The 54,330-nt window shown below is 45.7% G+C and overlaps 2 protein-coding genes across 2 annotated transcripts; both read right to left on the bottom strand.

The window, feature by feature from the left end:
- Positions 1-4,996: 4,996 nt before the first annotated feature.
- Positions 4,997-15,928, bottom strand: LOC8042656. Its single transcript, XM_040210114.3, has 8 exons — positions 15,784-15,928; positions 15,203-15,409; positions 12,026-12,199; positions 11,688-11,728; positions 8,054-8,188; positions 7,332-7,454; positions 6,883-7,008; positions 4,997-5,337 (listed from the first exon to the last, which is right to left on the bottom strand). Exons 2-8 carry the CDS (start codon positions 15,397-15,399, stop codon positions 4,997-4,999), a joined length of 1,137 nt encoding a protein of 378 aa, XP_040066048.1. The 5' UTR covers positions 15,400-15,409; positions 15,784-15,928.
- An 11,769-nt stretch (positions 15,929-27,697) lies between these two features.
- Positions 27,698-54,072, bottom strand: LOC115314616 (zinc finger protein 2 homolog). The gene is made up of 7 exons (XM_029973740.2): positions 53,797-54,072; positions 42,055-42,241; positions 40,976-41,098; positions 40,506-40,628; positions 39,185-39,307; positions 35,840-35,962; positions 27,698-28,931 (listed from the first exon to the last, which is right to left on the bottom strand). The coding sequence occupies exons 2-7, from the start codon at positions 42,164-42,166 to the stop codon at positions 27,703-27,705; spliced, it is 1,833 nt and encodes a 610-aa protein (XP_029829600.2). The 5' UTR covers positions 42,167-42,241; positions 53,797-54,072; the 3' UTR covers positions 27,698-27,702.
- Positions 54,073-54,330: the final 258 nt, after the last annotated feature.

Below are 54,330 nucleotides of genomic sequence, written 5' to 3'. Positions count from 1 at the left end.
AGGAAAAAGTGGCGGCTGAGCTTGCCTTCTTTCACCGCACGGTCACTCCAGTGTCCCTCCAGGTCCAAACGGGAGGGCGAGACTCCGTCGATGTCTTTCGTGGGAAAACCGGCTCCCGTCGGAGTGGGAAGTATCTCTTCTGGCACTGTCGGAGAGAACGGCACATTAATGCCGCTGATATCCCGGGACAAAGTGAGTCGTCTGCCTGTCTGCCGCGAGGCTGGAAACTGGAATACTTTACTCTGGTAAAAGCGGGAGCTTAGGTGTACAGAGGGAAAAATATGAAATGGCCTTTGAGAAAGTTACGACGATATGTTGGCTTAGCAGACTTTGTCCGATCGACAAGGGGTATCGTAAAACCCCATATGACCGCCACGCTAAAGTGAAGAGGTAAAAAGGAGAACATTGGGTGAGAAATGTCTTGGGATAAGACGGCACAATTTTGTACAAGATGTTCAAACTTGCATAACACGGGAACCACTATTGAGGACGCAAAGTCTCTCTATTCTTTGGAATGCTATTGCCAACCGGTTTCATCTATGCATGCAGAAAAGAATTTCTGATGTGCCTAGAAGCAATTGCAACCACTTTATTAATGGCTAGCATTACAGTTGATATTTGCTTAAGGGGGGACATGGGTCTCTGGAGCCAAAAACACCCTAAAACTGCATTCTTCTGAAAATGGCGATGGCTGTTGTCCTTCCGAGTTTGCCAGGCTTCTAATTTCGTGGATGAATATTTGGGCTATAAATCAATTAACAATGTCTATGCGGGCTGAATGTGCTTTGAAGTTGACTCTAAAACATTGTTTTCACAAGACACAATTTTTGGACTTGTTGAAAATTTGCAGGAGAGACATCTCAGCATCCAGAGTAGGTACAAATATAACCTTTATTGAAATGTGCAGCTAAATGTGTGAAGTATACAATGTTGAGGGTAGGTTTTCTAATATAATTCTTGAATATTTTCTATTTGATCTTTTGTTTTATAACTTGTTAGCCATGCATTGAGCACTCACTGAACTTCAATGTGTAGTAAAATCACTAATAATAGGTTTATCTTAAAAGTACTTCCAACATTGTATGCTCTACACTTTGTAGTATCTAGCCATGTGGCAGGCAAGTTTTATTTATCTTGAGGAGAATTCTACTGACTGAGAAAACAACCAGATATCTGAAATCAGCACAAAAAGCTGAACAAGTTTGTGCAGTTTCAATGGGTTCGGTCATAGAATAAGAAAGAAAGGTCCAAGACCAGTGTTCTCCCTTAAGCAGTTTGCATCCATTCCAGCTTCCAAACTCGGGTTTGTGCTCAGGGCGTGCACAAACCACCGAGTGAAAAAGCCTTCCCATTCGAAGAAAACTTGATATTGCAAAAGCTCAACCCAATGACCCTTGTTGCCTGACCCAACTTAGAATATGAATGCATAAACCAGAACTCTGACAGACACAGACATGAACCATCTACAGTGCAACCCACTTATATTGATAATAAGAAAACCCAAAATTTAAATCGTTATAACCGATTATCGTTGTACCTGGACTAGAAACTGATAATTTCCAGTCTAGGAACGATCGTTATAAGTGGTATATCGTTATATGTGGTGTCGTTATAAGTGGGCTGCACTGTATACCCGTTTTCGGCTCAAGAACCATATTAAAAAGAGAAGTCAGACTCCTCGTGGAGCATTACAAATTTCCCCCTTTATGTAGAGAATTAAGATAAATGTAGGTCAATTTTAGATTAGGTGTATGTTATCTTATCAAGACGTACACGTCCCAAACGCCAAAAGCACTGCTTTTTCCTTTGACAACTAAAGCTCGTAAGACCTACTTCGCATCGCGTATGAACAATGCGCAAAACTCAGTTTTTTCTAAAGGTGAAAATGGGTATAGAAAAGAAATTTAGAAATTAGTAATGTGCATGCCAAAACAACAAAAGCATCTGCTAAGGTTGTGCGAATATCTGAATAGTAGTTTCAAATAATACACTTTTCTATATTCACTTCAAAATGAGTTGCGATATTCACATTTTTCTAAATGCTTATGACGGCGGGTTAGTCCCAACAAGTGTGCTTTGTGTCATGCCCCCGTGCATTGAGGAGAAGCAATACTCTCAGAGCTGACACCGCAGCGCAGCCGCTTGTTTGGGAGAAAAAACTCAATTCAGGATGGTGTATGTGCACCCAGTGTATTTAAAAAAAAATGGAAGCTCCAGAACTGTTTATATCTACATTGAAGTAAATTTTTCAAAATTAAACTGTGGCTTTACACAAGAGCATATATGCTGTACAGCGATGTCCTGACAGCCTGCTTTCATCATTCGTGCTTTTCCTTTTCTAAAATTTGAGATTAAAGAAAAGATACTTGAATACGACAAAATTTATATATCCCCTCGATTAAAGGGTAACTCCACTCAAAAAGTAGACCCTATAGAAATGGCCGATATCACTTTAGGGGGTGAAAATATGGTCACACCAAAAAAATCATGTCAGACCAACACCGCATTCCCGATTAAAACCAATATTAAAAATGTTCTACCAGCTGGGTTAGCGGCCCGACAGCGGGTGAGCAACGCTGGCACCAGGTGAGCTAGTGAAGCAGCACTGGGCAATGACGTAGGTTTCGTCCTACGCTCTCGTACAGACGCCACGGACGCTTCGTTTCATGTGGCATTCTGCGATTCTGCTGACGGCAAGAGGTGCTTACCACATTATCCTGTGTCCTCCTATTTTTTTTTTTAGGTCCTGGCAGTTTATTCAACTGCAATATAGCTTCCACGAATGCGTGGAAGAGAGCAAAGCAGTGCTGCTTGCTCACGCGCGTGTCGTGGAGCCGGAGAGACTTGACGGACTCGCGTTGGGCAATGCCGAGCACAACTTGTAGTGCTGTGGGTTGCACCAACAATCCAGTGCGCAACCCGGAGCTGCGGTTCCATTAGTTGCCAAGAAACCGGAAGAGGCACAAGGTGTGGGTCGGTGCCGTTCGCCGGATAGGCTTCAGAAGACCGTGGACTTCAAGCTCCAACACGAGGCTCTTCTCCCAGCACTTTACGCCAGACAGCTACACACGGGATCTGCAGCTGCTGACTGCTGTGAATTTCTCCACGAAACATGCGTCTTTGAAGAACGATGTGGTGCAGTCGCTGTTCACGTACTGTCCACCGGCTGCTCCAGCACGAGCGCCGGTCGCAGCAGCTCAAACTAGCGTACACATAAAAGCACCTTAGCTTTAAAGGGGCGATGCACTGATATTTTTATTTTGCGCAAAAACCGCTTAGAACGAATCCCTGACGTTAATGATCTGTGAAATACCCGTTCGTTTTCACCACACGCAATCGAAGTCGCAGAAAAAAAATTTAAAAAATGAGCAGAGTTCACCCCCTCAACTCACAGCCAGAACAAGCGGCCACGTGATCTGGAGCCGATTATATGCCGCCAATGTTGATCATAGCCATGCGCTAGGGTTGGCAAGGCACAGGACACGCGCTGAGTTCCAGACATTGTTATGGTTCGGCTGTTGTCGTCATTGCAGCGATTGGACACAGGACACTACCCGAATGTTTCTTGAGCTCTCGATTATCACGAGCCCAAATCGAGTGTCCACGCCATGCTCGGGTCCAATCTATGAGCCGTATTCAAATATCGTCACTGGGCGGTACTGCTACCGCCCAGCTACGTCATCAGGTTTTGCGAAGGAGAGATTGAATGAAAACACTTGGTTTTGTCTTCGAAATTACAGCGCAACAAAGAAGTTTCTTGGTCAGTGGCGTTGCGTGCGAGTATCCTTGAGTCCCACTAGCGCCAGTAAGCTCATGTAAAGTGAAAAACATTCCAATTGAATATCGTTGCACCGCCCCTTTAACAACTAAGACCGCTTGTGGATACCATCTGTCCATCTATCTCCCATTATTTGTTTTTCTCTTGCTGCAAGCAAAAAAACAAATACAGTCATGCTGCGCCGGCACTGACCGCGTCATATTACTTCTAGCAGTCGGATTGGCTTTTCGCCCGGCAAATTTATATATATACACACTAACACTTACTACATTTGGTGCAGCGGTAAAAAAGAAAATGTGCAATTTGCCTTCTGTTTTGAAACTCCACGTGCAACTGAGCCGGCCGTGTCGGTGTGTCGGCTCAGGAGCGCAGGACGAGAACTATGTCATGCCGTCGACGCACAGCTGATTATTAGTGTTGCCAAGCTGCTCGAGCTGGCAGTTTCGGTTTCGCAGTGTTGCCAGAACGGAAGATGGATACGCAATATCTACAAAACTTTACAAACTACCAGAAAGCAAATTATATCTCGTGATTCAGGGCCGCCGACTTCAACTAAACAGAGCATAACCCTAAAATAGTAAAAATGGGGTGGAGTTGCCCTCTAAGTGTAGTTGCACACCTCTATAGGTTTGATCTTATGTCAAATTCATAGCTTACTTGCCATCCCCCACTGTAGGCATAGAACTTTCCGAGGCCACAGTTCATAGATACACTTATTTAAAATTAAGTGAGTTTAGAGGAGGACAAATGGAAGTTTGGGACAACCTTCACAAGTTCAGCTGTATTTTTGTTCATAACGCAACAGTAGTGAACACTTTTCTCCATTTAATTAGAAAATATTAAGTCAAAACCACAATTCGCTTCGAGCTCAAAATTTACTACAGTAAAACCTCGTTATAACAAAATGGGATATAACAAACAAATGGATATAACAAAGCAATCATAATTCCCCTTGCTTGAATAGTTGGAAGAAATGGACATTGGCTATAACAAACTAATGGTTATAACAAAGTAATTACGACCGCTCCTTCAACTTCTTTATAACGAGGTTTTACTGTATATCAACATGGCCACAGTTGACACACGCAGACATACGATAATCAACCTCCCTTTCTTTCCAAATGTCACAAAAGACTGCACAACCAATGTCCACGTGTTCAAACATTTCGACAGGCCGGGCATCCATCCTGAACCATACCCGCCGAGGTTGTCATCCACTCACTTCGACACATCCATTTTTGCTCCGAGAACTCTCCGAAATACCTTTACACTACTATGACCGTCGACGACCGGAAGCGCTCGAAACAAAGAGAGTGCACCTCGTTTGCCCACCAGCGAGCATAATTGTTCTTTCAGTAATATCATCTTTTGCCCAGGGCCATCACAAACTTGCCCTTTATTCTCCCCAAGGCAATAAAAAGGCACAAACTCGCCTTCAGTTGTGCTCCGCCGGGCGCCCATCCATAGTCCACTCGGGTGTATTAGCGACGACGACGCTCCGTCAGGGGCCCCAGTGCACGAGCCCTCGCCGGTCCAAAAAAAGGCAGACTCATTCGGCTCTGTCCCAGTGGAGGACCCAAATGGAAATGAGGAATTGTTACACTCATCGACGATCCCCGTCTGCCTCGTCTCATTTGCTACGCCAGGCCTCTCCAAGCAGAGTGAAGTCCTACCCCAAGACCACTGCAAGCACGAGGGCAACGGTGACACGGTCGCTTTCAACTGCTACTATAATGACCGACAGTGTGAAAAGGGCAGAAGTGTATTTGAAACGTCCGACGTCCAGCGTGCAGTCCGTGCCTTCCGGCGTGTTTTGGCGAAAGGTGTGGAGTTTCCAACACCAATGTAAAAGAAGTTAGCACCGACCGAGGCCCCGAACATTTTCTGTAGCGCAATGATCGGGTAAGTAGACGTCGACTAGAAACGACCAGTGCAGTGCCCGCTGTCTGTCGACTGCCACGCGCAATGTAAGACGCAAAACGTTTTCGCTAGCAGCCACGCCGTGCAGCCGCTGTCTTCATGCATGCTTGGGATTGTATACACTGCACCGCACCCGTCGATGCAACGGTGGAGTAGAAAGTTTTGACGATCATCACCGCCTGTGGCTGTGAGAGCATGCCTTTCGCACGCTACTGTGACGAAGACGTACGCAAATTGTGTTGTGTACTTCTCTTTGTGATGCTTTTCTGTTACAAGAAGTGCATTAAAAATAAATGCTAGGAGTGAGCTCTATAACACATTCCGCGTTAGAAACGGAGTTTCAAATTAGAGTGTTTTTTGTTCTAATTTTCGTTACAATTCAAGGGAAATGGTTTCGGTCCGGTTTAGCTTCGGCGTAAAACAATAGATGCTAATACCAGTTTGAATTTGTCTATTAATAAAAGGACTTGAGAAAGTAAAAAAGAAACAATATTCTTACCAAAATCTTTGGTACTAAATGGGAGAAGCTAGAAAGAGTCTATCAATTTCGAATTTCGAGCTATTTTGAGCCAATGAAATAAATTTTATTGATGACAAGGGTCGCAGGAATCTCAACGGTAACTTATGCCAAAGCATAAAGTTCAGGATAATGTTGCTGCCTCGCCTGTAAGCATGACTTTTAACTACAATCTATCTGATAAATGCTAGCTTTAAATTTTGGATGAAACATCCACACCTATTTTAAAAGCAGGTGACAATTAACATTGCAATGGGTCTAAATGTGAGTAGGCAGATAAATGCTTGTCACGACCAGAGGAAGCTTGCTTTCACATGCTCAAGCATATGTGAAAGCCCTCAAGCACACCTCAAATTCATAATCATTCGGCTGATGTCTTCAGGGCTTAAAAATGTTACGTGAAAACACAAAAATTAAAAAAAGATATATATACACATGCCTGATGTAGCTTTCACAAGCCCAATTTTTCAGCTTGAACCGAAAATCGCAGAAAATTACTTCTATTTCGCAAAAACAAATTGGAATGTTTCAGTTCAATTCCTGTTTGCAGACAAATATAAAGGGGTTTTTCTCCAGTTCGATACCCTGGTTAAAACGTTTACATCATTTTTGAATATTAGCATACATAGTAGTGTTTTAGCTGAGGAGACAGGACTTTATAGCTTACCTTCCTTGATTGCAACAGCGCCTGCGTCCCTGTGTCCCTCCAGTTGCAGTGGACGTTCGGACATAATCCCGTAACCATCAAAGTGGACGCTTTCACCCGCTGAAGCAGGCGGTACATCCTCTGGCTCTGGTAAGGAAGACAGCATATGAATGCTGCTGAGAGTGAGGTCGGAAAGAGAGCCTCAGTCACCACTGAAAACGTAACACTTCCCTACAGCTTTTAAATAAAAGCATGCACCTTTTGAAGAAGAAAAAACTATTTGTATAACGAGACAGCTAAGGAAATTCGTCATCACACGGGCCGTGCGTAAAAGGGGGTGAGAAATAGCAACCGGAAAACAATCTGAACGGCGGACAGCAGCACTTAAATGCACCATGGTCCTACAAACTACCATAGGTTGTCAGTGCAACCTGTAGAACAGCTAGACCGGCAGTGCAAAAAGAGCTTACTTTTCTTCACAAGAACGGACGTGGTTTGGCTTGCAAACAGGTGCCCGTGGGGAAAGGACAGGTAATCGGTGTCTCCAGAATGCCAGGCCTCAGAAATCGAAATGGCAGATCCTTCGTCTTGTTCTGTCGGGCGGGATGCAAAGGAAATCTGCACCTGTTCTCAATGCTCTACACTAGGGAACAGGCATGGAGTCATATGCTTACTGCAAATGACTTAATTTTTGCAAGGGCCTCATTTTTGGACTTGAGAAATATTGCAAAAAAATAGAGCACACAAATTGTTTACTCTACGGCAATGAATACATTGCATACCACTTGCAATCGCAAACTTTTGTGCCTGCTAAAGCCCATAATTCACAAAATTCGCAACCTGCTCAGCCCTCGAAAATAAAGTCGTTTACGCTGTTTTATCGGGTGCCTCGTTTTCATCACCTCACCGTTTTCTGTATGTGTCGGCATAGACGAGAGTGTGATCACGGGTCGAAAGATAAGACATAGGACAGGTTTAATAAGCATATACCTTTCGCCCCACTATCAGCTAAGGGGTGGACACATGCAGCCAAGCATAGAGCTTCTATTTTCTATGTTTTGTTCAATCTGTTCAGTGCTTTTTGATGCGCAGCAACGTCCTATTTTCCCCACTTCTCATCATGCCAATGACAAATGTCCGAAGGAATTACACCGATTGTTTTGGTTGAGATGAGAATGTCGGGTCGGCTTACCTCGCTTAACCGCAAAAGCGCCGTTCCACTGTCCCTCCAGGTGCAAGCTGGAAGCGCGCATTCCGCCGCCGTCGTCCAGGTGTCCCCTTTCATTCCTCGAAGTAGCGGGCGCCTCCTCCGGCAGTTTGGCAAGAGCTGCATGATTTCTGTCTGCTTGGTAAAATACACTATGCAATAGGCTTTAAAACATACACCCACCAGAAGGAAGAAAACCCAGTTAGGCTAAATGTCAAAAGACATGCTTCGTATGATTTGACAGTCATAGGTCGTAGAAAGAAGGGATGCTGGTGGGGGCTATTATCAAGCACTACACACAAGCCGACGACCGCAGGGTTGCCGCTCCCGGATACAGATCTCAGAAAGGCAAGTGGAAGCAGTCATCTCGAATATTGGAGTCATTCGATTCACAGTAATTTCACTAACCAAAGAGACAGGCAACGGGTATGTGAACAATGCTACAGATAAAGGCAAGGCAAGAAAAGAGAACTGTGTTTCTCGGCTCGGTTGAAGAAACTATGCATTGCAGAAATCTTAAATTCTGTGAGAATGTGACGCTAGCGGTTGGGATAGAATGTGAAAGTTCGAGAATATAATGTTACCTGGATCAAAAGGTAATTTAGGAAACCAAAATCTTCTTACGAGCCGAAATTCAACCAAGCCTAATATTGTTACAAGAAATGACATTGTGGGCGCCCGTAGCATCTACTCAGCGCAAAAAAAACTTGTCAGCAAGAAAAAAAAACTATAGTCTTTCTTGCTGACAGGTGTTTTTTACCGATAAAAATTCCTCAAGCATCCGGAATGTTAGTTTTTGTTTCAAAGATATTAGGCTTAGGTAAACGTCGGTTCATAAAGGAATTTTGTCTTCAATTATCCCCCGATACAGGTTAATATCACATTCCCACGAAGTTTGAGCTTTCAGCGATACACAATTTATTTACACGGGCCGAAAAACACGGTTCTCTTTTCTCCGTAACTCCCTGTATAGCCAGTGAAAAGGTTAACAACCTACTAGATGCTCTACCAACAGCAGTTTCTCATTGCCTTCCTCCTGCTTTGGCTCCATAGACTTGTCAAACACAAAGTTGGGGCTGCTGTTACGCACCAATCGGACTCTAGAGACGATGACGCAGCACTTCCGCCGCCCAAGCACAATCACCGTGCTCCGCAAGCTTTCGGCCCCAACTCTATGTTTGACGATTTCCGAGTTACTGTGTTGGAAAGATGATTGCAGCGTGCAATCATCTTTCCAAGTATATTAAAAATAGCATCCTTTTAATCACACTCCATCTGCTCAATGCTGCAATGCAAAGACTTCTTTTTACAGAGCTTCAACACTGGAACTGGTCAAATCCTACATGGTGACTCAGCAGCTTCAAAACGAGGGTCTAGATCAAGTACAAACATGACCCCGCGTCCATTAAGAGATGCCGCGTCGGTGCCGCCTTCCAGTATGTTCGTAAATACTGTGCGGAGAATGTACCTTGCAATCTTCATCGATACCACGATGTGGTTTCCAAAGGCTAGTTAGAAGCTAGATTGCACGGCACTTTCCTGCCAGTCGGCGTCGCTTGGGGCCTCAATTTGGCAGGCTAACCCATGTGGTACTTCGCAGCCGTCTACTCTCTTGGAAATTGGAAGAGTGAAGTGGCATGTACCGCAGTTCTAGAGGGTGTCTCGAAAGAAAACTCTACGCATCGACCAACGCTAAGTCTCTGCCCCAACGTTGTGCTAGTGGTCCGAACCTGATACCAAAGTTTCCGAACCAACTGCAATCTTATTAAAGATTTTCTTAACTTTTCAAATAAAAAATGGTGGTCGACGAAGTCCTCGAATATACGGGTATGAATGGCGTCAACTACCAGGACTGGACCCCGTCTTCACATTGAAAGTTTGAGAAAAAATCTGCTAGAACTTGAGATTATAATGCAATTAAATGCAAAGGTGCAAGCGAGCTGGACAAGAATGATGAAAATAAGGCTAGAAAAATAAGCTGTAACTCCTGAATAAGATAACGCGGCTGGTCCTGAAACTTTGGAATCTGGTTTGAACTGCTAGCGCTACATTCAGTGGTGTATCCATGATTTTCTTTTTTTTTTTTTTGGGGGGGGGGGGGAGGGGGGGGGGGTGAGAGGGCATTGAAGTGGCTGCAATGTCTATGACTAGGGGTGTGGAGAAGAGGGGGGAGGGTCAAAGTGGATGCGTGGATTATGGTAGGGTTCCGTGTTTTCTGATAAATCCGAAAAACTCGGAAAAATACCTGCCTTGGTTAATTCAAGTTTACCCAACCAACACCAAATTTTAAAGGGCCCCCCCTTTCAAAAAAGAAGAAAGACAATATTTTACAATTAAATTTGATGAGCGCACAGCGCACGGACCGTTGTCAAAGGGGGTCTCACCGTTTATCTCGTCAAGGTTCATCCAGAACAATAGGTCATTATACTTTCGGGTTACGACAAAAGCCACTGTATTGGTTTCCAGATTGCGCCACACTATTTGTGCTCTAGAGGAAGGAGAGGTGGTGTTATTGTAACAGTGAAAGCTATGGACCATAAAGATTGCATACAATGAGGAAGAGAGGCAGTTGAACCTTCTGTATTACATCCTTCACCACTCCACCTTGCGCAGCTGCAGGTTGGTTGATGGAATAGGTTGGGACAAATACGAGCTTCCCAGCAACTGCCTTCGGGCAAATTAGTGTTGTCAACAACAGTGGAACCAATGCCAAATCCAGCTGAAGAAATATTAATTGAAACAAGCGCATTTTACTTTGTTTTTTTTATCTAGCACAAGTTTATACCTGGATATTATTTAGTTATTACTTATTTTAAATGAGAGACACCGCAAAATTAAGCTTTGAATTTTGGACAATTGGGAATCAGACAAAAATAACTGCAATAAACTCCAGGCAAAAAATACACCCCAGAAAACACCCTCCGAATCCGACGGCCTAGCTGAATCCCCATAAGCACCCTCCCCCAGCCATGTCACTGGCTACGTTTGAGCAGACACTGAGCGTTCAGCGATGCATAGTTTTCGCTCAGAGCAGACGATTAGAGGACGCCAGAGTCGAGCGAGAGCAAGTGCCCTCTGTCGGCAAAGATACGAAACACCTGGTAGTTTTCGCGGAGCAGCGGTGGTAGCGGTGCACATTGGACGGAATGCCTCCGATTGTGCTACTTTTGCGCTTTTAAACCGCTTAACGGGATTCACTCTTGCTTTTGAGAGCCAGCTTAGAGAAAAAGACAAAGGCTTTTGAAAAGAATACATGTACATGCAACAAGCAAAACGTACGGGGTGGACGTTTCGGCAAAGTGTCACTCCCAACAAGGGAGACACGTGTACAATATCACGATCCAGGTGAGTGCGAAAATAGAAGCAGCTGGCAACACGTGATTGTTGATGATTGATTACCTCAAGACGAAGTATGACTAACTTCTTTTATGCACCTAAATCCTGTCATGGGAAATTATTGACGGCACGTTTACTGTCACTACGGCTCCCTCAGCGACAGTAAAAGCTGCCGCCGTCGACTAGTTTGTGAGCGACGACGAACAAGCGGCATGCACAAGCATTCCACAATTACAGGGAAAACCATCGGAAAAGCAGATGCTCCTTAACCGCTGCCATTTACCCATTGTTGAGCCACCTCTTCTGGCCCGTCTGCGGTGCCACCTGTAAAAAAGAAATGACTGCTGTGAGAAACAAAACTCACCTAGTGAACCTCTAGTACATTCCGTGCATATAAAAGTTGGGATCAAGGAATGTGCGATCACATAACCCAGCAACATATTAAAACTAATGAAGTTATGCTACTGAATGCGATTGCTCCCACTGTTGGTAATTGGACCACTGGGAATTGTCGTTGCAGGTGGTAACCGCTGACAAAACTCCTTCAACTGATGACGCACACAAAAAGGCTAAGTTCAATGCACACTGAGATAAGAAACTGAAGCTGCTCTGAGACACTACCTGTCAAACCTTGATACTTGGTCCTGTGGAATCGTGGAATTTTTCTTATACACTCGTGGAAAAAGCGTGGGGCAGTACGCTGGATGGATCGCAATATTGCTTTTTTCGTTGTTGACGAAGTGGGCCGAGCAGATCCTTGAACCGTCGTTGGGCGCCCATGGGGAGCCATCTGGACTGCAAAAGTAATTGAGATAAATATTTATGGTATTTGCTAAATGGCAGGCTAACATTGGCAGAGACTCCAATAAGGTACAGAGCTCTATTTGTAACCTTTTTCTGTGCAAAAATAAAAAAAAGAAGTACCTGATCACTCTTAACACAATTTACATTTCTTGAAGCATTTTTACAACAAGAGTAAAGCTATACGCACTACGTCATGCATATCAACCGGAAACGGCTGTACGAATGATGCGGAGAGCTCGTGCCATTTGGGTCACCCTTTTCGGACGGCACGTGTATCACTGGGGAGCGCTTTAACCCACCCCTCCGCCTGCGTTCACGCCGCTTCACAGTGACAGTCTGCGGCTGCTAATTACAAACCTATTAACCCACTTGTGCCGCCGCCCCCCCCCCCCCCCCCCCGTGTACGCCGCTTTGTGGCATCCAGCCAGCAACACAAGCCCCGCTGTCCCCCATTGCACCTCCGGAAAGGGAGCCCCATACCATTTACTTCAGCAAAGTTTCGTCAACAACATGTTTCTTTTTTTTTTTTTTTTTTTTTTTTTCAGTGATAATTGTAAAAAAGAAAGATAAATATCGCCAAATATTGCACAAAAAAAAAAAGTAAACCCCCACTGCGGATTGAACCTGAGTCCACTGCATATAAAGCAGACACCTTTCCACTACGCTACGCCACTGCTTCAGAAACTAGTTTTGACCAAACGTTTTATACGAGACCCAACAAGTTTCGCGTCGTGCGTACAGACCTTTTCATTTTATTAGTTGCCTCACCGGTGGGTAGAGGGCGCTGACAAACTCGGCGCCATCAGGTTGCTTCACTTTGGTTGGTTTCGGTTTGAACGTGAACGCGGCTGTGTTGCTGTTTTACATTGTTTTTTCTTAATATTGTGATTCGATTAATTTCATTGTAGAACACAACAAATGAAACAATGGTATTGAGTCACCTTGAGGACTACGAGATGTATCTTAGCCTAAATTGTGGGCTTTTTGTTTACCCACTCCTTTGATGTAGCTGATTATGGTCGGTTGCAAAACGCCTGACTGGTGTACAGGGGAAATTACCATCGTATACAGCCGTACCCGATGACACCAGTTTCCAGAAAAACAATAATGAAGAGACTAACATGTGAATATAAATAAGCATATCGACAGCTTCATCAGCAATGTGCTGAATCGGCCAGAACAGATGAACGCGCGAGTTTACTACTCACTGTTCGGTTTCGTGGGCACCCAACCTTTAGTGAACTTCGCAGAATAAAACCTTTCGTGTAATGACACATATAAATGGTATAAAAGAGTAGTGTCGTCTCGGCCTATTTTTTTTTTTAATTCAGTACTCGAGCATGCTTTGACATGCTGAGTAAGAAGTTTCTTAAATTGTCAACCCTGCTAAAGTACTCATAAGCAGCATTTCGCGATATTGGCCCTAGAAAATAAATTATTTTTATATGAACATTTGCTTACTCAAGATATAAGTGACAGGCCCATCAAATTAAATCTGGCATCTGTCTTCCGTTAAAGTGGCCAAATAAAATTAAAGGGCTCAGGAAGAGAAATGCCTCGGATAGTTTGGCTGAATTCTAGCGCTAGGCACCACTTTACGAACCTGTGTGAACAAATATTAATTTTTTTGAACAGATTCGCTCTCTAAATTTAGGCGTTGCCACCCACCAAGAGTAAACCTCTATGCACCATCGACAATCCTGGACTAAAAAAATTGTTATGCAAACGGCTCTTTTTTTTGCGTAAAATATTGCAAATTTTAAATACGCACAAAAACTAAAACCGCGTACGCAAAAAAAAAAAAAAGCGTCGTCGTTATTGAGCATGCGCCGAACCCAAACCGCGTTTTGGATTTGCAAATAGAAACGGCGTTATTTCTTTGTGCACGCTATTCTAAATCTCGCTACCGTTAAGTGTCTGTGGCAGTTTCTTACGCGGGAAGTCCCAACCTTTGTGTTAAAATAAATTGAGTGGATGACACTGGTAATCTAAATATAATCAATAAATCACTTAAATGACTGTCGAAATGGAAGCGAGCATGGTATACAATTTCTTAAACTTCATAAGTAAACCGACCAACCGAATATTCATGTCGCAAAAAAAGATTAAGAACCTCATCAACATGTAGGTGTGATATTATGAACAAACAATTCGCCTGATGTTGACGTACCATTACTTCTAGCGTCAGATAAAATACAAGTTAAACGTTCGTTGTCCATCTCCTCCGCGAGTTTCCTTACATAATCAAAAGCAACTGTTTTCGATATGTTATGAATACAAAGAACGATACTTTCAGGAAATAACGATAGTCTCCTTGCGCTGACTATTCTTGATGCCTTCCGATCCTAAATGCGCGATATAAATATACGCGCTTCTTACTGGGAATGTTCCGTTACTATTGCTAAACAAACCACAGTTAACATAAGAACCTTTAAATTCTCGTGATGCTTTAGTCGCCGAGTAGACATATCGGACTAGTCTCCGAAGCAAGGCCAGAAAGCGCGGTGAAAAGCAACGAAAAACACGGATACAACGCATCCGCCAAGGTGCGGAGGGGAGAGCGGAGGAGCAAGTTGAAGCAACCTAATGGCTGCCGCGTCACGTGATTCCAAGATGGCAGCGCCCATGCGGAGGAGGATGAAAAGGTCCATAGCCATTTCCGGTTGAGATGCACGACATAGTGCGTATAGCTTTCTTTACTCTTACAACAAAATAGAATTAAATTGTTTAGAACAGATTGGCTGTGAACTTGGGACGTTGCAAAGAGACACAATACCTAAAAAGTATGTCAAATAAAAAAAAAATAATGCATTGAGTCGATTAACAATCGGCAGCTTTCCATCATCCATAAATGAGTAGCAACTGGCAAAGGAAGATGCAGCCACACAACCGTTCACAAATGCGACCGATTTCAAGCGTAGAAATAGAACGTTTGAGAATCACGCGTTCTATTCCTTGGCTTTCCTCAACGATTCCGTGCGCGAACGTACTTACTTTACGCGCCCCACAGCCGCAATCCACCTCTGCCGCCGTTCCCTGTCCCAAGGTTGGGAAGGAAACCGGTACAGGCTCACGTTCGGGGTGCCCTCGTTGTTATGGCAGTCAATGACGCAGCAGTACCGGTGCGTCTTTCTTTTCTTCGGGCGGACATTGCGGTCTTTGCCGGAAGGCTTCTTTTTCACCGTTGCCATGAAGCACTACCTGAAAACTACATACGACTGTAGCTAGAACCGCTAGAACGCAGGTTTACAGCTTTGCAAATGGCGGAACCTCGACGGACTGGCCATCGTTGCAAAAGCTAACCTCTAGATAGCGCGACATGTCAGGCAAACTGCATTGCACGGAGGGATTAGTGGTGAAAGACACTACATTTTTTTTTTTGCGGAAATACGCTGTAGACGCCGCAGATTGTCGTTGCATCATTCTGACAGACGCTACCGGTCGGCGAGGGGTGCTACTGTCGAATACGCCGGAGAAATACTCATACGAGTAATTAATACACATGGTACAACTCGTGAGATGATATGCGCCAAGCGCGCGCGAGGAAGAGATGGGCGCATTTTCACTGCTCTCACCTGCGGGAGGATGGTGTGGACACGCGGCAACAACCTGCTCTTTTCGCCCATTCATGTAAACACGTTCATGCAAGCACCACGAGCACAGAAGACGCAGCTGACGCAGTCAACAAAGCAACCTGGATCAACCACGCAAAAATCGCCTGCTAACAAGGAGGTTCTAACCACAACAAAAACAAAGCCCAACGCAATGGATTGGATTGTCTTGTTTGGGTGGATTCCAACTCGAAATACACGTTCTCGGCCGCCCTAGAGCCACTAAAACGTCCTCAAAGAAAACTTTTTTTTTTTTTTTAAGTTAACAATTAAAATGGTTAGCTCTGCCTTGAAAGGCGTGTTTTAGGCGCCTTGGTATGTTATACAGCTGAAGGCCAACACCATGGTTTCAACTTCGTTGGGTTTCGCTTTGCTACAAGCGCGAGCTAGCCCGCGCCCCTGATTTTGAGACATGCATTTCTAGCGCGAGCGCTCGTTCTGCGGAAGAACGCTTCAAAGCAGCGACCTCGAGCTGCAAGGAAGATAATCCTCTTAGCGCTTCTCTTCCCTAAGATGCGAAGGGAGCCAGGTTGGGGCAAGGTAAACAGTGGAGAGGGCATATGAAAGGGGGAGGAGGGCGCAAGTGGAAAGCGCAAAGTGTATGTCGGCCTTTAACGGTAACCCCCCCCCCCCCCCCCCTCTTTTCTTGCTTTAGTTGTTTGATAATGGTTAGTAAGAAGTTCGCCTTGAGCAGTGCACTTCAAGCTTTACAGAAAGAAAATAGCAGACGGTCGATCAGCCTTCTTCTAGAAACCTTTACGAGGAATTCACAAAAATTGTGGCATTACTTGTCTCTCTCCCTTGCAGTGGCAAAAAAAAAAACAAAAAAAAAAAAACATTGTTAAAGAGAATGTATGTATCGAGTTCAACCAATATTTCCAGTCCGTATTTACTAGGGGTGCAAACACAGCAACTTGCGTATTACGTACCCTCAATTTATAATGCACCCGTCATGTCCGAAATATCGATCAGTGTCTGTACAAAGTATCTTTGCTAATCCCTTTATAAATTCCTAGTTTAGAGTGGTGAAATTTTTGTAATGAGCCGCCACAAACTACCGCCGTGAAGTGGCGTGAACCCAGTGATGGGCCCCAGTGATGTTTCAGTGAAGTAGGAAAGCCTTTTTTAAACAGCATCCTCTTTTAAGATAAACGGAGTTTCTCTAAATTGAGGCTCTGCTTTCTCGAAACCGTGCTTCGGTAAAATGTGCCTGTTCTCCAAAACATATTTCGATGGAACGATGTTCGATCAACCGTAATAAACCCGAAAGCTGAATGAATTTTGTTGCAATTTGAAAAAGAAAAACCCACTGCAATACTACAGATTTCAATCTGGCACCAGTTCATAAGGCTGATGATAAGCTCTGCGTTTCGAACTACCGACCGATATCCTTAACATGCATATGTTCCAAGCTCCTCGAGCACATAGGGAACAAGCACATCAGCAATTACCTCGAAAGCAATCAATTTTTTAGCGACTTTCAGCATGCTTTCTGATGTGATCGCTCTACAGTCACCCAGCTTACTTCAACTGTGCACGATTTGACCGGCGTTATTATCAACAAAGAGCAAGCCGATGCGGTCTTTATCGATTTTTCAAAGACCTTTGATACCGTACCCCATGACAGGGCCGTAACCAGGGGGGGGGGGGGTTAGGGGGTTCTGACCCCCCCCCCCGAAATTTTTTTCTGGGTACGGCCCTGGTCGGTGCACTGGCAGCCAGCCGATTTTAATCTCCACCTCTGCGCACGCGCAGTGGCGCCGGTCGGCTACCGGGTACCAAACCGGGACCGGTTCTCCGGTTCGCTATAACTCTCCATTATATGCCACCGATGCACATGATTCATAGGCGAAAATAAGACAATAGACACTTTCAAAATGGCCGCCGTTGTCCCCGAAAACCCCCCCCGAAATTTTTTCCTAGGTACGGCCCTGCCCCATGATGCATCACTTCTGAAGTTAAAAGCCAGATGGAGTTCATAATTTAACACACTGGATAATGTCTTACTTAAGCAAAGAAAGCAATATGTTGAAATTGACGGTACCCATTCTTTCTATGTGGATGTTGTTTATGGAGTCCTAAACTGGAAGGATCAAGGATCAAGCTATGCTTAATAAAGCTCTTTTTGTAGTGTCTGGTTGGTATGAAAAGTGGAAAATGAAACTTAATTTTCAAAAAACTGCCTGTATTATCTTCACTAAGAAGAAAAGTGACCTAACTTATGATTATGTGTTTTAAGAGCTCTCTAGTTTCCAGAGTTTACCATGTAACGTATACACATGGGTGTAATGCTCACACCTAGCTTTAGCTGGAGTATGCACATAGATAATATATGTTCATTTGCCTTTCCAAAGCTTTGTTTTATAAAAAGAAAACTTAAAGGGCAACTGCGCTCAATTCTGGAAATTTCAGGATAATGAGCGACTTCACATTAAAAAGCACTAATAAAAGACACTACGTCACTTGCTTCGCAAAAAATGGGATATATGTTGTTAAATCTTACTTTAAACACGAGCAGAAATCGAAACCGGAACCTCGGCTCCGTCTGGCAACATTGGCCTCGGCCCGCCAGAAACATGGCTATCACGCGTGGTACGAGATGTCACGTGATCCTCTACGCAACAACGGGCGGGCCGGCAGGCCACCGTTGGGGCGGGCGTGTGCCAGGCCAAGTGTTGTCTGCACCGCACACGTCACCATGTTTTGGTGTCTACGACATTCAACGACATCTGCACAACTGCGGCATCAGTCTGTGCATGTAGTATGAATGAAACTCCAAGACAATTATCACAAACAGTGAAACGACGGTAACGGCGGGACAGCCGGACGACTGAGCCCCGAGAGGAAACGTTGCTGACGTAACCTGTTACACTTGCCCGGAGAAGTAAAAACAAACAAAATGGGGCAATGGTGACGTCTTGCTCTATGTGGGCTACGCCAAAATTGTAGCCTTGACTGCATTGTTGTTTCCACCTCCATTCGCCTGCTAGAGTCAGCCCATTTCTGCAACCTGGCGCGTTGAAGTTTGCCAGACCGTTTAAAAAAATTTTAGACAGCTTTAGGTCGTAATATTTTATGTGTGGTCTGCCTAGGTGATACTGAAGAGGACGGCATAGATTTTTCAAAAACGATTATTAAACGGAGTTGTTCTTTAAACTGGCACCAGCATCAACAAGGTTGACTGCAAACAAAACTCTAATTAGACCAGTGTTAGAATACGCCACTGCAGTATGGGATCCGGGAACCAAAATCAACTCTTCTAAAATTGAATGTATTCAAAACCAGAGTTTACGTTTTGTATACGGCAGATCCAAAAGGACAGGTTATATTTCTCGAATGTTGTCAAATATTAAGTCGTGTTCCCGACGTAAGCTATCTAGATTAAAGCTTTTGTGTTGTATTGTGAACAGGCAGTCTGGTATCAAGCCTCCCAGCTGAAAATTCCCATTAGATCCAATTAGAATTCTAACTGGTTTTGATTGGAACCAATCGGTTTTTGGAACCAATCGGTTTTAGTGGGTTCCAATTGGAAGCACACTGGCCAATGGGTCTCACCAATTGGAAAAACTTTTCCAGTTGGAATCTTAATGGATTCCAATTGGTTCCCATTGCAGTGACCAATTGGTTGTCCCAAAACCTAGCTGGTACCAATTGGAAATTCCAATTGGAATCTAATGGGAATTTTCAACTGGGCTTCCACGTACTTGCTCCCTCCGTTCAGCATTCCACAAGAACAAACAATTCATGCCACATCCGAACCTTTCGATCGTAGTCCAACTTTTTCCTCAAAAAGATGACTGGAACATTTTACCAGGTGAGGTTGTTGAATGCACTACAGTTAAACAATTTGCCGATGCCTGTTCTTTACATTTATATATCTGTTGCGCTCGCACAAATCCTTACAAGTCAAAGTTTATAGCATACTATAATTCTTTGGTTTTCGTTAGTTCTTTAAAAATTGCCACGAATCACCCTGTGGTGTTATATTTTATTCTTATTGTTCCGCAGTGGTTATGGTGCCAGCTATTTGTTGATCACTTCTGTCAATGTGCTATTTTATATTGTGGTTTATTGCCTTGCACTATGAACGTCAATGGTTGTGAATTGTCTACAGTTCACTTATATATTGTCCCATCCTGCTTGAGCCTGCTGTATATTGTAAATAAATTAAAAGTAATAAAAGGGGAGTAGTAGCGGCTGTCCATAATCTAGTAGAACATTTGTCAGTTTCTCCAGCGTGACACCACCAGACACTGTAAAGCTGCCCAGACTGCTGTGGCAAAGCACACCGTACGAACGTAAGGTTTCAGCAATCCACGTATTAAGTATAAACCGCATGAAAGTAAGAAGCAAGCAACCAAGGCGATGAGCGACATATTCGAGAAATCCCAAAAACTGAGCTACGCGACGAGCGACATTGAGAAAGCTCCGCCGCTTATCTCGTCGCTCACTAAATCGCTTACATGCGGTTCAGCCATTAAGGATGACACATGTATTCCTTTTCGGTAAGGAAGCAACAAGAACAGATTCGTCCTTGTTGAGGTTCTCCAAATCCTATTGGTGTATGCGAGCATGAGCCCCGGTGTTACTCCGACAGCAGTTTTGTGCACTTAAACTGTCAGTTTTTCACTTTCGGCAAACAATGCAGCCTTATATTTGGCACTGTGTTGCTCTCCTTTGCAAAGGACCTGCTTCTGCTGCGGCAACTGAACATTGCTGCAGATAACACAAAAACGCAAAAAAATGTGTGCCGAAAATGATGCTGCAGCAGCCAGCATTGCAGGCGGCAGTCTGGAACCGAAACTATGTCAGTACGCGGTGATGGCGGCAACATATCCCATAACCCCCCGCAGCGTCATCTGTGAAAACTATGTACACTTCAGGTTCACCTATGTTTACCTTGCGTCTGGGTTGGTGCGTAACAACTCTTGGTTCTTTAGTAAGCAATTGCATGAGAGCTATGCTCTAGAAATGTCCCTGTGCCGTGCGAGTAGAAATATCCATGTGAGTGGTCGATGCACACTGGCAGGAACAAAATGTTGTTCTGTCTTCGTCGTCAGTCAGCACACAATAGTTGGAAAATAGCGTCAGCCGTTGCTGGCATGAGACATTCTGTTCGCATGGACATCTATTAATACCATACTATTTATCTATTTATACCCAGTAGACACTTTGTAACCATGGTGACAGTGGCCACAGCATGCAAAGTTTGTCATGCGGAAGATGACGGTGGCGTAGTGAATTCAGGTGCTTCGGCTCTATTGCCATGCTTTTCAACGGGTGGAACATGAACAAAAAGTGTTTGAAATTAGAGCTTAAATCAGATACCTAATTCTCTCCAGTGTTAAATATTTTCCCCAAGTGTTTTTGCGAAAAGCGTGTTTTTCCTTTATACTACCTGGAAGAACGTTTTACAGCGGTAGCTGTTATGGGCTCTTCCCAACCCTGGAAATGAAGTCCATTGTAGATGTTGTAGTTGGCGTGGTAGGGTGTCCGTCGTTGCTGTTTCCAAATCCTTGTAAAAGATTGCCTGCCACCCGCGGGATTCAAACCTGGGTCTGCTGCGTGAGAAGCGGAGGCATCACCAAAACCTAAACCACATATTTTTTTTTTTCTCAGCATTTATTTACATGTGTACTGCTGCGCACAGGGCCGTGACAATATACATATTGGTTTACTATTTAGACATCACATATTCAAAATTCACCATTATACAGGGTTAGTAAATCACGCAACATATTATGAGAAATGGAGTGTGATGCAAGGCAAAGGCAACAACGCTCTTACTACTCTTTATACAATAAACAGTAAAGAATTAATTTTGGACTTTCTACAAGAAAACTTGACCGGTATGATGTCGGGTGACAAACTCCTTACCACTTCCTTCCACTCTTCATCCTCAGAAATACTAAGCATGCGTTGCCTTACTGTGATTGCAATGTTCTTGAATTCACCCAAGAAAACTTTGCAGCTTCTCCTTTGACACCAACCTTCCTTGTTTTCCAAAGACTGTAAAGCCCTAATGCTGCAAGTGTATCAAGAACGCTACTCAGGTGGTCGGAAAAATGCAAATTATCTAGTTTTTTTTTTACCTTGAGTTCAACACATTTCTTTTAGCATTCTTTTGAAGACATTCCACAAAAGATTGCATCTATGCAGAATACAAAGGCATGCATAAACGTTTCAGTTGTCCTACAAAGTCTGCAGTCTACTGACCACATTTCTTCAAAGCCCCAGCATTTATGCCATTCTTTTCACTGGCACAGTTCTTGAATGAAAGCGAAAGAATGCTTTGCATTTAGGTGGTACTGGCACGGACTTAATTAACCCTCTTCATCAAGTCCATTTAACAATTTTTGTGGCGGTTTAAAGGGGCATAAACAATATAATAAATCAGAAACAATCTGATGAGAAGCTGCTTGACTGAAGTCTGTTTCGAGCAGGATTCTAAAAAGCTTTGACTAAATCTAACACAAAAAATCAAGTGTCTGCTGTTTCCTTAAAAAAGCCTCGCAGAATTTTATCTTTTAAAGGGGCACTAAAGTTATTATTGAGATCCTCGTTTTACGGTCATATCTCAATGTACGAGCTCTAAGCATCCTAAAAAAACCCGAAACTACAATCATGCGTGGCCGATCTGCATATTAGAAAAGCGATCAAAGATTGCGACATCGACCGTTGTCGCAGAACGACAGACGGCGCTACTGAACCTTGCTGAATATGGTCGAACGACGAAAGGCGCTTGTCAGCCATTCACGTGCGATGGGTTCCTGCGTGGACGAGCGGGACGGCCGCTTGTCTACACGGGAGCCCATACCTCCCGAGTGGCTGACAACCACTGCCTGTTGTTCAACCATATTCAGCGAGGTTCCATCGCGCCATCTGCTGTTCTGCGACAACGGTAAGTATTGCAACTGTTGATCATTTTTTTTATATGCAAATAGTCCATGCATGAATGTAATTTCGGTTTTTTTTTTTAGGATGCTTAGAGCTCGTAGATAGAGTTCTGACCATAAATGAGGATTTTAGAGAGCATTTTAGTGCCCCAAGTGCATCAGTTGTACGAACATTGAATCCCATATATTTTGCAAAAATATAATTTTGAATATTTCGAGGAATGGGTGTTGCAGTAGCTTAAAGAACTTCCACCTGGCAATAGGCCTTATCTAGTATATTTCCGGCGCCATCTACTGGAAACATTGCCCAAACTGCCTAAAAGATGGCAGCGCGCCATCCTTGTTTTGGGACGCAATAGGAAGCCACTCGGAATGTGATGCATCTAGATAGCAGTGATGCATCGACATACCCAAAGCGTTTCTTGTCAATCTGCGCTCCTCTGATGCTGCACTCGCATTCGGATTCTCAAATTTACTGATCTGCACAGATCCCTTAAGGGGGACACTACCTTGAATTGCACTTTTTTTCCAAAAATATTCATATTCAAAACTGCAGAGTTTTGGCATGTATGGATAACAAGGAACACTCTCACAAAGTCTTGTCAATGTGCACTGACAAATGATGTCAAAAATAATTATCCTTTGTATGTTGGTGAGGTGTGCTGCATTGCGTACCACTCGTCATCCACAAGTGAAAATAACTGAAATCAATATCAGTATTTCAGAAGGAGTTTGAGGAAGACATCACATACACTGCTGGAAAGAATTTCTGACATTTAAGACGCAAAAAGAAATTTTTAAAATGTTATCTTGAAACTTCAAGGGCATTTATCTCAGCTTCACTTTTTAGTGTCAAGTATCAGTTCAGGGAAGCTATCATTTCATAATCAAATTACGCGTGCAGATATATTTTGGTTTTTCTGTATTGAAATTTTCTTGAGAACACGACTGTGAACTTACTTTCTGCATTTTTCTGCTTTTTTGTTACGAAAAGTTTATATTTCTTTTAATCAAATGTACACCAAAAAAAAAAAAACTTTTTTCCATATTTTCTTGTGAATAAATTTTATAATTTTTGAAATTTCTTTTCATAGTTGTCTGAAGCAAGTATTTTGCTGTATGTTCCAGCAAAAAAACTGGCCATTTTCATTACCCTTTCTAAACGATAGCTTTCCTCAGCAGATACACTTTTTTATTATGAACTTTTATGTAACTCATCGTGAGATAAATTTATAGGGTTGAAAATTTCCACGGCATCCTTGTCAAGTGCTATGAGTACACCCTGCAAATTTCATGCAACTAAGATAAACGGTTCAAAAGTTAGCCTTCCGGAGTAGTGTTCCCCCTTAAAAGAATATCCTCCTTCGGGGTACTTCCTTGATAAGAAATCTTTTTCGATATACCCAGGCTTATATAAGTTCTGACCCCTGCACCCCTGCCAAACACTTCCATCTTGTACGGTGAAATCGTGAAGCTACAAGTTTGGGTAATGAACTCCAAAATTTGTAGAACGCATCTTTTCAGCTTTTTTTTGCTTTCAAAATACTTTTTGTTAGTTTGGAAGTAAGAGATTCAACTAACGCTTAATGATTGTATGGTGCGATCGGTAACGGACCTTGTTCGATGTCATCGTTACAGAAATTCTTCATTTTAAAACCAATGGTCACCGCGATTTTGAAACTTCTCATCAAGTATTGGGTCGAAAGGCAAATGAAGAGGCCCCCTTCTTTGAGGTTTGCTTCCCGGCATTTTCGACACTGCGCCGATATTCGCCGCCAAAATTGCATCAGGTCTATTAATTGCCTCACAAAAATACAACCTAAACCAAGATTGCCATCTTCAATTGAACAAAATAAATTTGAAAATTCTCTACTTCCCACCTTATGTCACAAAAATTCTACTGAACATATTCACCATCTTTCTTAAACAGTGCAGGGCCTGAAAAAGGTATGTCGGTTCCTTCTGAAAAAGGTATGTCAATCAGTGACAGGAGTGAGCGTTCCCATTCGGGATAAACTCAATGAAGCAGAGTTGCGGCACTAAGGTAAAAGTGCCAATTGGTGCATTTTATAATTCAGTCTTCAAATGCAAGGATTCAGTTATCAACCTATTTTCTATCCAATCTCCATGGTTATAAAATATCCACTCCAAATATTACCCCATGTAATAAACACCTCCCATCTGCATCCATTTTACAAAAAAATGTGTATTCATTATCTGAGAAAATGCAGTCCTAGCTAAATGGCTTTAGGCCCATGTCAGTAGTCGTGGTGCCTCTTGAAGTTCCATCTCTCACTGTCGCATGTTTCATAATTGCAGATTAATACTGATTTACATTCCTTCATGATTATTAAAGAGCCTTGCATTCATCTCGCATGACCAGTCAATTAGACTGATTTGCAATCAATCAAAGAAAGTTGCAGATCTCAAAGGACCTTCATCCATGTGAGGTCTTCCATCATCTAAAACTATTTAGTAGGGTTGTGCGAATAATCAAAATTTCGAATAGTAGTTTCGAACAATACACTATTCAATATTCGCTTCGAGAAAAACTGCACTATTCTCGTTTTTAGAAGTGTTGATTGCGGCGGGTCAGAGCCGTATATGGAGAGAGTTTGGCCCACTGATCTCAATGACAATTGCTGGATCGCGTTTGCCCGCTCTGCGAATGCGGTCACTGGCGGCCATCTTAAGGTAGAGTTATATTACCTCTAGCCAAGGTACAGCTCCTGCAGCCACTGTAATCCATCCATGGCAGACAGCGTTTTGGCAGGTGTGGTGGCAGGCTGCCGTCAAAATAGGGTGGATGATATTTCGTGCTTGATTGAAATTGTTTGACGAAACATGTTTTTGAAACCCAGCGTGAGCGGTAGCGCGATCTTTGAGGACCCGGTGAAAGTTTCACGAAATCGCAGCACCGGGGGAAAAGCAGCACAGCTTGCATCGAAAGTCGCATCAAAATTAGCATCAAAAGCAGACGCCTTTACGGAGTCCGCTTTCGATGCGAGCTGCGCTGCTTTCCCCCGGTGCTGCGCTTTCGTAGAACTTTCTCCGGGTCCTCAAAGATGAGGCTACCGTTCACACCGGGTTTCAAGAGTCTGCGTCGTCGAACAACTTGAATCAAGCACGAAATATCTCCCATGGTACAGTGTACTAGATCCACGGCTATTTTATGGCACCCGGCCGCCATGCGCTGTCCGCCATATTACAATGATGGCTAGAGATGATATAACTCTACCTAAAGATGGCCGCCAGTGACCGCATTCCGGTCCATAGGAGGAGCTGGTCAAATGCGATCCAGCAAATAGACATAGAGATCAGTGGTTTGGCCAGTCTATGATCTCGCCGCCGTAACGTCCCTCTCCCAAGTGAGCCAATCAGTCCGCGGCGCAGAGCGAGGGGCATGAGCGCATGCGCGTGAACTCCCAGCTGCTCCCAGCTGAGCAGAGAGGGTTCCCATTTTTATTCATTCGCCTGGCGGAATGCATGAGATCGACATTCAAATTTTGATCCTTTACTTCTATTTGGCAGGCTCTGGCAAGAAAATGATATGTTATTCCTCAATGGCTTAAAGAGCTAACTAATGAAGTTTCTCCACGTGTGAACACAAAATAATATTCAGGCAAAAAAGAAATAAGCTCGTACCAGGCGACGCGCAGCCTCAACAGTGCTCTGCGCCGAGAGTGTTGCGTCAAAACAGCGGTCGTCTCCTCTTTGCTCCCTTCTTTCTATCTCACTCCTATGGCGCTCTCCTCCCTTTCCTTCACTTCTCTCCTCTTGGCACCTTTGTCACCACACCCACTGGCCAAACTCTCCCAATATACGGCCCCGTTTAGTGCGCTTCTCACCGAGAACCGGTGCACTGTGGAGAAGCAATACCAGCAAAAGTGAGCTCTGCGGGTGTTGCTTCTCTGCTTTACATTGGTGCTAGGTAAGATGCACACTCCATGGGGTAACCTGCTGCGATAAACACTTGGAAAGGTATGAATATCGCCATCGCTTGCTTGGAAAAACAGCATACATTCAAAGTGGGATGGTGCACGCGGGATGGTCTGCATATGAAAATAAATGGGAACTTTGTGAATGTGTATATCTGCATTGTAGTAAAAGTTTTAAAATTAAACTTACTGTTATGCAAGAGTATACTACGTTAGGCAGAGACGCCCTCACAGCCTGCATTCATTATGCGCAATTCAGTCTCTTTTAACTCGATTAAAGAAAGAATATTTTATATAGCAAGATTTGTAGATTTACTCAATTGTGTATAGTTTGCCATCTCTATAGGATTCATCTTATGTCAAATATGTCTATTACTTGCCATCCCAAGACATCAGACCTTCTGAGTTCACAGTTCATAAATATAAATAGATTAAACTCAGCTTGTAAATGAACAAGTGCAACAATTTCCACTAGCTTAGCTAGGTTTTCATCTAAGCATTACGCAATAGTAGTGAAAGATGTAAAAGCTATTCCATATTCGAATAAAAAATTTTCGGCCAAAACCACTATTCGCTTTAAATTGGCTTCGAACTCAAAATTCCCTATTCACACAACACTACTATTTAAGTTAGATGAGACATTTGAAGGATGTTTTATCTATGGGAGTTCATTTTTTTTTTAATAGTAAATTGCCACTACAAAAGAAACACGTCAAGGATTGTGAGGCATTTAAAGTACTTTCCATTCACAAGAGCTGTTTTTCCAAAAATGGCCCATCGCTTCTTCCTTCACAATGCCCGAGGCTTGAGGGCAGACGCAGCAGTTAGATTGATTTTCATTCGTGAGCCTGACACCAGTTGCTGGACCTTGCTTTGTATGGCTGGCCTTTTTCTTTGCAGCTCCCATGAACTCTTATGAGCAGTCAAATAAGTTTTCATTTGAAAGCCTTAGACAGAAAGCACATTAGAAGGGCTTTCCACCAATGTGAACCATTTCATGGTATGTCAAGGAATGCTTCCTTTGAAATGCAAGAGGACAAATGGGACATTTAAATGGCCTTTAATCTGTGTACTTTCTCATGCTTAAACAAATTCGACTTCGATCTAAATGTTTTGGAGCATGTGGCACATTTAAAGGGCCTTTCACCTGTGTGCGTCCTTTCATGGTCTCTCAAGCAACTTATATTTTGAAATGACTTAGGGCAGGTGGTGCATTTAAAGGGCTTTTTACCTGTGTGAATCATTTCATGATTGCTCAAATTAAACTTTGTTCGAAACACCTTAAGGCAGGTGGCACATTTAAAGGGCATTTCATCCACGTGAGTTACTTTATGAGTAGTCAAATTAGACTTTGTTTGAAATGTCTTTGGGCAGATGGCACATTTAAAGCGCCTCTCATGTGTGTGAGTTACCTTATGACCAGTCAAATGAGATTTCTGTCGAAATGCTTTAGGGCATGCGGGGCATTTAAAGGGTCTGTCAGATGAGTGAACTCTTTCATGAACTGCCAAAGAGGCCTTTAAATGAAAGGCTTTAGGGCAGGTGAGGCATTTAAAAGGCAATGTTATCTTATGAGCAGCCATTTGAGACTCCATCTGAAATGCTTGGGGACATCTGGGACATTTAAAAAGGTTTTCATTCATGTGAGACTTTTGATGAGCAACCAAGTGGCATTTTTCTTTAAAAGCTTTAGGGCATTTGGAGCACTGAAAAGGCCTTATATCTATATGAGCGCTCTCACGAGCGTTCACCTCACTGCAGATGTTGCGGCGAAGGTGATTCGCCAAGTTCTGCTTTGACCTAAATGTCCGTGGACACGTGGCACACTTAACGCGACTTTCACGCACGTGTACATCTTGGTGACGTGCGACGCCGTCTTTTGACTGGAATCTTCTGCCGCAAGTGTCACATTTGTAGGGCTTTTCGTGCACATGAATCTTTTCGTGCTCAAGCAGGCAATCCTCCTGCAGAAATACTCGCGAGCAAGCAGAGCATTTAAAGTGTTCTTTGTCTCCAAAAGTGCTTGCATGAGCAATCAAGCCCCGCCTGGTAGTGAATGCCATCTGGCAGTGGTTGCAGGTGAAGGGCCGCTCTCCCGTGTGTGTCCTTTCGTGCACAGTGACGTTGCTTTTGAAGAGACTGGAGAAAGGGCAGAAGCGGCAGTCGTGGCCCTTGGACCCGCCTTGTTCCTCCTGCTGTCCCTGGTCCCACCGTTCTTGGGCAGAAGAGCTGCTGCACTCTTTGTAGTTGGAGCAACGCCATTCCACATCAGTTGGCTCTGAAGAAACCCATTGGATAAATTTTGTAATCTCAAACTGTTACAGGATAAAACAGTTCCAAACAAGTCAGAAGCATTCTGAAGTCTGCACCATTCTGTGCTAGCCCACTTCTAATTGGGGAAGGTATTCACAGCACATCATTTAGTTTATGGGTGTTGAGTCTTAGGAGAAAGCGTGATTTTTGCCTGTTCTGGATGGGCCACGTTAAGCATTCTCTACACTCTGGAGTTCTTGTTGGTAATGTGTAAGGAGGCAAGTGACATCCGTCTCAAGTTTTTTGTTGTTTTCTTCAGTCAGGTTAGTAAACATTGGTTCTATCCATCTGTTAAAAAGGAACTAGGTTTCTGGTTGCTATGCCCTGCTCAAGCCCGTATATTGTACAGAGATGTGTAAATAGTAAAATTTTAGCTTGATGCGAATTCAAATCAAATAGTGCTGTATAGTGTCCAAAAAGTTTGATATAACATTGAATACCAAAATATTGCTTTGCAACACATCAAAATTGAAAAAGCTTCTTAGGATAAAGAACCCGCAAGTGTTTATCTTCCTGCTGATTTGGAATGTCAGGGGTTGATCTAAGAGAGAAGGACAAAAGATAATTCACCTTCCCCTAGAACTGTACAAACTTCCAAAGGGAACATAAAGCTGCTAGAACTCACAGCGCAAAACGTTAAAACCCTCAAATGTGAAACCAATTCGGGATTCGGGATTAAATCCCGAAACGGTTTTACATTTGCAGTTAGCTCAGCATACTGGAAGTTTTTGGTTAAGAAATCCATACATTTCCTTATTTGAAAACATGAAAATCTATCAAAAGAAAAAACTGGTTGTAGGGTCCTCCATTTGTAACCTTCCTTGCTTTGCTTTTATTTTTTACACTGTTATAATGAATACCCAGCTTTATTGTTAACTACCCTTTTTACCAGTACAGTCAAATCTAGTTAATTCAAACTCAAGGGGGAAGGAAAATTTGTTTAATACAACAAAGTTTGATTTACCGGGAGTTTCCTCCCATAGAGAAGCATAGGATGGGACCTGCATGTTAGTTTCAATTATCCACAAGTTTGAATTAAGAGAGTTTGAATTAACAAGATTTGACTGTATTTAGAATTTAGAGTGTAATTAACCTCAAGTGTCACTATCTTTCCTACATGCTAAATGCAAATTTTTATCCCAGCAACACTATAATGCTTGATGAAGTATATTTATTAGTCGAAAACACATCAGGGTTTGGGCCCAAACTTAATTCATGTGTTAGCGCCGTTGCTAAAGACGACGACTAACCCCAAGCATGAGCCATCGCTCGCGTGGCACACCATTCGTTTTTGCTGGGCAGGCGTGCCTGCCACACGTATATTAAACACCCCTTCTAAAACCTTCACCGGTTCCCATGCTCTATGTTGAAGCCCTAACATATCATAAGTGGGATCAATAAAGCTTGATTTAGCGACCATGGCCCAATGTAAGTTAACTTGTGTGGCCATGAATCGTCACAGCAGCGGCGCCAATCAGAGCCTTAACATGGTCGAAGCAGGAAAGACAGCGGAGGAGCGAGCGGAACCAAACATGGCAGAATGCGGCAGCGGGACCTCCCCGACTTCCAGCGACCATCTCGACTGGAACAGGGAGCACGAGCCTTGGCAGTAGTAACGATGCAACCACGAGTCAAGGTGGCGTGGCAGCTCAAGATTCGGAACGCTTTGACACCGTGGGGCAACGAAAGTCGGTGGCAGACCCAGCAAGCGTTTCGCCAACAATCCCGACTGGGTTGTATGGACCGACAGGTGACCTAGCTGGACTTCACACTATTGTACAGGAGGCTGCGCAAGCCGCCATGTGAGGAGCGGTCACAGACATGACTGACCTGCTTCGTTCCACAATCGAGCCCACGCATGACCCAAGACCACCCACAGTCTCTGGTAAGCTGGTAAGAGGTTTCAACCCCACGACGAATCCGGTGCAGACAGTTGAACACTGGACACGAAAATTGACCAACTGTCGGCGATATACTCACGGAACGAGAGACAGACGGTGTTTTAAGCTAACGAAGCCAGAAGGAATTGTCAAAACATGGTACGACGTCCTCGTCAGCATCCAGTGCTCATGGCTTTAATCGAAGCTGGAGCTAAAAAAGGCATTTCCACCTGTCATAAACCTACAACGCCAACACCGGAATATGGAAGCAAGGTGAATACTGCTGAACGAAACCGTCGAGCAGTATTGTCATAAGAAACTCGGCCTGGCGCGCCTTTGTCAACTTCCGGAGGATCAGATCGTGGACTATGTCATTACAGGCATCAACGACAAAGAGGCTCTGATGGAACGCCTCGAAAGTTTAAAAGACCGACTTGCCGTCGCCGAGGAAGCATACCACTGATCCAACATGGCATCCGTTACAGGGACGGTAAAGATTGTTTCGTCCAGCAACCAAAATGCCCACAGATTTCCAAAACGAAAACCGCCATGTAACTCTAAAGTGGGCCATGGTGTTTCAACTGTAACGAACATGGACATATGTCTGCAAACTGCAGTAAAGCAAAGAAGCGGGAACACTGCAGCTATGTCACCGAATAGGACATAAAACAGTTGACTGCAGAGGAAGAGACACAGGAAGTATGACTGTCGAAATCATCATGTTAAAAACAAAGAGCAAGTAAATGCAGAAAATGGGAAGTATTTTCAAGACGCCCTCATAGACGGGAAGCTTGTCCCAACTTGGAAGCCAATGCGTTACGCTATGCAAGAGGGGTGCCGATGATTTGGGAATCAGCTATGACAAGCCGTCCCGAGGATGTAAGATTGGAGGCTATGGTTTCGATCAGGTCCTACCGTGTGTAATCACGGAAGCAAGCCCGCGTTCCAATCTACCACGTTCAAAGTGAAACGCAAGCAACTCCTCTTCTTATTGGACAACCCTTTACAGAACAACAGCATGTCACAACCGTGCAAAGAAGGAACACACTTTGCACTTTCGGGGAACAATGCAGCTTTATTGATGAAGATGAACAGCTTTAAAGCGTTCAAGTCCCCGAACTTCCGCCCCTGTTATGCCCATCGAACTACGTGGGGATCACTCATCTGACGACCAAGGATTCTGCGACAGTACATATCTTTGTTGGCGCATAGTTGCGGATGCAAGAAGGCAAGGAACACGGTTTGCCTGCTTGTGTAATTAACATCGTGGAAGGTGGTGATACGGTTTTGCCATTTTGAATGTATCTAATTCCAACGTCAATATTTAGAAAGGCGATGTAGCAGCCAGAGGCTCCTGGTGTTCAGAAATGTCTGACACCGCCATCAAGCAAAAGGACGACGGATCTCTTGGAACTGACCAAAGCGGAAGATGTACGAACTGGACCTCAGGTCTTTGAGGTTTTGTGAGCTGCAAGCCTTACGGTCGTGTTAGCAAATGCACCTTCATGACCAATAATTAATCAATCAATTAATTTGTGTTTCATTGCGCCCCAAACAACTGCTAAGGCCTTAGGAGGGTCACACTTGCACAAAGTGAAAGACAATCGGACCAAAAATATTGGCACGCGCGTCGACGAGAAGTTTTCGCTGCAGCGCCTGATGAACTTCTTCCCGGACAATCTTGGCGATTGAGGGCGAAGCTGGGCTTGCGGCGGCAGGTAAAAGCTTCTGAATTTCCTCCCACACGACGTCCCGGGCTGTTGCAGCTAGGAGGCGAGAGTGCAGCGATGCCGGGAAGTCGCTGGTAGTGGGAGGTCCGTGATTGGAGGGCACGTTCGATGTTCGTCGCCTCGGTGACAAAATCTTGGACTGTTGTCGGAAGGCTGTGGACCAGGCCGCCAAAGATGTTGTCTCTCACGCCCCGCATGAGGATTCGCAGCTCCTTTTCTTCTGTGGCCCGAGGGTCGGTGCGGGCGCTCAGGCGCAGAACGTCCTCCACGAAGCCGATGACAGTCTCGTTGAAGCCCTGGGTTCTGCTTTGAAGTAGATCCTCGGCTCTCTCTTGGCGGTGGTGGTTGATAAATGTGCCTTTCAGCTCGCTCTTGAAAATGTCCCATGATATCAAAGAGGATTCATGATTTTCATACCAGTGCTTGGCAGTCCCCTCAAGCGAAAAATAGACGTTGTGCAGGCGCTGCTGATCTGTCCAGCCATTGTGGCAGGCAACGCGTTCGTACTGGTCGATCCAGTCTTCGACATCTTCATACTGCTCGCCGTGGAACGGAGCAGCCGTCCGCGGTGCGACGGGCAGGTAAATGATGATAGAAGCAGCCGTGGTCTGCGACTGCTGGTCATCCATTGTCGGCCTCGTTGGCTGCTTGGTCCTGGGTGGCACAAGTCCGTGTTCCGGGTGTAGACCTTGGATGCGGCGACTTGATCAAGTCTCGATCCGGTCTTTGTTGCGTCTTTGGGAGCTTGGGTTCGGACTTGTACTGCGGGAACTTGGAGGGCTGCGCTGCACGGACATGCGTTACCCAGCACCTCCACCAAAATGTCACGAATGACAAGGTGAAGCAAAGAATAACTGGGGAAACTGAAACGTTTAATGGGGCGAAGTTGTGCCCAAAACAAAAAGGAGGAAGATAACAACAAAGCGTAACGGGCGTCGAAGTCAGCGTGACAGCAGAGTCGAACGCTGGGGCGAAACTGACTCCGCTCGCCTTGTAGGGTCCCATATGTACCCTCATAGGTTTCTGGATCATCCGGTGCAGAACTTTCGTTGCGTAGAACATTCGGGACTTGGTCAGAAGAGAATGTTCTTAAACTTACGAGAAGGCCAAGTTGAAAGAATAAATAAAAGGACAGTCTGCTGACTGGAATCGAACCTAACACCTTACGCGCGACAGTCAAGCGTGGTAACCACTCGGCCACACACGTGCTCGCTCGCCGACGCGTGTGGCCAGACTGCGGATTCAAGCCTAACAAAGTATACACACTGGCCGCTACAACCTTCGTCGTCGGGACGTCCACTCCCTGCCCGGAGACAGGGTGTGGGTGTGGACACCGATCCGCCGCCGTGGTCTCAGTGACAAACTCCTGAAGTGCTACTTTGGACCCTACAAAGTGCTTCGTTGACTCGGGGATCTGAACTACGAGGTGATGCTTGACGGAACACAGACTTCATCACGCCGTCTTCCACGACCGGAAATCGTTCACGTCGTGCGCCTCACGCCATACTACGATCGATAGAACTGTGAACTGTTTTGTAATACGCTCAATAGGATTGTGTTGCACAAGTCTACGTAGTTCACCATTATTTTTGTTTGTTTTGCTGTTTTTGTTTCCCAGCACATCGCATCGAGACTATGCACTTTTAAAGGGGGGAGTAATGCCACGCACGTCGGCGAGCAAGCACGTGCGTGGCCGAGTGGTTACCACGCTTGCCTATCGCGCGTAAAGTGTTAGGTTCGATTCCAGTCAGCGGACTGTCCTTTTATTTATTCTTTCAACTTGGCCTTCTCGTAAGTTCGAGAACATTCTTGTCTGATCAAGTTCCGAATGTTCTATGCACCAAAAGTTCTACACCGAATGATCCAGAAACCTACGAGGAAACATGAGGGCCTCCGCAAGGCGAGCAGAGTCAGTTTCGCCCCAGCGTTCAACTCTGCTGCCACGCCGACTTCGACGCCCGCGACGCTCTGTTGTTATCTTCTTCCTTTTTGTTTTGGGCACAACTTCGCCCCATTAAACGTTTCAGTTTCCCCAGTTATTCTTTGCTTCACCTTGTCATTTGCGACAATATTTTCACACTACAAAGTTAGCCTCAGTATTACACTTGTTTTTAAAACATGCGAGGGTAGTGAAAAGGTCCATGTCAGGGTTAAAACACTTGTCATACATGGACTGCATCCGTGTTAATAGAGGAATAGATTCTAAGTTAGAAGGGTAAAAAGAAACTGTACACCAATTTTGTCACTGGGGGACATGAAGTGAGATTCTACTCAATAACAGGGGGGAATCAATAGCAGCGTTGAGCAGTTTATATAAAAAAAAAACATGTTGCGAACTAGTCGTCTATCCAAAAAAGAGCATCCAAGAGACGCACGTAATAATAAAATCTCTCCGTCCAATGCGGCAATCGTAGATAACTCTTACAAATCGTCGTTGTATGCAGTTTAACCTTAGCATTTGACTGACTCCCAAAGGATTCCACAGTCATAATATTTCCAGCACAAACTTTCTACTTGACATTTCCGCATCAGGTGATCGTCGGGCATGCACGCACAACCAACGGAAAAATGGAACATAACGAGAGCACTCTGGATGCTAGGCATCCGAGGCCGCCGCCGTGTGCTTCCCCTAGCAGTCACATTTGTGTCACTGTGAAATGGAACTTCAAAGAAAAGGAAGCGCTCGACCTCGAAGAAAATGTGGAACCCGTTCGCGCTTGGATCGAAAAGCACACTTTTTTTGCATCTCTGATGGGGACTTCAACGAGAGTCCCAGCTGGGTTTCCCAGTTTGCTGATGAAGGGGCACAGATAGAGGTGCCACAAAGAAACCTTAAAGCACAGCCCCACTAGACAGGCTGCGCTTCATTCTGCTTCAAGCTGAGGCGCACCATCGAAGATGACCCACAGTCTCTAGAGCAATGGTTCTCAAATGGGGGTCCGCAGACCTTTTGAGGTCCGCAAAGGCGTTCTAGTGGTCCGCGAAGCCCTGCCTCATTAGTCAAGACCGGCAATAAAAGTTGCATTTTTCTAGATTGAGAAGAAAATTTCCAACTTTCGAGTGCGTTTTCTCGTGTGCATGTCAATGATAGAGGTCTAGCACTTACACCGATTTATTAAATCCTTATCATAATTAACCTATATGTTCCTCTTCCCCTCACCACGAACGGGGTCCCCCATCATCTTTGGCGATCCACAAGGGGTCCGCGAAACATCAATGTTTGAGAACAACTGCTCTAGAGTAAGGCTGCCAGGACAACTTGCCTTCTTTCACGACAGCTGCGGCTGTTTCGACTTCGTTTAGGCGTTGGTGTGAGATGGAAAGGCCAAGAGCATCTTCCCCGTCCCAACCCTCAGAGGTGAGAGCGGCACTTGCTTGGTCCACCTCTGTCCGAAGAAATGCACATAATATATATATATGAAACAGGCAAGGCACCAAACACCAGAAACGCAGAAACTGAGCCGTTACAAACCCAACTTGCTATAGTCCGTCGCAACTCAAGAAGGTAGGGCAAGGGAAAGGAAGGCCGGAGAGGAGAAAGCAGACAAAACGCTAAAGAGGGGAGGAGGTTTCTCCCACTCTTCTCCAGCGTTCCGTCTGCTTCCTCTCCCCCACGCTTCCTCCCCCCGCAATACCTTCTTGGGTTGCAAAGGACTATAGGTTCTAATTCTATTCCTTTCAGTCTTTCTGCCTTCTCAAAGCAAGGAGATGCAACTTTTGCTTTTTCTCTGTCACAGGGGTAACAAGAGGCGTCCTTCGAACATCGAACCATTCATTTTTAAAGAAAAGGGCTCCGCCAAGAATCGCCGACCAGCAACTGATGCAGCAGGGGACCTTGCCTCGCTCCATGTGCATGAGCTTAGTTCTCAAGCACATTGCAAGCAACACTTGCAACGTTTTTTGTTCGCACAGTCTTCTTTTAAATCCTTGTTCTATAATGCAACCTTCTTGTATGCTGTATTTAGACTATACTTTATTTCACCTTATGATGTACAGCAGGGAAGGCTACAAGCGCGAGCTCGATGCTCTGGGATAGATCTCGGCGGCACAAGCTCTCGTGCATTAAGGGCAGCCGCAAACGCTATGAGCTCGTGCTTCTAGCCTTCGCTACGGTACAACTTAAGGTGAAACGGAGTATAGTGTATCTTATTCTGCACCACTTTTAATGCATTAGCTATTTTGTTTACATATGAATGGCCTCGTTATAATAATTAACTAAAAGACGAGTTGATTTGACTAAGCTACAAGTTAGAATCTTTTCCCTCCTTCAAGACTCAAGAAAAGGGCTCCATTTCCTACTTATATTGTATTATTCAGAATGTTTTAATCGAGATGAACACTTTTACAGAGTAAAACAATTGGTACAATAGCAAAAATAAAAATTGAAGATAGTTGTCTGGCTGGCATTCAAAATATTTGTTCTTCCGTTTGCATGCTCCCGCAACAGTTGTACCAAATACTAATTGATGTTTTTTCTACTAGATATCTGTGTACGAGGACAATATGCCATTAAAATTGCATTTAAGCGATTCAGATATCATAAAACACAAGCCTGCAAACTCCAAAAACATGTGGAATATTGTTTTCAAAAATATGCAATTCAAGTAACAATATTATTTTAATGACTTCACTATAGGTACTTATTCATTGTTTCTAGAAATTGTTAGACTTCCAATATTGTCACCTAATCTAATTACCACTAAACATGACAACCACTGAAGACGCACATCTTCATAATCTACCATTTTTGGTGTCTCGAGATTTTATTTATCAGAGATAATACAGTTGAACCTCTTTATAACGAACACTGATATAGCAAATCATTGGATATAGTGAACTAATCACGAAGTGTGGTTGGTCATGCTTTATTTGGATGAGAGTTCTAGTTATATAACGAAACCGAAATCGTGAAATCTGACGCGCTATCGGTTATAGCGAAGCAATTCCTGCTTTTTTGTGCCACAAAATACTATGAAGGTTATTGAAAAGTTGAAAAAATACAAAAAGTAATTTCTAAACGAAAAATTCCAAAAGCTTAGACCGTCTGATGTGCAAAAATGCGCGTTTCGGGAGGTAGTGCTACCTTTGAACCAGGCGAATAACGGCAGTTGCGCCGCTGCTGGCTTCTATGCGAGGCATCAAGAACCAGTACAGACTAAAACCTACCGCCAACCACAACACTCGTAGTGGAGCTGCAAATGGTGACGAAGCAAAAAGCTATCTCTCTGAAGACAAAAGTGAAGGTGCTTAGGGCTGTGGACAGCGGTCGGAATAAAAAAGACATCACTGCGGACTTCGAGCTTGTAACAAGCACGATATCTACCATCCTAAGTACAAGGAAGAAAATCGAAGTCTGCTATGCAAACAACACCGTCAAGACTGACCGAAAGTGTCTTAGGCCTTGCATCGACCCGGACGTGGAAGAGGCTCTGTTCTCATGGTTTAAAGACGTAACGGTGCGAAATTTGCCAGTGTCTGGTCAACTTCTTCAGACGAAAGCAATCAGTCTGGCGTGTCTGCTAGAGCATGATGATTTCAGCGTGAGCAGCGGTTGGCTCCAGCACAGTGGCTCAAGGTGAAGAGGCACCAGCCCAGAATCACGTCTTCAAATAAATGGAATAATACATTCAGCTAACGTCGTTTCTCGTGTTGCAAATTCATATCCTCATGCTCCGATCTATTTTTTAATGCTGCTTAGTGACAGGTAAGGATCTCGTGGTCCGCGATGGCGCATTTTTATATCTTAGTGCTGTGCACGTTCTTGCATGGGCTCGATTGCGGGAACGTTCGCATCAATTTTTGTGTGTACTTTTATCACGAATATCGCACACAGCGAACAAATTTCTGCTCCCAATGCTAGTTCGTTATAACGAGGTTCGACTGTATTTAAAGATTCTTTTATACCAGACCAGATCGGCCAAGCGGACCGTGAGCCCTATTTTGCAGGTTTCAAGTTCGGCTCCCTGGCAAGCATACACCCACACCCTTTCTGCAAAATCCAAAATAAAGAAATATAAAACTTTAAAAAGCGTAGGTTTTGGCAGCTTTATATGCCACCAAGCAAACTCCTGTGAACCACCCTTTTCGAACAATAATCTGTAATATCAAAACAATGAGAGCCTCTGATGGACCGGGGGATCCTTATTTCCAAACATTTCCCAATTTCTACTGCTACATCTGTTTGTGCAATTACAATCATCAAAAAAGGGCATCACAGCTGAAAAAGAAAAAAACCTACAGCATAGGTTAACATCAAATTCATTATTGCACATAAACATTAGGCTAATAAAGAAAGCTTGAAGAGATATGAAGAACAGTATATGATTCAATCGTAATATTCATCATAAAACAGTTTGTTTTAGTTGCGACTAAAATGTTGTTACAATGCAGCCCACTTACGATACCACATATAATGATATACCGCTTGTAACGATCAGTTTCTAGAGTATCTAGAGTAGAAATGATTAGTTTCTAGTCTAGATACAACGATAATCGGTTATAACGATTGAAATTTCTAGATTTCTTATTATCGTTATAAGTGGGTCGCACTGTAGTTGCGTCTTCACTCTTCAGAAAAAAACATGGCGAGTGGGGTCTTCACAGCTTACCTTCCCCGACTGCAGTGGCGCTATCCCTGTGTCGCTCCAGCTGCGGCTGACATTCGAACATACTGCAGCCATCGTCGGGGAGCACGCTTTCACCTGCTGATGTAGCTGGTACACCCTCTGGTTCTGTTGGGGAGGACAGCCCATGAGTGTTGCTGTGAGTCAGGTCCGAAATAAATAGGGTTCAGCGTTTTCGGTTGTTATTTTTTCAAATTTGGCATACTTTTTTCGGTGTTTATTTTAAAATTCAATTTTCAGTTTTGTTTGGTGTCTAATTATTCCCAAAAAAGTTTACAGTTTTTTTTCGGTGAATATGGAAGAACACCGGATCAGATGATTCTTGTAGCTGTGATACTTGTGATCCCTCAAAGAATAACGGCACATATACAACGTGGTCTTCGCTACAACTTCCGTCAGGACACACCTCAAAATTGCGGAATTTGGGGGCATAATCTTCAGCGCACTTCTTTTTCCTTCCCATTCTGACGACGTGATCGTATGAGCTGATGCCCATACAGACACCCGCAACTGCCGTCGCCAAATTCGGCGTACATGACCGCCTCTCCGAAATTGGGAAGTTGGCGGTGAAAGAAAAATAAAGGCAATGTTGTAGTCAAAAGCAGAGTAGTCGCCTGCCCAAACAAAAAATTGCACCGCAACTCAGCAATTGTAACGTGTGTTGGTGGCACAAACACTCGCTGACTGTTGTTATAAAACCACGGCTACAGATAAGTGCCTGTGAAGTAATTCAGGAACTATGGTCAGAATGGCCCCACAATGACGAAATGCAGTCATGCACATTTTTTATTCCTTTATAACAATATGAATTATAAAACAGCAACAGACGATTTTGGAAAAAAAATAAATCTACATTCATGTTGCTTTACTTGCCAGTTTAGAGAGCCATTTTTTCGGGAAGTGACTTGTTATATTGAGCAGGAGTAAGATATGGACCAAGCGAACACCGAGTGCATATATGCACAAAACTCAAACTGGAGTCACTGGCAAGGCGGGAACGGCAGGGAGAAGGTTCAGTTGTACCGACTCCGGCGCCAGCTTTCCACAATGCTTCGACGACTCGTGCACCACGAGCGCGCGCTTGCAGCCAAATCACAGTAGAAGGCATGGAGCCCGTGCCAAAGGAAGGACGGCCATTCGAAAGACACGCCCCACAGTCCTCGCTCTCTCCACGACTCTGGCTAAGGAAATATACTTTTTTTCCGCCAAAATTCGCCCTTGCTGAAATTCCCCACTGCAACGAAATATGTCCAGTTCTGTCTTTGCAGTTGAGAAAAATTCGACCAGTGGGCTTCTTATAGCTCACCTTCCTTGACCAAAATGACGCCGTCCCCGTGTCCTGCCAGTTGCGGTGGAAATTCGGACAAGTCGCCGCAGTCGTAAGAGTGCAAGTTTCCGTCCCCCAAAGTAGACGACACATCCTCTGGCTCTGTTACGGAAGACGGCACACAAATGTTTCTGTGAGTCGAGTCAGGGGCGGAGCCATAGTTGCCAGTCAAGACGAAACGTAGAGCTAGAGCTACAGCTCCGTAACAATAACGTGCACCTACAAAAAAAGCGAAATAAGTTACTTGCGTAACAAGATGACTAAGTGTGTGCATTTTTACACAGTTTATTCTTGGAAAGGAGCGACAGCAATCGTGAAACAATCTGAATGGTGGATAGCAGCATCGCAATGCACCATGGTCCACTCTCTGCTTCAATGTCCAACAAACTACCATTGGCCATCGGCACAACCTGCAAAAAAGCTAGAGTAGCGATGCAAGAGAAACTTGCCTTTCTTCACAAGCACAAATGTGTTTTGTTCAACATGAAGGTGCCCATGGGATGTAAAGAGGTCATCTGCATCCCCACAATGCCAGGCCGGGGAAATAGGAATGGCACACTTTTCATGTTGCTCTGCCAGAGGGAAAGCAAAAGAAACCTGCAGCTGAGCTCAATGCTTGGAACAGGCAAGGAGTAGACAGTTCATTTAATAAAAAAACTCTTCTTCTAGAGCTTTTTTTTTCTGTGATCCAATTGAAATGGTGTTTCTTTACACATATACTATATATGCCTTTATGTTCTAACTAGAAATATGCACTCAGTTTTGATATGGCTTAGTTAGTTTGGATACTAGTAAACATGTCATCTACAATGATTATGGGAAGGATTAAGACTAATTTAAATATTGAAACTAGAACAAACATATCTCAGTAAACTAGAAGGTCTACAGAATCCAATAATATGTAAGTGAAAAGTCCAGGGTTATTTAGAGGTTTTGAATGACACTGAAATATTTTAGTTTTGAAACTATTGTCAGTGGAAATGTTCTAGGCTATAAAAAATACTACTTGTATTTAACATATTTATATCCTTTACTAGATACCTGTTTTACTACTACCAGAAAAATTAGGAATGAAAAAATTGGCAGATGTCTTCCATAAAACAGTGAAGAGTGTAAAAACCTCATTGAAAGAAAACAAAGAAAAAAACAATCAGAGACCCACATATATTTGTGATAGAAATAGTTTGAAATCAACAGGACTTATTTGACGAAAATGCTCGAGGACAAGGTGAAAAATGTATGCAGATCTTCGAAAACCCAATTCCAGAAATGTGGTTTTCTAAAACAATTTTTTTACCTCAAAAACAGTGTACCCCTAACACTATCCTAAACAGAGAGGTTATAATCTGCTCTCTGTCTTATCCCATTAGTATTGTTTTTTGAAAGCATAGCAAGTTGTCTGTTTCCCCCTTTCCATCGTCCCAAAGCCAAAAAAAAATCCCCTGATCCGTGCTGCTGCAATCGAAAGGTCTTCCAAATAAATTGTTCCGATCGCTTTGGTTACGACGGAAATGTAAGGTCGGCTTACCTTCTTTAACAGCGAAAGTGCCGTTGCACCGTCCCTCCAGGGGCAGACTGGAAGCAGGCATTCCACCACAGCCCTCAAAGTGTCCACTTTCGTCCCTCGGTGTGGCGGACATCCCTTCTGGCGGTGTTCACCGAGGCAGCATAAAAGTGATAACCAACAAATTGGGAAGAACTGCGTGCCTCTTTGCCTGCAGAGAAAAAAAAAATTATATAATTGACTTAGAAACATACACACACAGAAAAGACAGAAGGGGTGGTGCAACCATTTTCTATTGATGGAGGGGTGCAGCCATTTTCAGACTTTGGCCGATTAACTGTGGGAATTAATCTGTCACATATGAAACGAAAAACAGAAAACCATTTTTTCTAGTGTGCACTAGATTTTACTTAAAAGATGAAAGCCGTTTATAACTCCCTGTAACGGCGAATTAGAGCGCAGCTCTTGAGGATGAGGAGGGAAGGGTACTGAGGGTCACGTTTCGGGGGGGTCACGTGACTTGGGGGAGGGGCCAGGTGACCCCCAGAGAAATTTTTCCGCTAGATTTAGCGGGGAAATTTTTTCGCTAGATTTAGTGGGGAAATTTTTCGCTAATTTAGCGGGGAAATCTTTCCGCTAGATTTAGCGGGGAAATTTTTCTGCTAGATTTAGCGGGGAAATTTACCCATAATGCACCGCGCGGTTACACCAACGGCGACGCCACTCAAGCCGGAAACGGGCGCCTAAGAGCTGCACTCTAAAAATAAAACAACTCAAAGGTCAGAGTAGCCCTCAACTCTCCAGCCGTCTTTCGAACATTGCCACTGGGGGACCACCTGGTTCTCTCTTCAGGGCCTCCAACGACTCTGTCCGGGATTGTCAACTTTTCGAGGATTAGCATGGCCGAATGTTGCGGCGATTGGGCGATCGAGACAAAAAACGATTTGCCAAGGGGCTGATGGCAAGTGTAGCAGCAGAGGTAGACCGGTTTTGGTGACTTCCACGCATACTCCACTGACACCACATATCGCTGCAGGTTGGCAAATAATCTGTTCTTTTCCTTTGCGCTCATGCGGCGGAATGGCAGTTTTTCGGCAGAAGGTGACGCATTTTCTCTTACTTGTGCTTAAATAAACGATGTAGAAAATATGAGCTGCAAATTCTTTCGACATTAAAATCGCTGCACCACAGCTTTAAGCGAAGGGGCAGAAAAATGGTTTGCATGATTTGGCTGGGTCACAGGCCATAGAGACCGCGAGTCAGCCGACAAGACTGCGGGATGATGCTCTCTCTGAGGCTCGGTACAACACAGCACAAGGAGTTCCCGATGGCTGCATTGAGGGAGTTCCCGATGGCTGCAGAAGACCCAGGTACGCGTCTCGGGCACACTTCATACGGGGCAATTTTGCCAGCAATTTCCGAGTTGCCGACGAGATCCTCGCGCTGCAACACGAATTGCTGGGATGGGTGATAGGGTCCAATTGAAAGGAATGTGCAAGTCAAACAACTCACAGACACTTCAAGCGACAGCAGTGAATCACAGGCGCAATATTTGCACACAAACTCCCCCCGCCCCGTGGTGGTGATAATGATCATTGCCCAACTCCAAGCCGTCGTCCCTAATGGGCCTTACTATGGGCTCCCGGAGCATTCGGGAGGCGCATCATGTATTAAGAGTCGTACATATCGCCGTTCATGCTTCACCGGGGCCCGACAGAACATCAAACTGCTCTTCCAGAGCGGGCAATCTTAAAATGCCTGCAAGTTTGACATAACTGGGGTTGCAAAGATGACCACAGCATTTAAGTGTAAAGGCTGGTACACACATGTGTGACCGCTTACTACCAAGTGCATTACAACCTTTTTTTTATATTTTCTATAACGAGTGAACACACTGGCACGATCTGTACAGATGTCCCTGGAACTCCATTTCACTAGAGGGAAGGTTTTGCAGTATTTGTGAAATCAAATGCACATAATATCTATGAGAATTGGTTGCTTATAACATTGTCAGCAATTTTCCAGAATGAGGAGCGAAAAAATTCAAAATATGGGGAAGTTACGAATGTTCTACGGCTACCCAATAGGTGGTCGCTGTCATTAGCTGTGTTCGATTAACTTACACCTCCTGCACCGATGCAGAAAAGCGTAGAGCGGTGTGCTCCCGGTCGTATCTAAATTACACATACCAGAAGTAGACTGGCCTACACTTTTCTGCACTGGTGCAGGAGATGTAAGTAAATTGAACACATCTATTGTAGAGCAGCAGTGTAACCAAGGCTACAAGCACCTTTCCCATAGGCTGTACACGTTTCGAAGCTGGCACACTCCTGCAGCCCAAATGTCCACATTCACGTCAACCATTCTCGCGTGACTGTCACCATATTTAGTTTTAATGTTGTCGAGACGAACAGGATATCAATGAAAATTCAGTGTGTGTGTGTGCAGGTGAGCTGGTGGACGGTGATCGTGTTGAAAATTAGCCGAGACTGTGATAAAAGATGGGCAACTTGCTAGAAGATAAAGGACACGGGGAGAAAAGGGTCGTCTCAAACCCAACCAATGTGTTTTTACAGCGGAGCTGTTAAAGGGACAATGAAGACAATTTCGGACATTTTTTTGGCGATTGAACTGGGTTCCAGGCACGTCTCAGGCCACGTTGCCCAAATTTCAGCCGAAACCGGCACTCCTGTGCCGCGCAAATTAATTAAACAGTCGCGGTAATAATCGTACCGGGATCGACTGCGGCGACGCTCCAAGAGTTGCGGGAGAAGCCAGGAGAAGCGGAACTCACATGACCAATGCGGGGCCAAGAAGCGCAACGTCACAAGAGATGCGTCAGCAATTGGTCGGAACGAGAGACGTGCCCTTGGTCACGTTTTGGTTCGCGATTTTTAGAAATACTGTTCCAATTTCCGCTTGGATAACCATAAAAAGTATAAATCGAATCGGAAATGATTACTAAACCGTTAATAAAGCAGCATAATTGTTTTTTTCTTTGCTACGCTGGATGCGGAACGGCCAACGAGCAACTATGGGCACTTCGGCATGCGGGCAGCTCGTTACCGGCTGGGCGGTCTCCGTTGGGTGATGGCGGAGGCCGCCACACACATACACCCATTCCGTTTGTGTTGGGTCACTGAACAGAAGCTCGAACTTGCTCGCGAGAGCAGCATTACCGTCCATGTTGACAGATTCGACAAAATGATCGCGCCACCGCGCTGCTATAACCCACCATGGTAACCAGAGTCTCAATTTCCCAAATACTACCGATACCAACTATTCACACTTGATGTCGCTCCCTACGTCACCTCCATTTTCGGAGGTCCAGAAACGAGAATGGAGGTTGTTCAGTTTAGGTTTCTTTACTTCTTTCGTAGGCACAGAAATACGCGTCACAAATGTCTACAAAAAATTGGACAGCATGCTATGTTCCCAAGAAGCATAAAAACACCATGTAAAAAAAATTAAATAAAATCGTCTTCATTGTCTCTTTAAAGCTAGGTTCCCCAGGACTGTGTCCGTGTATGTCGACACAAACCTACCTGGACAGCTACCGCCATCTATGAGCGACGGCGGCAAGCACACAATCAGTATGGTTTCCGCCATCGCTCGTAGATGGCGGCAACCTTTCCAGCTATAATAGAAGAATGGATAGTTGGGCGCGTTGATGGGAATTCATCTTAAAAACAGCGCGAAAAACAGACGACGACGAAGAGGCACACAGTGTATCGAGTACAGCTCCGCTGGTCTTCCTTCTTCACGAGAGTGGAAAGGCTGAACGATTTTTTTTCTCAAATCCTTATATAGCCACCAACTTAGCTCCGACGTCCGACGGTAATTTTTAACATGATAATATTGACTTTTTTATTTGCCAATCTTGAGAGTCTAGATTGAAAGCATAAATTCCGAAAGAAATTGTAAAATGTGAAGATATGGTTATGCTGGCTACTACATAAAAGGCCATTCAGTATAAAAAGAAATCCAAGAGCTACTGAAACCTCAGCCTTTTACACATGTCATACCATCCCTTGGCAATTCTGTATATTCCGTTCTATGGAATGTTTTGTTGTTTCTTCATTGTTATTACTATTTTTGTTCTGCAATCTACAACCGGTATGAAGCATATACAAAGAAATTTAAAAAAAATTGCCCTGCAAGATAAGTGCAGAGTAACTGCATGCGCATGTGCCACCCAACAATATGTCTGTTGAGTGAACGTATTTCAACTGAGTGAACACCTGGTTCAGATTGGTAGGTGAACTTATCTCCGCATCTGTCGGAAGTCTGGCTAGCTTTTCTCTGCACCAGACGAATCTGGTGAGGTTATCTGCCATGAGATTATCTGCGATTAGGTTATCTCCAGTGAAGTTATCTGCGATGAGGTAATCTCCAATGAGCTTATACCTGAGGGCTATTTTGCAGTGAGCTTATTTCCGCCGCACGAAATGACAGGCACCACATTTGAAGACGAGGCACTTTTCTCATTGCATTCCGGCAAGACGCCACTACGCAAAAACTATTCTTACAGAACTCCCACAAGCACCAAAGTATAAAAATAACTCCTAGTTTCACCCAAAAAGACTTTTTAAAGTTGTAAAATGCTGCTAAACAACGCTGAAAGGTTCGGCCAGACGACACCTTACATCTTCATGGCAGAGAAAAAGACCTCGAAGATGGCGACCGTGGTGGCCAACGCCAGCGCACTTAGCGAGTGCTGTCAAGTAAATGTCACCTATAGACAAAGGCCGAGTTTACATGGATGGGACTGTAGCTAATCGAATAGAGATTTGTTGCCTATAGCCGCGTTTACGTGAATGCAACTTCAGCGCATCAGCTCCAATCGTCATTCGAATGACGCTGACGCAGCAAATGTCATGTCAAAGCTCAAAGTTAAAGCTGCGTTTCTGGCACCAAGCGCACTACGTGACCACATTTTCCGGTGCGACGTGAAGGCCTTTCGATGCTTTTCGCGAGCTTAAAGATTGTGCCAGCTGTCTTCATAGCTGTGAAAGAGGTTATGAGACGGAAGAAACATCAAAGCCCAAGCGTTTTGGGCTCCGTGTCGGGCCGCTGGGCCACTCTGGATCAGAGGCGATTTGTGTGAGCACGGCCTGGCGAGCGAGATTGTTTCCAACCGCTCTGAGGATGCTACCGCACTTTGCCTCGCCAAACTTTGTCAACCGCGACTGGACCCCAAGACTGAAAGGCTCTGTCGCAGCCAGGAACGGCACCAAGGTAGGAGCTGCTCCTTCTGCGCTACCATACAGTGCTCGGAGCTCTCGGAACTCCTTCGGCCCCGCAAGCCATACTTCTCAAATTTTGGACGAAGGATACCCTCATCGGGCAGCTCAGCTATATTCCGCTCACTTATGATGGCAATGAAAGCTCGCGTTTCTTCTCGGGAGAAAACTGTGTGCGACCACATGGGACCGCTCTCCGCCGACGCCGACAAGGTTGGCCGTCACCATGTTCTCAGATGTTCCCTCCCACTCGCTCCCACAGCCCTCCCCGTTTCAAAATGCGATGCGACCTCCGTTTACATGGGTTGAATGAATGCGCATTCGCCGTCTCGATTCACCTGCCTAGCGACTTGAATACGCATTATGCCGTTTACATGACCGCGTTGAATGCGACAACTGGGGGGCTACGTTGCACGTTTTGGACTCCCAGGCAACTAGGGAGAAGGAAGTGACGTCAATGACACAGCAAACGCAGATTGGATGTTGAAAGAAGAGAACAAAATCAACATCCAATCTGCATTTGCTGCGTTGTTGACGTCACTTCCTCCTCCCTAGTCGCCTGGGAGTCCAAAACGTGCAACACAGCCCCCCAGATTCGATGCGACTAAGTCGAATTCATGTAAACGCGGCTTATGATTAAGGAGAAAAGGAAGGGAAAGGAGGATCGGGGGCGCGTGACTGGTCAGCTCTCGATTCGATGCGCCACGGTCGCATCCATGTAAATGTAGCCAAAGAGTTCGCCAAGATGAGACACTATGCGCCAAACACAGCAAGCAGCAAGGGTGAGCGCGCGCACGAACGCGCGCAAGGGAGAGAAATTGCGGTGCCGTGGCTTTCCTCAGTAATTAAAGACTATTATCATCATTATTAGATACAGATGGGCTTAGGGTGACCACCCTCCTGCCGGTGGAATGCGGGACACCCCCACTGGGGGGAAGGGGGGGGGGGGGGGGCGAGTAAGAGGAGGACGGTATTTTCACGACTGAAGGGGAATTCGCCAACGCGCACACCCCGAAATCCTGCGCTGCCCGAAAGCGTATTATACACCTGAAAATTTAACGCGGCAATTAAACTAAGATAAGTTTCACTCACAGTGATATACTTTTGTTTATTTGCAATGGTAATTTTTTTATTAAAAGTATCTAAGTTGAAAACATAAAGATCGACTGCACCAGACTCCAACGCATCAAAAGGAAATAAAAAACAGTAAATATTTTTCGGCTTATTCCCTGTCGATAGTGTTGAGTCCTTGATACGTAAGAACGCAACTTTATTAGAGTATATATCCAACCCGTGTGGCTGGTCGGGATTACATTGTGGAGGGTCGCTCCAACGCTCGGCGGGGACGCGCGCGGTCTCGCGGGGGCGCAGAGTCCGCAGGCGCGCGAGGCACGCGAAAACGAAACCTGACACGCGCCCGGTTCGGTGCTCTCCGGACGCGTGGTTCCATCTGGTACAACGTAGGGGAACCTCAATATACGCGACTCCTCGGTGAGGACCGGGGCGCGAAAACTTGAATACACAACACCCCTCCCCCCTAAACGAATTCTTTCAAATGGGCGGGATGGCGCGTTGTCCGACTTGATCGGCGAAGTGCGATCGGTGAGGTGCTGTTGCCCTCAGATGAATCGGTGGATCGCGCAGCAGCGGGCGAGGGTGACCCAGGTGCAGCGGCCGGTGTCAATCTGGCTTCGGCAGGTGTTTCCTCAGATTCGGTCCTAGACGTTCCCGGCATGCTGCGCCTTGCAGCCGACACGGCGTCGTCACGAGTCTCTTGTGGATCAAGGTCCGCGCCACCAGAATCCGGAGCGCGATCACGCGTATCAGGAATGTCCGGCATGTCCGACGTTCGTCGGCGAATGTGGTCAACGTGCCGTTTCCAAGACGTGCCGTCTTGCAGCTTCACCTGATATGATACTGGTCCACTGCGAGAGTAGACGTCCCAACGCAAAGCTGCGAGCGAACACGCTGTCGCCGGGGCAGAATTCTCTCATTGTTCTGCTGCTCTGTGCGTGCTTTTCCTGGCGCTGCTCGACGTAGCGCTGATGGTCTGGGTGGACGCTGTCCAAAGCCGACCTGAGTTGGCGCGACATCATCAACTCTGCTGGGCTTCTTCCTGTCGATGTGCTTGGCAGGATATGCTGCTCAAACAGGAAGCGTGTGAGGCACACATCGATGTCAGCGCCTCTCAAGCGTCTCAGCGCTTTCTTGGTGTCTTGGACGAATCTTTCCGCTTGACCATTCGAAGATGGATGGTAGGGAGACACCAATGCTTGTCGAATGTTGTTGCGGGCGAGGAACGTGCGGAACTCCTCTGACGCAAAGGCAGGGCCGTTGTCCGAGACAACCACATCAGGCAGTCCGTGGGTGGCGAACATCCTTCTTAGTTCGCGGACGACAGTCGCTGCTGACGTGGACTTCGTAATTCGTACTTCTAACCACTTAGAATACGAGTCCACGACCAAAAAGAAGGTCTTTCCTTGGAAGGGGCCCGCAAAGTCCACGTGCAGTCGGGACCATGGCCCGGAGCTGCATTCCCAGGGATGCACTGGAGCTTGTGGAGGCGAGTCCCTTGTGACTTGGCAAGTCGCGCAGGTGCGGACCTGCTCTTCGATTCCCTTGTCTAGGCCTGGCCACCAGACGTAGCCTCTGGCGAGCCCTTTCATGCGCACCATGCCGGGATGTGCAGAGTGGAGAATTCTCAGGATCTCGGGGCGGAGGCTAGGTGGCACAACTACGCGGCTGCCCCAAAGAATGCAGTCGCGGTATGCGGAGAGTTCGTCGCGGCGCACATAGTACGGTTGGAACTCTTCTGATGGCTTCTCGTCAGGCCATCCATGCTTGATCCATCGGAGGACGCGGGACAGCTTCGGATCCTGTTTCGTTAGTCGAGCAATCCGCTCTGCGTCGACTGGCCTCTCCGGAGCAGCCTCGAGCAGGAGAACGTCCTCCAGGGGTGGAGGCTGGAAGTCCCTTGTCGGCAGAGGCAACCGACTGAAGGAGTCGGCATTGCCCATCTGTCGACCTGGGCGGTAGACCAGCTCGTAGTCGTACTGTCCCAGGAGCAGATTCCATCGGAGCAGGCGTGGCGATAGAACCGCTGGGATGGGTTTGCTGTGGTGCAGGAGCCCAAGCAAGGGTTTGTGATCTGTGTAGATCTTGAAGTGTCTCCCGTACAGGTACTGGTGAAACTTCTTGACTCCTGACACTACGGCCAACGCCTCTCGGTCTGTTTGGGAGTAGTTCCGCTCAGTCGGAGTCATCGTCCTGGATCCGTAGGCGATTGGAGCTTCCAGGCCAGGCTGATTTTCATGACTCAGCACAAAACCGAGCCCGTATGGCGATGCGTCACATGCGAGAACGAGGGGCTTGTGGACGTCGTAGTGTCTCAACACCGCTGACGATTCCAGAAGCTTTTTTGCGTTGATAAACGCCTGGTCTTCATCCGGTCCCCATCTCCATGGCGAGTCTTTGCCGAGGAGACGGTGCAGGGGCTCGAGCGTGTGCGCTGCTCCACGTAGAAAACGGTTGTAAAAGTTCAACAACCCGAGGAAGGACTGAAGCTGTTGCTTGTCCTTGGGTGCTGGAGCTTCCTTCAGAGCCTTGACCTTTTCTTCAGTCGGGTAAATGCCTTGGCTGTCGATGCGATAGCCCAAGAAGACGACTTCAGGCACTCCGAAGGCGCACTTGTCTTTGCTCAAGCGCACTCCATCTTCCTGGATTCTGTTCAAAACCGCTCGGAGGTTGCGGTGGTGCTCTACTTCCGTTCGGCCTCCGACGATGATGTCGTCCAGGTAGACGTGCACCATTGGGAGTCCAGCCAGCAGTTCCTCCATATATCGCTGGAAGATGGCAACGGCTGTGGCGACACCGAATGGAAGGCGGGTGACTCGAAACAGTCCGCGATGCGTGTTGACCGTTAGCAAGTCGGCGGTCTCGTCGTCCACAGTCAGCTGCTGGTATGCTTGATCTAGGTCAAGGCGCGAGAACACCTTGCAACCTGCGAGGTTGGCGAAGAGCTGCTCTGTGGTAGGTAAGAGTATGTCTCCCATTGGAGCACAGGGTTGACGGTGCACTTGTAGTCGCCGCACAGGCGAATCTTGCCATTTTTCTTCACGATTGGGACGACCGGGGTTGACCAACGTGAATTACGCACTGGCTGGTAGACGCCTTGCTCGACGAGAATGTCGATGGCGGCTTCGACGCGAGGACGTAGAGCAACAGGTACCTGGCGCGCTTTGAGGAACCGGGGTGTAGCCGCAGGGGCGACCTCGATGCGAACAGGTAGTCCTTTGCTTTTTCCCAGTCCCTCCTTGAAGACTTCAGGAAATTCGGCTACCACAACGCTGACTGGTTGCTGCCGAAGGGTTCGTTCTTCAGAGAGTTGCTTCACGCCACTGAGGCCGATTCCCAACGCAGGAAACCAGTCTCGACCGAGCAGACTGGTGCCGGTTCCTTTCACCACCAGAAGAGGAAGGCGTGCCTCTCGGGTCTTGTAAGTGACGTCAACCTCCAGTGTACCCATGATGTCGAGCCGCTCGTGGGTGTAGGATTGTAGCTGGAGTGGAGAGGGTTGAAGATTAGTGGTCGTGAGGTCCAGAACTCGGAAAGTCTCTGAGCTGATCACGGTGCAGGCGGAGCCTGAGTCTACCTCCATGGATAAAGCATGTCCGTTGATCGCAACCTCTGCGAATACAGCCGGGGTGACGGAGCTGACTGTCGACAGTGACTGAAGAACCGGAACCTCCTCGACAGGTTGCCCCGTGTGGCAAACGGACGGCGTCACGTGGTATACATCCTGATCTGGGGGATCGGTTGCTTCTGTCAGCTGGTGATTACGGCCTCTGGGCCGCCGTTCGGAGTCAGGTGGTCGCTCAGAAGCCTTGCCCGGTTTCTTTTTTCCTTTTGCCGCTTTTTTACGGCAGGCCTTCTGCAGGTGTCCTTTGTTGCCGCAGAAGTGGCATACGACACTCGCGTAGGAACAGTTTGCGGTGTCGTGTGAGCCCGTGCATCTCCAGCACTGGACATGAGAAGATCGATCGTTGGTGGTAGCACTACCACTGGGGGGCTTCCGCGGCGCCTGTGCCACTTGGTTTTGCTCTTGGCGAGCTTCTGACCTGGTGCGACGAAGTTCTTCTGTCTTAACGGCTGCTTCCTCAGCAGCCCGAGCCATCTGAACAGCCTTGGTCAGTGTGAGCTCTGGTTCAGCCAACAGTCGGCGCTGAAGGGTCTCGTCGCGCAAGCCGCATACCAGTCGGTCGCACAGTAGACGATCAAGCCAGTCCTCAAACTCGCAATGACGAGCGAGATGCCGAAGTGCAGCGAGGTAGGCCGGCACTGTCTCTCCTTGGAGCTGATCCCGTTTGTTGAATCGAAAGCGTTCCAAGGTGACAGAGGGCTTGCTGACGAAGTGGGTATCCAGTTTAGCCACGATGTCAGCGTATGGTGTCTGCATTGGCGTCTTGGGGGCACACAGGGAGCGAAGGAGTGTGTAGGTGTCCACTCCGCAGGCACTACAGAGGATGGCTTTCCGCTTGTCATCGGTTGCGATGTTCTGAGCTTGAAAGTAAAATTCAAGCCGTTCCCGGTACACGGGCCAAGCGGCTGGCTGATCCGGCGAAAATTCAGCCAGGGCGAGGTATGGGGCCGAAGGAGCCATCACAACAGTCGGAGTATCTTCGTCCGGGGAAGACATGTCGGGTCCAAGGAGGGTGAACACAATGGAGGGTGGCCACACCCAAGAGTTCTGGTTTCAGAGCGCAGCGCAGGGCTTCACGCGCAAAACGGGACGTAGTACGCTCTGACGCCGTACATACGTGGAAGGCGAGTCCGGGGATCACTTGCCTCGTCGCCAGTTGTTGAGTCCTTGATACGTAAGAACGCAACTTTATTAGAGTATATATCCAACCCGTGTGGCTGGTCGGGATTACATTGTGGAGGGTCGCTCCAACGCTCGGCGGGGACGCGCGCGGTCTCGCGGGGGCGCAGAGTCCGCAGGCGCGCGAGGCACGCGAAAACGAAACCTGACACGCGCCCGGTTCGGTGCTCTCCGGACGCGTGGTTCCATCTGGTACAACGTAGGGGAACCTCAATATACGCGACTCCTCGGTGAGGACCGGGGCGCGAAAACTTGAATACACAACAGATAGAACCTTATGTTGTTTTTGACCGTTGAGTTGCAGGTTTTTTTGCCTTCTGTAACCGTATTCAATGGGAGAGGCACAACGGCGCATGTGCGTCTGTCTCCTGCAAGAACGACGATTGCTTCCCGCAGTGCTTGGCAAGAAAATGACATACCATCGAGATTCACACGTTTATCAACGACCTCCGCGGTTCCCCGTCGCCCGTTGTTCGGAAGCGCCATAATTTGCGCAGTGAATGTTACGACAATGTGAAATGCGGGACATTTTGAAGATTTTGGAATTTCTTGCGGGACGTGGGACATGAGCCCTCAATGCGGGACAGTCCCGCGAGTCGCGGGACGGGTGGTCACCCTAGATGGGCTCATTTTCTGCGCTCTCACCTGCGGCTGTTGCCCGCTAAAGCAGAGGACGGTGTGGATCCGCGGCAGCAACGCGCTACTCGACGATCTGTTTCCGCCCATTCACGCGGGCACCTTTGTGCAATGGGGGTACAGGGAAACTGGGGAAACCACGGGCCCGGAACACGCAGCTAACGACGAGCCAGAGCCTCGAACAACACCAGCCAAAGACCACCGCAAGCTTCACAACAAACCAACGCTGCAATAAACTTCAACACCTCCCCCACCACTGTGTTCCCCACCTTCTCTTCCGATGGATTGGATTGCCTTGTTTTAGGAACTTCGACCCACCCGTCACACCCGCGTATATCTGCTCTGCGTCTTTTCTTGTTCCACAACACACATACACACACAAACAAAATTGTGCTTTTGTTTTTTTTATGGAAATTCGCGTTGCAGGCACAGCAGTGTTTTTGCCAGTCACATACAAAATCACATTCTTAAGGCCGTTAAAAGCGGTAAAAGAGGTAAAAGTAGACAACGCTGTTCTGGTGGTTCTGGTTTCGTTATGACGCA

The sequence above is a fragment of the Ixodes scapularis genome, unplaced genomic scaffold (assembly GCF_016920785.2).
Source record: "Ixodes scapularis isolate PalLabHiFi unplaced genomic scaffold, ASM1692078v2 PGA_scaffold10__122_contigs__length_95168666, whole genome shotgun sequence".
In the NCBI taxonomy this organism is placed as follows: Eukaryota; Metazoa; Arthropoda; class Arachnida; order Ixodida; family Ixodidae; genus Ixodes; species Ixodes scapularis.
Note: the sequence above shows the minus strand (reverse complement) of the source record. Positions and strands in the feature narration are given on the sequence as shown.

Coding starts and splice junctions, on each gene's coding strand:
- LOC8042656 (XM_040210114.3), bottom strand. CDS start 15,399: ATGGCAACGGTGAAAAAGAAGCCTTCCGGCAAAGACCGCAATGTCCGC. Junction 11,729..12,025: donor CAAGTATCAAGGTTTGACAG/GTAGTGTCTCAG, acceptor TCTTTTTTACAG/GTGGCACCGCAGACGGGCCA. Junction 8,189..11,687: donor AAGAGGTGGCTCAACAATGG/GTAAATGGCAGC, acceptor GAAATCATGCAG/CTCTTGCCAAACTGCCGGAG.
- LOC115314616 (XM_029973740.2), bottom strand. CDS start 42,166: ATGTCCGCCACACCGAGGGACGAAAGTGGACACTTTGAGGGCTGTGGT. Junction 39,308..40,505: donor CGTCATTTTGGTCAAGGAAG/GTGAGCTATAAG, acceptor CCTCCCCAACAG/AACCAGAGGGTGTACCAGCT. Junction 35,963..39,184: donor CGCCACTGCAGTCGGGGAAG/GTAAGCTGTGAA, acceptor TTCTTCGGACAG/AGGTGGACCAAGCAAGTGCC.